The sequence below is a fragment of the Liolophura sinensis genome, chromosome 9, assembly GCF_032854445.1.
Source record: "Liolophura sinensis isolate JHLJ2023 chromosome 9, CUHK_Ljap_v2, whole genome shotgun sequence".
NCBI lineage: Eukaryota > Metazoa > Mollusca > Polyplacophora > Chitonida > Chitonidae > Liolophura > Liolophura sinensis.
This window is the reverse complement of record NC_088303.1, coordinates 11019592-11091680: the sequence shown is the minus strand read 5'-3', so window position 1 is coordinate 11091680 and position 72089 is coordinate 11019592. Positions and strand designations below refer to the sequence as shown.

The following is a 72089-nucleotide window of genomic DNA, read 5'->3' as shown; positions in this document are numbered from 1 at the left end:
CAACATTCGGAGGATGCTCATGGGTCTTTGTCCCACCAGAATGCTGACCGCCGTCGTATTAGTAAATTATTCTTCAATACGGTGTAGACACCAGCTAAATAAACATATTAATATTCGTAATGAGTGAGTGTGTGTGAGTGCTTGGGTTTTAACGTCGTACTTATATTCTCAATGATGTATCATATAATGACGATTTTCGATAGAAATTCATTTTAGCCCGTTACACGAACATCGTTATACTGCTTTAATGTGTAATTCAAAGAACGCGAAACGCGACTAATGTAACTAACGTACGTCTTAACATGACGTACTTGCACGTGCGTTGAAGCCGCGCAGTTGGCTGCAAATATATCAATAGTTCTCTTTCATGTACTGCTGAGGAAAACGAGTCTCTATGGAGGTGTCCTTGGGTTTTTATTTTAAACGACTTGTGTCTCCTGTCAGTGATGACGACTAAACGTTTGATGTGTTTATATTTAGAATATTATATGTAATATGTCACACCGAAACTGATAAAATAGCCACAGATACAATCAGCCGCTTTGTAATTAGGAAGGGAGTATTGTGAAAGAATCAAACGATGACGATGTGGGACATGTTTTTCCATATGCCGTCTTATCATATTATGACATCAAGATTAACGTTCTGATATCTTCATACTCAGGAGGTAATATGTAAATTTAATTAAAATATCTCGCATGCATTAGGTAGTAACAAATTACAATGTAGCCGTTACGCCTTGTGCTCACCAGGGTAATAATTTGATAACCTTCAAATCATATGATGACCGCGTCAATGTATATTCTATATTTCCCTTTTCACATTTGCCTAAATATTTCATATATGCCTAAATATATGCCTTTATAATTCTGTGACTTTGTGGCATTGGTGCATACCAATATTGTATTTGTTTATTAATTTGTGTGTTGTTTTACGCCGTACTCAAGAATATTTCACTTAATGATGATGATGCACAATAATATCTGTCCCCATACTTCAAGTTCAAAGTGCCGGTAGAAGAGAAAGGCCAGGGGAGAGAAAAGGAGAGAATGCGTACAGGATAGAGAGATGGATAAGTTGAACTTGAGAGAAGGAAGTATTGAACAGACAGAAGGAAAGATAGCATGCACTTAAGACTGAACCTGTCGAGTAAGCCCCAAAGTAAGCAGTAAGTAGAACAACTAGCTCAGTCGCGACTTCTGGTGACAGCGATCGTGTTCCTCTGAGTTAATCTGAATGCCTGACGTTAATTCCGTCTAATACTTACTTATAATTGAAAAATATTCGTAAACAAACAATAAGGCAAGGCTATCTCATAATCTATCAGTGGGATCTAGAACTCCATCAGACACGCCCTAGGCTCCGCCCAGTCCTGGAAGTTCAGACGATCGGGAAATTCCATTGTCAAGACACATCGACGGTGGGCCATGAAGGATGTAAACGAACGCTTTCTGATTGCGTTACACATTAATATTGTTGAAAAGACCAGTCGAAAACATCCAAATAAACGTTTCAAAACAACGCAGGGTATATAATATTTTTCCCAGTTTATCCGACTACCTGCGTGAAGGATTATTGCTGATTAGCATACGACTATTAGTTTAACGGTTGGCGATTGGCATGCCAATGTCCGGTAATGTATAACGGGTAATGTTTGATACCTTTGAACTTGTTCTCAATTACAGCACAAACTACAAATATCATTTAGCATAGTATAGGTAAATTATACAATCAGTTTGTATGTACATATATATTATAACAAATAAGTTAAATTGTCTGCCACAGGTGCGCAAAAATTGCTCTTACACCAGAGTCTTTGGAAAATTTTCCTGTTTAGCCGAAAAAAAAGCATCAACATGAACCCAGGGACCCTTTGTATGAAGCAGCCTCAAGCTGCGCCTGGCGCAATTTCCACGACAATACAAGGGGGTAAATGCGCCTAGGGAAGGAGTGAAAAAAAGAACACTCGGGCGCCAGGTGTCAGAAGTGTATGAAATATTCGTATACAGATCATCAGCTGGTACATGCTGGGAAAAATATTATTACTTCTTACTGTGACCCTTTGCCAATTATAACACCGTCGTTCTGGCTTTAAGGCTCTGTGTAATGAAATAGAGCAGTATATAAAGTAAGAAATCAGGACAGATTCATTCCCCCCATTTTTGAATGAAACCCCACCAAGTCACTTTATACTAACACTCGTCCAACCGGCTCTGTTTGCATGCTCTGAGACTGACGCTCTTTACCCCACGAAGCGGTCAGACAGATGGATGTGGTCCACTGTTAGATACCTGACCGTAAGAAAGAAATTGTAAATTATTAAATTATCTTAGATACTGACTCATTCCCTAGGCTTTAAAACATTTTGTGCTGTGTGATAATGAAACTTTGGTCTAAGCTTGACATATGCTTTGCGTGGAAATTAATGCCACCCAAGTGGTAAGAATTTGCTGCTAAATGAAAATGGAAGCACAGAAATATAGACCAGAAACCTATGACCATGTTTAGGCTATATAATACCTTTATAACCTGGAATAATCACAGTTTGTTATAATTGCTCCATTGAAGTGAGGTGATAACATTTATCACCATGATATAGCCTCCAGGGCTTTGGGTAGTTAGTGTTAGGTTAGCAAACCTTCTTCAGCTCTTCCAAAAACAGACACATCCTTTCATTAGGTTATTTACTTAAACTTAAACTATGTTATCACGATGTAAATCAGTTCTTAAAACATATTCTGATCTGCAGGAAATCTTGGATACAGCTGTTTGAGTTCTGCACCTTCTCCCAGAGGGAACAGTCGTCTCGTTCGGAATGCACATCGACTTCAGGTAATAAGCTGCCAGGTAAATGACTTGATTGGTCTTTGATGGCCACTCATGTACACTATTCAGCACCAATATGTTAATTTTTATGCATCTCATTCCTCAGTGCTTCTTTCACACCATATCTGTTTCACAATCTGGTTTCCCGTCTGACCGACTTCCCCGGAAACTGCCTCAGCCGGAAGTATACGTCAACCCTCAGGACGCCGTGGCCACATCTGTGGTCAGAACAATTGACCAGTGCTTTCATAAACCCGCACCTGTTGGCTTTGACAACATCATCACAAACATCAATGGCGGGTATAACACAGAATATGGTGTCTTCACTGCTCCTGTGCCAGGAATCTATTCCATCAACTATCACGTTCTCTATCACGCCGTTCTCTACCTTGACCATTTTGACCGGCTCAGTATTATCGGTCGTGAAGGAACCATCATTGGCTGTGAGAATAACGGTTTCTGTAGCTTCAGCGTGTCTCTGGTTAAACCGGGTAGATTCACGGATCTGAAAATCCCCAGAGCTGTACCAATGGGCAAATGGTAAATGATCTTTGTCGTATAACTTATTGATTACTCCCTCAGTTTCAAAGAGATAATGTCTATGCATGGGAAGTGTTGTTTGTAATTTATATCTCAAGTCAAGTGCAAGCAAATTGTGAAGTAGTTACACACAAAAGTTAATCAAACATCTACCACGCCCAACGCTATGATTCATAGGTACACTTATTCCCCATCAACTTTCAACAAATTTTCTTCTGTTAAAATGTTCTCTAGAACCGTCCGATGACAGTTTTTCGATGTCATGTTGATTACATTGACCTGGAAAATAAACCTTTTTCAACATTAAATTCGTTCTCCGTGTTTTGTTTAGATGAAGTGAGGCGGCGTTCCTGATGTAAACCACCGACATTTGCCAAGCCACGGACGAACATCCCCACTTGTGACGTACAGATATGATAGATAATGTGACAGCTAATGAAAAAATTGTCCGTGCGGAGGTTGAAAACTTTCCAAAAATTTGGTCTAAACGGGAGAAGGTAGAACCCTCTGACACTTACAACTGGTTTACATTTGTAAAGAATACAGTTGTGTATGCATTCCTTATACCAAAACAATGCTCATGGCAGTCAAACAAGTTCTGGGGGAGCTTACTGAGCAAAAGGTATTTGATGACCAACAAATCAGATGTCTTTCACAGAAGATTTTCTCATGCAGTTTGTGTTAAAGGCGTCGTACATTGATAAAAAACACGGTTTTTGGGCTTGTGTTTGTAAAAGAAGTTATATAACATCTTCTAGTACACTCAAAAAATTAATCTGTTAACTTGAACGGAAAATCAGTTGTAACCTGTTATTATAACAGAATGATGTGTCATTTTCAACATAATATCCTGTTAATTTAATAGAGCCTTTATGTTGAAATAAGATAATATGTGTGTTATATTTATTAGAATAATATGTTGAAATACCAGAAGACATTCTAGCATTACTCAGACAGCAGACTTTCTGTTAAAATTAACAGATTGTATCTACGCCAAACAGTAATACATTTAAAAGGCCATTATTCTGCAAGGGCCTTCGCGACCGAAGTGCCAGCGCTGCGCAATGACCCAGAAGCCAATGCTGTGAGTTAAAGTCCAGTTCATGCTGGCTTCCTCTCCATATATACGTGGGAAGGTCTGCTAGTAACCTGCGGATGATCGTGATTTTCTCACGGGTTCTGCCCGGTTTCCTCCAGCTATAATGCTGGCCGCTGTCGTGTAAGTGAAATACTCTTGAGTATACCATGTAAAACACCAATCAAATAAATAACTTAAATACATCATTACACCACTGATAACCCTTGATCTCCAAAAACTGTTGTTATGTGAACTGCCGTCAGCTTCTAAATTTAGCTTGCCACTGTTTACATATGCTGAGTTCAGGGCCAGCTGTCTGCCTCTACCTCTAGAGGCAGACAGCCTCTAGAATGTTCCAGAATACGCTCAGTTCGGGGCCTGTTTGTTTACAACAAGTGTTCAAGAATTTTCTTATTCTAGAAAGTTCCACCAGTCTATATAAAAAACATATGAAAGCAGGTCAAAGGGAGAGAAGGGACAATTATTGAGAGTTTTGGATGCTTTCGCTGTGTGTTACTTTAGTAGGCCTTTTGTGCTGAATTTTGGTGTCTTTATAGCCTCTGGCTTTGTTATATCATATCTCCACCGAGTACTTGTCCAGTCTGAACTTGTATATTTAATTTGTGCTCTTGTGTACACAGTGCTTATTAGTACACGGACCTTGTCTGTGGAATTTTGTGTATATTTCGTCATACACTCAGTTATACTGTGGATTTTCCCTGTTATTTGTGCATTTATGCCTGTATGGTTTTCCGCATTGTGGAATATATGCGTCCGTTTGGACTTGACACCGTTGTACATGTAAGTACTTTAGTATTTGTATAGATACTGCTATCCTTTCTTGTTAAACTTAAGCACTTAAGTATTTGTAAAAGTCTTGTTATCTGTTCTTGTTAATCCTAATAAATTGTTGTAAAATAAAATCTGCTGGTTTTGGTTACTTTTTGGTGCGGCTAAACTGTCGTGTATTTCGACCAAGCCATCTCTTTATAATACAGACAGTTTGGGTCGTAACACTGTTGAAAATTACACTTCGCTGACACTTACGAAAGATCCAAAACATTTTAGACAGGTCCTACCAATTCCATAAAACTGTTACTTTGTTTAGTCATATGGGACAGTAATCAAAACAGAAGGAATCGCTTGTCGGCCTACATCAATGTTAGGAGTAGCATCTAAATATGACCAAAGATTCGAGTCACGCTCAAGCAAACCACTGCACGCGACCCGCTCTGGTTTAAATGACCTGTATTATATTAATGAGTTTTTTACATGGTGACTATCCCCAGTCTTAAATACTTGTACAAAATTTGTAGTTTCCAGTAGTGAAGGAAAAGCGCCAGAAGACATAAAAGCGTGGAAAAGGATAAAGGATACCTGATATGGTGTTAACTTTAAAGTACGTTCATCTGATTTAATTTAAATTTTGTTTCGTTACGTTTTACGCTGAGAAAATGCAGTTCTGAATTATGAAAAGTATCCAAACGGGAGCTAGATTATACTGCTCTTAACTTTGACTGATAGAATGTAATACGACTGTTCAACTGATGAGCTGCGAAAGTCAGATATTATACATCATTATACTATACAGATGCTGGCGTAGATATCAACATTGCTCGATATTAATATCAAGCCAACAGTATGGTAGGGGGACCATTTAATTATATGGTCTACAAGCAATTATAATATTTTTGAGTTCGGCGTAAAACAAAATTCACATAAATAAATCAAATAAACAAGCAAATACACTAAGTATGAGCAGTATCTATATAAGAACATATAATATAAGCAAGATTAACTGACGATCAGTTAAGCTCGATTTGTGAAAGCCGGAATACATTCTAATTAGGTATTTCTAATTAGCGTGTGTGAAAAGGTATTTGAAGTGTAGTGCTTGTCAACGAAATTATAACTGTAACGTATGCTGCATTAATAAATTACTTACATGGGTTTTATATTCGATGGAACTTATTTTCGCGGAAATGTGTTTGCCGCGAAATCCGCGAATGTGAGTACCACGCGAATAAAAAGGCACTGTCACTATATAAGAACAGGCCATCTCATAAAGATTTGTTAACATGCGTCTAAAACATACTTCACATTATTCAGTGTTTATCCCTGATTCTGATCAGAATGAAACGTCAGTAGAAAATCATTGTACGACCATGACCAAAATGCTGGCGTACAACAGGGTTAAAACATTAAAATTGTGCAATAAAAGTTATCCTTGAATTAAAAACTGCATTTCATTTAAACAATAATCTTGTTTCTTTTTACGTCTCCATGTTAGTAACTAATGTGATACAAAAAGCTACAGAACAAATACAACTTTTGCCCAAGGTAAGCGGTCTGGGATGTAATAAATAACAGCACATTTTAATCATAATGTAAACACTCATAATGCCAATGATAGAAATGAGACATCATGCAAATATTACAATTCAAAACATAACTAAATAAATTTATTATTGTTCCAACGTCTGGTATTCTGTTCTTTATTTGAATAAACCATAAATATACGGCAGATAACAGAAGTTTATGAAAATGTGAATGAGAATGAGAAGCTCTCATTGACAGACCTGACGGAAGTCACTGAGCAAACTACACCGAGTTATCTGACATGAAAGTACCAAAGCTGGTCAAAGAAATCCCCTCGGACTTCTAGGCTCATCTTATTAACGGTGAGCAGCAACTGAGTGAGAAAGGCAAAGATTCAATACAAAGATAAAGACACGAGTGATGTGAGTCCACGTCCTAGCAAACTTATTAGCGTCCAACTTGCATCTTGGGTACAAAAGTAATAACTTATTAGTGTATCTGACAAGACATACAAAAAATTTCGTGTACGAGCCGAATCTCACTGAAAGATATGCATGAACCTGAATGAATTTTAAGGTAATCCTGAAATAAAAGTTAAACCAATTAACTTTGGCACACAGTCAACCCCGAAGCCATTGAGCTTGATAATAATGAGACGGTAAGGATTCGCTGCTGAGGGGAAATGTAAACGTAGAAACACCGAAAGTTACCTATCACCATGTTTAAGCTCTCTGATAAGCCTAAAAACTCCAATCAATTTTTTAACTCCGCATACACTTTGCTGTCATTTATGAAAACTGTTGTCAACTTTAACTCAACCATGTCTCACCACCACGCGGAAATTACCTTGTTATCTCCAACATATCCCAAGTACAACCTGGAATGGCCACGGTTTGTTTAGCTACATCTGCTCCATGTAAGCGAGGCTATAACAATTCGTCACAATGGTGTAGACAACAGAGGGTTACGTAGTACATACTCAGTATGATATTCGTTAGTTCTTCCAAAAATTCACAACACTCTGACCTATTTCAACAAGGAGTTCTTATTCCACACGCTCATGTACATAATATACGTAACAATGTGTAAATTCTTATGTGTCTTTCCCCAGTGTTTCTTACACGCTACGTCTGCTTCCCAGTCAGATTACCTTGGGCCGTATTATGGACGGTAGAGGAGGGCTCCAGGATCTTGCAGGAACTGATCAGGATGGTGCACGTGACGTTGCTGGACGACCCCAGAGGACTCGAAATGCTTGGGAGACGCGGAGGTACCGCAATACACTGAGGTGCTGGTGGAGTCGGAGAGCTTGGAGCACTCGGCGGTACTGGACCCGGGGGTGCCGTACAAGGTGGACCTTCTGGCGGACAACATTTCCGGGAACTGCCTCAGCCGGAAGTATACGGCAATACTCAGGACGCCGTGGCCACATCTGTGGTCAGAACCACTGACCGGTACTTCTACACACCCACACCTGTTATTTATTTATTTGATTTTTGTTTTACGCCGCACTCAAGAATATTTCACTTATACGACGACGGCCAGAATTATGGTAAAACCGGCCTAGCCCGGGGGAAACCCACGACCACCCAGACCTGTTGGCCTTGACCACATCATTACAAACAATCAATGGCGGATACAACACAGAATATGTGCGTCTTCACTGCTCCTGTACCAGGGATCTATTCCATCATTACCACGGACGTACCAAGAAAGGCAGCAACAAAGAAGCCCAGGTGGATCTGGACCCAGGACGGAGAAGTCGTCCAACTCGGCCAAGGCAGAGGGGTGATTGTGTCACGGCCTCCAACTCCGCCGTCCTCTACCTTGGCCAGTTTGAATAAATAAACGAGCCAGTAAACGATCTTGTAGGATCTTCCATGATCTTAACAATTTATTGAGTTCTCTCCTAAGTCTACTCTCGGGCTTTGCATGAAGCACAGTTCAGTATATTATGTATATTCTCTGTAAAACACATTTTGACTGTAGATACACATAATAACGTTTACAGAGTGATTTTAACACGCTGAGTCCCAATAATTTAAATATGTACACTTATTTCTCAGCAAAATCAACGAAATTCCATGTCACAATTTTCTTTATAACTTCCCCACTACAGTTTTCAGTGTCATTCTGATCACATTTCAGTGAAATTAAAATGTCTATGTCATGAACCAATTCTCTTGCATTTTGTTTATTATTTTTGCTTATATTGTTTTCATATTAATTTCTTGTTGCTTGTTAACATTCTGCAGGATAGACTATATTTATTGTTCCTTAACATTGCATTGATACAGACTGTCGTATCAACAGTTAGAATGAAACCCTGACAAAGGTAAGCTCCTCTGGAGTCTGGCTTTTCAACGGTTACATGTGACTTTCTGCAACTATAACATTGTTGCTCAACTATTGCTCTAGACTTACACCCTAAAACTATAGTCTATTATAATGTTCATAAAGTAATGTTCGAAACTCAGAAACTAATGCTAGGAAATAAGAAACGTCTGCTGTGGTCTTTCTGTTAGCATAAAAACAAATAAACCCACAATCGTCGTGTAGAGCAACTTCAGAAGAGCCATTCATCCAGAGCTGCACAAAGCTCCCAGGTGTCAGTCACCCAGACACCCAGACAACGAAATCCGGCATTGGTAATCGCTAATGCTAAAATTATAGCAGTCGTCGACAACCTACAACCATGGCGTCTCTGACTCTTGTCACGGTGGCCGTCTGTATGTTCGTCATTCCCTGCATTCGGTGGTTGGTCTCCACCTTACTACAACCATGGTCCAGGTAAGGTTTACCTGTCAGGCATATCATGCCGTGGAGAATGTTATACAATGATTATTATTTCATTACAAAGACAATAACTAAATAGTTGTTTAAAAGGGGGAATGTTTATTTATGCTTTGGGTTTTACGTCGTATTTAGCAATACCTTTATTGCTATTATCATTTGACGATGAACAGCCATTACGTGTGTATATATATACTGCGTCTTCTTGTGGTAGCGTGAGTCCATGGTGTCAATGGGCTGCCCCCACTGAAGCACCATGCTGAAGACAGCATAACATCAAACCCCACCAAGTCACATTATATTAATCACCGGGCGAACCAGTCCTGCTTGCATGCCCTGAGACCGATGCTCTTTAATCAACGAAGCGGTCAGACGGATGGATGTGGTTCACCTTTAGATAACGGACCGTAAGATAGAACGTATATGTAAATTATCTAAGATACAGATTCATTCCCTTTAAAACATTTTGTGCTTTAAAACATTTTGTGCTTTGTAATAATTAGACTCAGGTCTCAGCTATTTACTGTTTGACATATACTTTACGTGAGAATTAATTTGCTGCTATGTTAAAATGAAAGCACAGAAATATACAACAGAAATTTATGACCATGTTTAGTCTATATAATACCTTTATGACCTAAAATAGCCGCCGTTTGTTATAACTGCTTCACTGAAGTGAAGTGATAACATTTGTCACCATGGTATAGCCCCAGGGCTTTGAATAGTTAGTGTTAGTCTAGCGAACCTTCTTCAGGTCTTCAAAATACGGACACATCGTTTTATTTAGTTATTTTAACTTAAGTTATTTCATAACCAATCAAATCAGTTCTGAAACATATTCAGATCTGAAGGAAATCTTCGATACAGGTGTTTGAGTTCTGCTTGTGTTATCTTCTTCCTGGGGGAACAGTCGTTCCGTTTAGAATATGCAGCGACTGAGTATACACTGTAGGTAACAAGCGGCCAGGTCACTGACTTGATTGGTCTCTGATGGCCTAATTCAGCACTACTATGTTCATTTTTATGCGTCTCATTTCTCAGTGTTTGTTTCTCACTATATCTGCTTACCAATCAGGTTACCCGTTTGAAAGTCCCTTTGGTAGAGGAGGGCGCCAGGGTCCTGCAAGAGCTAATCAAGATGGTGCACGTGATAGTGGTGCAGGACTCGGAGCTGCTGGTGGACTCGGAGGGCTTGGAAGACTCGGAGGAGCTGGAGGCGTTGGAGGTGCTGGGGGGCCCGGAGGAATTGGAAGTGCTGGAGGGCGCGGAGGCGCTGGAGTTGCCGGAGGTGATAGAGTGGGTGTTGGTGCTGGCGGTGTCGGAGGTGCCCAACCAGGTAGACCTTTTGACCGACTTCCCCGGGAACTGCCTCAGCCGGAAGTATACGTCAACCCTCAGGACGCCGTGGCCACATCTGTGGTCAGAACCACTGACCAGTACTTCTATAAACCCGCACCTGTTGCCTTTGACAACATCATCACAAATATCAATGGCGGGTATAACACAGAAAATGGTGTCTTCACTGCTCCTGTGCCAGGAATCTATTCCATCAACTATCACGTACAAAGCAAGAAAGGCAGCACCAACGAGGCCCATGTGGATCTGACCCAGAACGGAGAAGTCGTCAACTCGGCCAAGGCAGAAGGTGATTGTGTCACGGCCTCCAACTCCGCCGTCCTCTACCTTGACCAGTTTGACCAGCTCAGTGTTGTCGGTCGTGAAGGAACCATCATTGGCTGTGAGAACAACGGTTTCTGTAGCTTTAGCGTGTCTCTGGTTAAACCGGGTAGATTCACGGATCTGAAAATCCCCAGAGCTGTACCAATGGACAAATGGTAAATGATCTTTGTCGTATAACTTATTGCTTACTCCCGTACTTTCAAAGAATAGTAGACAATGTCTACGCATTTGAAGTGTTGTTTGTAATTTGTATTTTCCGTAAAGTGCATGCAAATTGTGAAGGTAGTTACACACAACGCGCTACCACGCCCAACGCTATGAATCATAGCTACACTTATTCCTTATCAACTTTCAATCAACTCTCTGCTGTTAAAATGTTCTCTAGAATCGTCATATAACAGTTTTCGATGTCATGTTGACTTTATTATAGTGAAATTACAATATCCTTTTCAAGATTAAATTCGTTCTCCGTGTTTTGTTTACTGCATGCAGGTGATGATTTATTGATTATTTGTTAGGTGCGTTACGTTTGTCATTTCACGGTAAAAGCAACATGTATGATTGATTTAAACAATGCTTTTTAAACAGACCTATATGAGGTATAACATGTCTGAAACTTGAAACCACATCTCTCAAGGAAACAATACTTTTATTTATTTTTCCTGATTTTGTTATTGTTTAATAAAGACTAGCCTATCTATCCTACGACCACGCTCAATTTTATGCATGAAGTGAAACGAAGTTCCCGGTGTAAACCACCGCCCTTTGGCAAGTTACGGACGAACATTCCCACATGTGACGTTCAGATATGGAGAACGCATTGGTGGTAAACAAGTGGTTTTCAACGAACGTTTGACGGCGCATAACAGCAATACAAGAAACGACCACCGTGTACTGTCAAAAAAAAGTCAGAAAGAGTAAGCGATAATTTAAACAGGTTTCCTGTGGTATTTCTTTAGGATTGGAAACTAATAACGCGGCATTTTTGATGTGAATAATTAGAGTGAATCATGAAGATCTCCTAAAACCTTGTGAAGTTGAATCCGACATTCGTATTTCAGTCTGCGCCCTTTAATTGTAAAATTTACCAGTCCTCATCCGCTGATTATAAAATATACCAGTCCTCACCCGTTATTGGTAAAATATACCAGTCCTCATCCGCTAATGGTAAAATATACCTGTCCTCATCCGCTAGTGGTAAAATATATCAGTCCTCATCCGCTAATGGTAAAAAATACCAGTTTACAAACGTTAATGGTGAAATATACCAGTCCTCACCTTCTAATGGTGAAATATACCAGACCTCATCCGGTAATGATAAAATATACCAATCCTCACTCCCTAATAGTAAAATATACCAGTCCAAAAAAGCTAATGGTGAAATATACCAGTCTTCACCTGCTCATGGCAAAATATACTAGTTCTCACCCGTTAATGGTAAAATATACCACCCCTCACCCTCTAATGGTAAAATGTACCAGTCCTCAGTGGGTAATGGTTAAAACTAAGTCAGTTGTCAAGAACTATAAAGGACATTTGTATATATTTACAAGTTGTCAGCAGTATATTTCTTTGCAGAATGTGAATCGTTGGCAACCTATCATCTAGTCAATGACACGATATTAACATAACACAGCTGTTCAAGTGCCATGGTGGGAGGAAGTTAAGGAAGACGTAACTGTGTACTATCTTGTAGGTTTGTCTAAAACAACCATATAACATACACGCTCTACGCACATTATTCTATGCAATTCCTCTTAAAATATTGAGTAAAGTGATCACACAAGTAACGTACAGTTCTACACTTTCTGTTTCAACATACGAGAGTCTCCAACATGCGTAATTCCTACTGATTCCTACTGAACACATCACATCCAAGATATATAATTGCCCGTCTAATTATACATGTGGGCACTACAGTTGTGACTGCTCATTGTCAAACTTTAGCTTCAATCCCTGGAAACTTCTCATGACTAACAACCTTAATATTGTAAATAATGATGATTAATATTATATTTCTGGGAAGAATTATTACTATCATGTTCTTGTAGAGGAGCCTAATATAACTACAACAATCGCCCCAACATCAGCGTATTCTATAACAACCCATACTCTGGAGAAAACACCAGCCCTTTCACAACCAGAAGGTATATCCGTACATATGCCACAACTCTACAAAGATTCAAAACAGCATAAATCCCCAGACAAAGCTCGATCTATGGCGAGGTCTGGAAGCTGTACCATCAAACTTGTAGTTATTCTCTTAACTAAGTATATTCAGGGAAAGTGCTTTTGTATAACTGCGAAAACTTTCTTAAAACTTGCACACCTCTCACTGAAGAACTAGACACTCAAATACATATACCGTATCAGCCTATGTCTACTTGGGATTTTTCGAACTCTCTATAATACTATTTCTTACACAGATTTTACTGGTAGAGATTTATTACTAATTGTATCGGCGTTTAATAAAACCGGTCACCGGTACATCACTTCGAAGGCAGCAAAGCCCTCTTCAGTTCCACTACATACAAGGGTCACCATTTATGGGATGTTTCCTTGTTCGTCGAGTTGCATGAATTTCTCTTTAATAACATCTGTGTGAAATTAGGTGAAATCATATATCACCAGTGTACATTTATTCCGATGAGTACCAGTTGTGCTCTCCTTTTGGGTGATCTCATACATTTAATATGGTTCTATATTTGTACAAAGACCAAAATTTCCTTTGTTAAGAGAATACCCTAGATCAATCACCAGCTGTTAAGTGGACATTCATGGACCAATCTCCAGTAAAGTGAACATTTATAGATCAGACACAGTTGTTAAGTAGACACTCAAATACCAATTACTCTCATACACCGATCACTCGCTGTGAAGTGGGAACTCGTACATTAATCACCAGCTGCGAAGTGGGTATTCGTACATCTATCACAAGCTGTTGAAAGGACACTCGTACATCATCCATCAGCTGTAAAATAGACATTTATAAATCAGTCACCATCTGAAAAAATCACAGTAAATTTCCTCGGTCATTTTATTTGTTTTGGCTCACCACCCACAATTATGACACAGATTACATCATAAAACGTTTCATAGTCGATGACTTGGCCCTAACATCAGTAACAAAAGACTGTTTAGGTTTAGATGTAGTCAGCCTTTTTAAAAACTGAACACCAAATCATCTGATTTCGTGCTAAAAGACGCTGAGAGCTGTATGCATGTTAATTACATTGACAGGAACACTCATCAAATAAGAAATTATCATTAAATCTGATATAAAACTATGAAGGTTGAACAAAAAAACCATCTCATATGTTTCGAAATTCTTCTCTATGAAGAGCATCAAAGAGCAAACACTCGTTATAAGAATAAAACCAGAAGACGTGTAATCTCCTGTTTTCAGGTATAATCAATATAGTAGCATTTGACTAGGGCTAAAATGAAAAATAAGATCGATCCTATAACGTAACCATTGAATTGAAACTGCATATTATATAACACTAAACCGTGTTTCTTTCCTCATTTCTTTTCACTAATAACGAAGCCCATATTGCAAATAAAATATTCCTCAAGGTAAATTATGTAGTCCCCACCCTACTCAGCGTGAATATAAGTGACCAGGTGTACCGGAGACAACACAAAGCTTCTGGAACAGTTTTACACAACTCTTTTTGAAAAAGAATTACTTGTGAGTCCTCAGATCAACCTACAAACATGACGTCCCTGACTCTTGTCATGTTGGCCATCGTATGTTTACCTGTCAGGCATATCATGCCGTGGAGAATGTTATACAATGATAATTATTTTATTACAAAAATAATAACTGAATAGCTGGTTAAAAGGGGAGCATGTATATGTATCCTTGGGGTTTTAAGTCGTACTTAGCAATACTTTTTTGTTTATGTCATTTGACGATGATTATGTGTGTATACATATACTCCGTCTTCTTGTGGTAGCGTGAACCTATGGCGTCAATGAGCTGCCCCCACTGAAGCACCATGGCGAAGACAACGCAACATGAAACCCCACCAAGTCACTTTATACTAACACTCGTCCAAGCGGCCCTGTTTGCATGCTCTGAGACTGACGCTCTTTACCCCACGAAGCGGTCAGACAGATGGATGTGGTCACTGTTAGATAACTGACCGTAAGAAAGAATGTATATGTAAATTATCTTAGATACTGACTCATTCACTAAGCTTTAAAACATTTTGTGCTGTGTGATAATGAAACTTAGGTCTAAGCTTGACATATGCTTTGCGTGGAAATTAATGCCACCCAAGTGGTAAAAATTTGCTGCTAAATGAAAATGGAAGCACAGAAATATAGATCAGAAACCTATGACCATGTTTAGGCTATATAATACCTTTATAACCTGGAATAATCACAGTTTGTTATAATTGCTCCATTGAAGTGAGGTGATAACATTTATCACCATGATATAGCCTCCAGGGCTTTGGGTAGTTAGTGTTAGGCTAGCAAACCTTCTTCAGCTCTTCCAAAAACAGACACATCCTTTCATTAGGTTATTTACTTAAACTTAAACTATGTTATCACGATGTAAATCAGTTCTTAAAACATATTCTGATCTGGAGAAAATCTTGGATACAGCTGTTTGAGTTCTGCACCTTCTCCCAGAGGGAACAGTCGTCTCGTTCGGAATGCACATCGACTTCAGGTAATAAGCTGCCAGGTAAATGACTTGATTGGTCTTTGATGGCCACTCATGTACACTATTCAGCACCAATATGTTAATTTTTATGCATCTCATTCCTCAGTGCTTCTTTCACACCATATCTGTTTCACAATCTGGTTTCCCGTCTGACCGACTTCCCCGGAAACTGCCTCAGCCGGAAGTATACGTCAACCCTCAGGACGCCGTGGCCACATCTGTGGCCAGAACAATTGACCAGTACTTCTATAAAACCGCACCTGTTGGCTTTGACAACATCATCACAAACATCAATGGCGGGTACAACACAGAATATGGTGTCTTCACTGCTCCTGTCCCAGGAATCTATTCCATCAACTATCACGTACAAAGCAAGAAAGGCAGCACCAAAGAGGCCCATGTGGATCTGACCCAGAACGGAGAAGTCGTCAACTCGGCCAAGGCAGAAGGTGATTGTGTCACGGCCTCCAACTCCGCCGTCCTCTACCTTGACCAGTTTGACCAGCTCAGTGTTGTCGGTCGTGAAGGAACCATCATTGGCTGTGAGAATAACGGTTTCTGTAGCTTCAGCGTGTCTCTGGTTAAACCGGGTAGATTCACGGATCTGAAAATCCCCAGAGCTGTACCAATGGACAAATGGTAAATGATCTTTGTCGTATAACTTTTTGGTTACTCCCTCAGTTTCAAAGAGATAATGTCTATGCATGGGAAGTGTTGTTTGTAATTTGTATCTCAAGTCAAGTGCAAGCAAATTGTGAAGTAGTTACACACAAAAGTTAAACAAACATCTACCACGCCCAACGTCATCATTCATAGCTACACTTATTCCTAATCAACTTTCAACAAACTTTCCTCTGTTAAAATGTTCTCTACAGCCATCATGTAACAGTTTTCGATGTCATGTTGACTATATTAAGTTGGAATTAAAATATCCTTTTCAAGACTTAATTCGTTCTCCGTGTTTTGTTTACTGCATGCAGGTGATGATTTACTGATTATTCTGTTAGGTACGTTACGTTTGTCATTTTCAAGGTAAAAGCTACAGGTATGATTTATTCAATATTTTCGAAAAAGACCTATATGATGTATAACATGTCTAAAACTTGAAACCACATCGTTAAAGGAAATAATACTTTGATTTAAATATTTTTACTGGTTTTGTTATTGTTTACTAAAGACTCGTCTACCTATCCTACGACCGCGCTCAGGTTTATGCATGAAGTGAAACGGAATTCCTGGTGTAAACCCTTTGGCAAGTTACGGACGAACATTCCCACATGTGACGTACAGATATGCACAGCGTATTGGTGGTAAACAACTGGTCTTCAACGAACGTTTGACAGCGCAAAACGGCAAGACAAAGAACGTCCACCGCCCAAAGAATCAGAAAGAGTAAACAATAATTTAAAATGGTTTGCTGGTGGTGTTTCTTTAAGAATGAAAACATTTCAAGCGGGATGTTTTGGTGTGAATAATTAGAGTGGATCATGAAGATCTCCTAAAACGTTCTAAAGATGCATCCGAAATTCGTATTTAAGTCTACACTCGGTAATGGTAAAATATACCAATCCTCACCCACTGATGGTAAAATATACCAGTCCTCACAAACTGATGGTAAAATATACCAATCCTCACCCACTGATTGTAAAATATACCAGTCCTCACAAACTGATGGTAAAATATACCAATCCTCATCCGCTAATGGTAAAATATACCAGTCTACAAAGGCCAACGGTAAAATATACCAGTTCTCACCCGCTGATGGCAATATAAAGCAATTCGAACCCGTTACTATTAAAATATACCACCCCGCACCCTCTAATGGTAAAATGTACCAGTCCTCAGTCGGTAACGGTTAAAACTAAACCAGTTGTCAAGAATTATAAAGGACATTTGTATATATACAAGTTGTCAGCAGTATATTTCTCTGTAGAATGTGACCCGTTGGCAACCTAACATCTAGTCAATAACACGACATTAACACAACACAGCCGTTCGAGTGCCATGGTGTGAGGAAGTTAAGGAAGTCGGTTCAGAGCAATATGACTGTGAACTATCCTGTAGGTTTGTCTGAAACAACCATATTGCATACACGCTCTACGCACATTATTCTATGCACTTTCTCTTAAAATATTGAGCAACGTCCAGTTCTACACTTTCTGTTTCAACATACGAGAGTCCAAATATGCATAATTCCCACTAATACACCGAACACATCGCATCCAAGAGATATAATTCCGCGTCTAAGTATACATCTGGGCGATACATTTGTGACTGTGCATCGTCAGACTTTAGTTTCAATCCCTGGAAACATCTCATGACTAGTAACCTTAATGTTGTAAGTAATGGTGATTGGTCCGAAGTATTCACAGCCGGGAAACATAAATATAAGAGCTAACTGGAAAATTGTCCTTCCAGAGCTTGAATTCTTAAGAAAAAATTAGTCTAAAGGGGAGAAGGTAGAACCTTCAGGCATTGACATTTGGTCCAAGGTTGTAAAGAAAAAATTCGTGTATCCAATCCTTTATACGAATACCGATGCTCACAAGACAGTCAAACAAGTTCTGAAGGGCTTTACAGCGCGAAAGGTGCTTGATAACCTTCATATTGATGGCTTTCAAATTATTCTTCTTGTGCACAAATCTCCTAATAATGTTATATTTACTGGAAGAACTATTCCCATCAGGTTCTTGTAGAGGAGCTGAATATCAGTACATCAATCGCCACAACATCAACGTATTGTATAACAAACCATACTCTGGAGAAAACATCAGCCTTGTCTCAACCAGAGGGATACATCCGTACATATGCCACAATTGTACAAAAATAAATCCCAAGACCAAGCTCGATTTACGGCGGAATCTGGAAGCTGTACCACCAAACTTATACATGTAGTTGCTCTCTTAACGAAGGTATTGCAAAAGTTGGTCCGAAGTCTTCAGAGCCGAAAAACATAAATATAAGAGCTAATTAGAAAATTGTCCTCTCGGAGCTCGAAACCTTTACAAAAAAATCTCTTTTAACTCTTACTCTCTTAACGAAGGTATTGCAAAAGTACAGTCAGAGAAAACTACTTCTGTACAACAGCAAATACTTTCTTAAAAACTGCAAACGTCTCATTGAAGAACTAGACAGTCAAATACGTATACCGTGTCGTCATATGTCTACTCGGGATTTCTCCACTCTTCATACTACAATTCCTTACACAGATTTAATTGACAGAATTTTATCACTAATGGTATCGACGTTTAATAAAATCGGTCACTGCTGCATCACGTCGAAGGCAACACAGCCCTCTTCAGTTTAACTACATACATGGGTCACCAGCCACGTGGGATATTTCGTTCTTCAGCGGTATAACGTAAAGCAATCATCGGGCACCAAATGGACATCTGTGAACAAAATGTCAACTATTTATACATATTCCTATATGTCTGTAATTAGTCCTTAAAAATACATTCACTTTCAAGTCATCACTGATCTTTTGGGGAGACATACGTATATAAATCTCCAACCGTTAAAATGGGCATCTTATGTCATAAAAAAAACTGTAAGGATAAATTCAAATTAACATACGAGTGTAAACTGAATGGAAAATGGCGATGGTACCGCCGATGTCAGGACTATGAGCATCAACGCTCATTGTTCCATCTTTAGGTTGTGAACATCACCAGGTAGCTTAAACAACACTTTAGGTAGTGAACGTTACCATGTAGCTTCAACAACACTTTAGGTAGTGAACGTTACCATGTAGCTTAAACAACGCTGCTAACTGGGAGATTGTGATCGTACACCTACAAATGTTGTACCCGTATTTAAGATTGTCATCATATAGTAAACTAATATATGTAATAAAGCTGGTTTAAACTAGAGATGGTAGTGATCAGTGGTTTGTTTGAGCGTGTAAACTCTCCAAGCAATCCTGAGCACCTGGCTTTGGCTCAAAACAGTATATCACAGACTCGAGCCTTTGGTCACATTTAGATGTTACTTCTAACATGTTTGATGTAGGTCGACAAACGATTCCTTCTGTTTTGATTTCCGTCCCGTATGACTGACAAAGGAATTGTAGTACAAAGAGTGGAGAAATCCCAAGTAGACATATGACGATACGTTATATGTATTTGACTGTCTAGTTCTTCAGTGAGACGTTAGCAGTTTTCAAGAGAGTTTTTGTGTTGTTTTTGCTGAAGTACTTTTTCTGATTGTACTTTTTGCAATACCTTCGTTAAGAGAGCAACTACAAGTTTGGTGGTACAGCTTCCAGATTCCGCCGTAAATCGAGCTTGAACTTGGGACTGATGCCTTTTTGGAATCTTTGTAGAGTTGTGGCATACGTAGCTGAACGACTTCAGTTGAGTTTGGGATAGTTTATTTATCGTCTATTAGCCAACAAACCAATGTCCATTTAGCGAGTGGATAACGATTCACATCGATATAAGGTGTTGAAATGCATAATTCTTTTTCATTTATTTATTCATTTACTTATTTATTTATTTGTATATTAGGTAAATTGGTTGATTTTATGATCAATACATCGGTATTTCAGTACATGTCTGCAGCTTTACTTGTGCACAAATCTCCTATTATTGTTACATTTACTGGAAGAACTGTTCCCATTAGGTTCTTGTAGAGGAACTTAATATCACTACAACACTACAACAATCGCCACAACATCAAAGTATTCTATAACAACCCATACTCTGGAGAAAACATCAGCCCTTCTCAACCAGAGGGATTATATCTGTACTTCTGTACTTTGTGCTTTCTACTTTACATTCCAATGTACAGGAATTTATGCCAAATGTTATTTTTGGTCAAGGGTATGACATTATACGGGTAGCACTTACTACACATAATGGATTCATTATTACATTATAGGTAATCTTTATGGATGGAATTTTGCCCTATATGTAATAACTGTTACACTATGGATAGGCCTGACTCATGCATACATGCCTGAATTGAGTTGGATTTTATTGTCAAATCTGTTTGTATTGTTGTTTTTTTTTTGCTTTCCCTCTGATCCGATAAGGGATAAAGTGTTTAGAAGAAACTTTTCTTTTTATTAAAAACATCTGGCTTTTTCTGTAAAGCTTTGTTTTCATCACCTGGGGCTTATAATATAAATGAAAAAGTTCTCAAATATAAATGCTTAACAAAAATAAAGCAGTTCGGGACTATGCCATTTATGTTTGAGCAATTTCCAATTTCAAGACCTTATGTACATGTAGTAAATAAACTAGGGATAGGCTACCTCGGCGATGCTTAGCCCTTCAGAAGAATCCTGGCTTATGCAGGAATACAACATAATTATTGACGTACAACACACAGAGTAAAAGCAAAGCAGCGACAACAGGGTGGTGTTTCGCAATTGGTCAAGCGTAACCGGCTTCTTGAAATACTAAAAGTAACCAATACCATCTTCCTTCTGGAGAGTCTGTGATTTCCTTAGGTAGAAAGGTAGGTTAATATCTTCCAGAGCCTTTGTTACATATTTGCGTAAAGCTAGCAGGTCGTCAATATACCATTTATGTGAACGAGAAAGACGGGGCCTGGTGAAAATTACTCCTTAATAGTTTTTATACATAGTCACCTTCAGAATATAGTGACTCTACTCACTCGGGGTATCGTAACTAAAATGACGACATCATGACGTCATTACTTGTGACGTTTTATATATGTATAGCCACTATGTGACTGAAATGCTGAAAAATCTTATCTTCATTTGCATTTATTCACATTTATCACTTGGTAGTTGTGCTTCAGAGTGTAGCGCTTTTTGGTTAAACTCTTCAATCTTTCTATACCTGGGACATTCTGGTAATATTAATACCACTAAAACGCCGTAAGAAGCACCGGCAACTGAAAGCACTATCTGCCACATGCCTAAAACGAGGTCCCATCCCTTACCTTAATTTCTTATGCAAGTAGGTAAAAAGGCTGGTATACGAACGTTCCTTTGCTAATGGTTCTTATGTTTGTATATTAGTTTGGTTTAGTTGGTTGGCGTATACTTTCCACTGTGGCAGATTCCGAGAAAGTTGTTTTCCAGAAGGTCTGCCTCCTGGTCCTCGAGCACCAGCATCGTCCTCCATTACCTTGGTGTCCTTAATAGGGCGCGGGAAAATTTGGCGATGAAGCAGACGTAGTGTGTAAGAAACATCGACTAACGACACGTAAAATTATACACTTACAGATGCAGAATTTTTTTTAAGTAAGAGAGTCATCAACTGGCCTTGTAACCGGCCAAATGTTACCTGCATATTCAAAAAAGCGTTTTATTTATAAACATGGAAAGTGTTTTCAAAGTCGGGACAAGCTTAAAGACACCTTTAGTGTTTTAAAGATCATTGTTTTGAAGTAAAGCACTCTCTGTTTATAACTGAAACACTTTGCATTTGACCGTAAAACACTAAGCGTTTATAAGCCTGACATATTTAAGTGTTATTATAATGCGAACAGAAATGTATTTGTACATATCAAACCAATTTTATTTAAGAAAGAAAACGTAGTTTGCCATGCTCAAATCACCAAGTTAATGAACAGCCTGCTGCCCCTCGTTCTCAAACATTGGACAACTCCGATCTGCTGTGCATTGTCTTGGTGATTTGAGCATGGCAATCTATGTTTTATTTCTCTTCAAACATACCATTATGAAATAACTGAGACATTAGGAGAAAAATAACACTTAAAGAAAACAGTCTCTCCTCTTTGTTAATTTGTAACTGTCTAGGTAGTTTTGTTATGATGTTGGGCAAGTTCATGTCAATGGAATGGGTGAGAATAAATCATCCGATCAGAACGGGGCACGTGACAGTTATTGACCAATAAATGCATATTTCCCCGCCAACACCTCTTAATGTTCGAGCTCTAAATTTGAACGTAACAGCTTTGGAATGATGATTTTAGGTCAAACTAATAAAAAAGTCAGAACTGAACAATTTCTTTCGTGGAGAAACTTGTAGATTCAACTGAAGCTTAAATGGAAGGTGTCTCCTGAGTTGGTAGCGTTTGCTGAGAATTTGATGACCATGTGGACAAAGACCCCCACTACAACTTCCGTTTTTCGGGAGGGTATGTATTTATGTATGTTTTAGGGTGTAAAGTCTTTTTTGATGCCAGCCTGCCGTTTGTGGTGCACAGGTGCATGCTTGGTATCAAAATGATGGAAATTGTCTAAGCTTTGGGCAGGTATGACTTTTACTGATGAAAGTTTGAAATTCTGGGCGAGAGGTCACAAGGAGATAGGTGGTGATGAGGCTGCGAGCGACGTCCCCTTGGCGTTGCTGGGCATCCCTCCCAGCTGCCGGCATAGAAAGGTCCAGATTTTAACGGTCAACCTGTGTCAAGATTTTAATGGCTTCTTTCTCACAGGCTGTGGCAGGTATGCACCAAAGCTTATTGACAACGGAATGTTTCGGGCTGAGCTACAACGCTTAACGTTAACATTGTCGCTGATGGAAACTTAATGGGGGTCTGTAGCCATGTGGAGCCGATTGCGGAAGACTCAGGCCTACAGCTCCTGTGTGGGGGTCACGGTAGGTATGGAGCCAGGCGCGCTGACACAAGTCACAAAGGCATCCGACGACTGGGAGGAAACAACGGTTGAGTGTAAAACACTGCTCAAAGTGCGGCGTTGTTCTACAGAGGAGCTGTCGCTGTATGTAACTCCTCAGGCTGGACTCGTTCCGGTGGCCAGTTACGGGCGTTATACCCTATATTCCAACACCAGGGTGGCTCAGAATAGTGGCTGCGGTGGAGCGGAGAGAGTGGTTTGTGTACCGCCGACTGAGCTCTGCATCACGGGAGATTTCTGCCATCATCGAGCATAAGCTGTCCACTCCAGTCGCTTGCTTGTAATACCAGTAAATCCACAACTTTTGCAGGGGTTACTATAAGAGGACGTTGAAAAAACTCATCGTCGCCCATGCTGCGCTTATCCAGATATAATACCTATTTGTTGTTTGATGCCACCTCTTTATATCTCATACACGGGATAAGTGCCTATTGGTCGCATGATGTCGGTGATGGTAAATAATTCACCTTTAAACTTTACTACCTGACCAATTATATCTAAATTCATTTTGCTTTTGTTCTCGGAAAATGTGAGCTGTAAAATTTTGAAAAAAACAGACGTTGACAGCACAACCCAACCTTCCTATTTTATTAGCGAAATGGAACCGTCCCAGCGTCCGTGACAAGGACGGCAACTGTGTACAGATTGGTAATTTTAGCACACTTCGCTCACCACTGCTTTTAGTGTTACAGTTTTGGGAGGTATGTTAGAATTACAGTTTATGTAGAGAAAACTACAGATGTGTAGAGTTTCAAGTCACACTTTACTATAATTTCTTACATATTTATGGAACTGGGGTGTTTTACCTATAGCACATACTCAAGACGACTGTCGGTTCTCGTGGTCGTGTTGCGGTTTACATCAGGAGGTTTATCAGTAAAAAGTAAAGTAATTCCCACAAATATTGATTTTACACATATGTTGAGTTTTCACACAAAACCCAAGGCTTTTGCTGGTTGGTTGATTACAGGTGTTAAATAGTAATAGCAATTGTAAAACAACATAAGTATGCCGCTGTTTTAATTCATTACTTTATTCACATCGGTATCGTCTGCGTGGTCAGAATAGGCTATCATAACACGAATATCAGTAGGGGCCGGTCAAAATGCCAGGCGACCCTTTTCAAAATGCATAACCTAATAATTTATGTCCAATTTATTAACAATAAACTGGATGGGACCATGCTCGCTTAGATGGTTAAAACGCCGGCTCAGATGGTTATAATGCTCGCTCAGATGGTTAAAACGCCGGCTCAGATGGTTATAATGCTCGCTCAGATGGTTAAAACGCCGGCTCAGATGGTTATAATGCTCGCTCAGATGGTTAAAACGCCGGCTCAGATGGTTATAACGCCGGCTCGCTGCGGCTCTCTGGCTATTAACAAATGATATCGCATAGTCGAATTTAGCCCTCCCTGTTTCGGCTGTGGCTTTAACTCAGGAAGTTTGTCCGGTACCGGTCGGTAGTTTCTATAGACACTCTGGTTTCTGGTTTCCTCAGCCTCTGGTTTCCTCAGCCCATACACCTGAATACTGTCACATAAGTGAACAATAAATAAATTTATTTATTTATTTGGTTTTTTTTGTTTGTTTGTTTGTTTTTTTGTTTGTTTTTTGTCTTTTTAATCGGTGTATTATGCCTCCTCGAGAATATTTCAGTTAATTATACGACGGCAGTCAGCATTATGATGGTAGGAAGCCAGAGAGATCTCGGTGGAAACCCACAACCATGCGCAGGCTGTTGAATTACCTTCCCTCATATGCAACCCATCTTGAAGCCAGCAAGAGCTGGACCGCATTGCTGAGAGGCTCATGGCTCATTGTGCTCCACTAGCACACTAAAAACTCCGCCACAAAAGCCCCCACGAGATAAATCGTACTACCGATCGTAAGGTTGCATGACAGGTGGCACCACCAGTTGTCCGATAACATGACTAAATGCACGACCAATCATGCACCGGCTATCATCCACGGCTGGTGGCGGTGCCATGCGCTGGTGATACCATCATTTGGAATCGCTGGTCAGAAGATTTGAGCATGACAATCGACCTTGTTAGCACTGATTTTATTGTGCCGATCATCCATGAAGTCTAAAACTCTTCAAAATGATTTGTTCACAGTTCCGACATCTTTCGGTCTCAGCTACATGTAGGCTGTATCAGTCCAAACCCTAAAAATTGCTGCTTTACAGCTTGAGAGGTTGTAACAGCAAAATGGCATTGGCGACTAAGATGGATGAAGGAAATATGAATGTATTATGGTGAGGCATAAATTTTCAGTGATTATTTCTACACAAACAACCGACTGCACCTCAGCTCGTTACAACTTATACAATTGATCTGCCCTGTAGTTATCACACCAGAATAGGTGTGTAGCAGTCACAGAGAGCCTAAGTCTCAACTTAACCCCGTTGTTCATTAAAGCTGGTAATCGTTTTATATATAGGCGCCTAATAGCATTGTAAATGAATATTTCTCGACATCTATACTCAAGACCGCCCACCATTAGTCTTTTTTCGTTTCTACTAATATTCTTCACAAAGACGTAAAACACCAATCAAATAAATAAATGAACAAATCGTTTCCGCTCCTAATATATGACAATCTACCGGTCACATGTCTACACGGTCGGGTGTATAAAGACGATGTCAGGCTCGCATATTTACCAGATGTAGTGGTCTGTTGCCAGTCAAACAAACATGTTCGTTGGCAAAAATATATAAAAGTGTGTCTTTATGATTCCATCAGAGAGATCTTTGCTCCTCACCAGTAACCAAAGATTCTGAACGGCTGTCAAAAAGGTCAACAACAACATACTTAGGATGACACTGAACTCAAGAATACTTATAGAAAGAAATCTGGACAGATCCCGGGGAAACCGACGATCATCCGCAGGTTGCTGAGAGATCCTCCCACATAAGACCTGGACTTGAACTCACACCGACAGCATTGGTGAGAAGTTCCTGGGTCATAGGGCCGCACTAGCACGCTAAATACCTCTGCCAATATTCAGCTGACAATAAGCCAGTTAGAATTCATCTACCACATACTTTTAAACCAATCAGTGTTTTGGGTGTATTTAAATCTTTAACGGCTCTCTTAACACGCTACCTGTTGGTCACGGGCTAACTCGCGACATGCAGACGAGATTCTACAAGACTGGCATCCAGTGACTCAATGAACTAAAGTACAATCTCAGGAGGAGCTTGAATGACCACGTGATTTATTCACCATCAAAAATATAGGTATTGAAAGGAGGTATGTACAAAACAATCATAACAACATTATAATCAACAACAACAAGAATGTTAGCACTAAGTTTAAAACAATCAGATCTAATTTCGGGGAAGAGATTTAGAATCGCAATCCTCGCCTATGGCTGGTGCGTGCTACACCGGAAGTTTTCTCTCCACCCCAAGATTTGGACTTGACTCGGAACTTTCTCAGATCCTCTTTATAATCACCATGATGCATGGGCATGTAAGTTTGGGGATGACAGCATTTCTGGAAGCATAAACAATTCTCTAATTAACGTATGAATAAATGTCAATTAAATATTGGACACAATTTTAAACTTTCGATTTAGTCAATTTAGGCATCATCCTATAAAGACTTTGAAAAAAATTTTATTGATGCCAAATTAATTTCTTAGCTCGTTTGAGGGCGAGAATAAACATGTGACATCGTGAAATATACCTTCTGGGTTTGGAAGAAGTTCTTGTATCCGCCGTCTAACAGGTATACTTCTGGGTAAAACAGTTCTGGATAACGATCTTTGTTCAAATCCCTGTCCATGGCCCGCAAAAACCTTGACCTAAAGAAAAAAGCGAAGGAGAACAAAATAAATGACCATCGGACAGACAGAATGTGTTTACTGTTTCAACAAATAAATCCTTCTACAGGAAGAGGAGAGGGTTTTCTGTGGGAGCAGTTTGGATTTTACACTGATAAATACATGTTCAAAGCCACACAGGTACAAGATTTGAGTATTTTGCTTTGCTTTTGTCAAAGTTAATTGGTATTTTTATCGACATAGTGTAACTATATTTAACTAGATATTATGTAGTTAGTTTGAACACTTACATTTTTGGGCCTCGTTCAGATGAAAATTCGCAGTGGAATATCAGGACTGTTCTCTTGATGACGTCACTTCCGGCTATTGGTTTATTCACTAAATTTTCCATTATACTCTCTCTGGTGTAATAGTTTTTGGCGCCCTATGAAATGACAACAATTGAAACACATTTTAGCATTTATATTTTGACTGAAAGAAAAATATAGCATATCAATGCATGGGTAATACAGGCTGTTTAACCCTAAAATACTGGATTATTAAGACATTAGTTTTGGTCTTGTTAACACCATCATAATCTTAATAAATAGAAGTGTACTCAAAATGTCTGTATAGCTGTATGTTATACCTTATAAACCACTGGCTCACTGTGTTCTTTTTCAATAAACTTACGTTTAACACAAATGTATTACCCGAGAAACGGACGTCAATTTATTAACTTGTATACTGATTAGCCAAGTCAACAGCTCGACTCCATTTTTCTTACCTTAATGTGACCCCCGTCGAATTCATATGGGTAACGGCAATCCACGATGACGTAATTCTCGATCACGTGATCATATTCGTTATTCATGACTTTGGCGAGAGTCTCGGGTGTAATGGATTTCAAATCCTGGTGTTTACCGGGGATTGTGGGAAGGCAGCAGGTCTTACTTCCGTCACTGATCAAATCGGCATCTTCCGACACTAAAAAGAATTTGAGATTCAAAAGTTAAGATTTTGCCTTGATAAAGAAATCGATATACTTTTATAAACCTTAAAGTTTATAAAAATCAAAGCATACAATTTAAAAGGTAAACAAGATTGTTGAAATCACTTTGAAATATGCTAGTATTAACGGTAAATAAAAGTTCAAATTAACCTTCAGTGTTTTGCTAATTACCTCTGTCTAGAGCTCTCATGATGGCAGCCTCGTTTTCAGACTGACTCTTTCCCAGGCTAAACTGTGGAGAGGAGTCTAACTCCATGCTTTGACATCTTCTTCTCAGAATGTTAGCCCGGGGCCGTTTGCTTGTGGGCGTGTTTTCACAGCCATTCACATCTGTCGAAGGAGAGGCCCTCTTCTTGTTTGTTCTAATACGAATTTGTAACGAGTCCAGTTGGGTAGCTAGGCGACGGCTCTTAGGCGTGTCAACTTCATTGTCTAAGGCAACCGACCCATTGAACAGTGAGGAAAAACTACCTGGTACTTTGAGCTCGACACAGTCATAGCGTATAGGAGAAACAACTCGTTTGGATACTGGACTGTCCATGTCGAAATTCTGTTACGAAAAAATCCAAAAATATACGCACGGTAAAATACAGATAAAACGAATAGCATAATATTTGACCAGTGGAGTACGATAAATTGACTATCATTGCTTGCTTAACGATGCTGTGCTTAACGCTGTAATGTGGAGAGTTAGTCCACATTGTTGTTAAAGCGATATTTGGCAAAACTGATAGATCGTCGCTGTCAATCAAAATAATCTGATCACTTAGCAAACTTGACAATTGTTGACGGTCCATTTTATCTGTCAAAGCTTTTTCAAGCCAAAAAGTTCGAAAGCGAACACATTTCTGGAAATACTTCATAAACTTTCAAGAAATTTCCATAAAATGATATTCATAAGATCAATACATGACACGCTCAAGTAAAATGTACGGTTTGTCAACTTACCAGGTTCCTGAGAGGCTTGAAGCTAAGTGGTGAGTCAGGGGACTGATATGCCTCTGCTGGGGAGAAGTCCAGGTCTGTGAACAGCATCCGTCTGTGGCAGACAGGGGATGCCAGCTCGGTCAGAATGTCCCCTTCCATGTCCACACCGCTGTCACGGGAACTCTCGTCGTTTATAAGGATGTCTGAGTGAGATTTGCAGTCCATGATGTTTCTGTAAGAACCCATAAGCATACGGTAAAGTTGATGTCCAGAAGTTGCTTGGTTTGAAGCCGTTGATTTTCTTGAGAAATATCCTCAAGACAGTCTCGTTTGGTACACTTAAGTGCCAACTAGTTGTATGTGTTGCTTATAAATGAGATAACTCAATGTCAGGTGTGGTGAGGAAATCAGCTATATACATGCCCTTTCCAAAGGACGACAGGTGATAGCCTTGTCACGTGTTTAGGAGAAGCCAATCAGAAACAAGACCTTATCCCCCGGGATTTGTGGATGAGCATATGCTTGTATATACGGCGACCAGGTCTCACCCACCCCAATCCCCACCCCTACCTGCAACTCTGTTACACTACAAAAAATCATTGTTTAAGCAATTTGCAGGAATTATGTTTTCATAATCCTATCCAGCAGTGTTGACAACAATTGATCTTTGTGAACACACTGAATGGGATTACTACATGATCAGGCAGACAGCTGATACGTCGACCTGGAGTTAAATGTTTTACAATATCTACACGCAACTGCTTGCATGCATACATATCGGTCAAATTATTAATATTTTTAACACATCCGACCAAACCTCAAAGAAAAGGACAAACTTTATAGAAAGTAAACCGCAGTAGCAATTCTAATCACTGATAAACTGGAATGAACACGCAGAATTCAAGTCTTTGCAAATAATGAAGGCGTTCATATTAGATATGAAGTATACCTCAGAAATTAGCTTTACGGCATTTTGTCATTCGCGTTCAAAAATTATGTTAACCCAACTGCAACGTAGCAAACGCTATGTGTTACCTTGATCTGTTGACGTCATTTAAAATTCCTGAAAGCGAGAACTTGCTGAATATTTCCATATGATTTACTGAAAAAGTACCACTAATCAGCAACTCCATCAACGCGTTTTGGGGGGATGTTATCTATGGCAAAGAAAACAGGCCCACGTCCATAACTCCTGAGGCACGTCATATTGAACCAGTCGTTCGGTTTACTCTGTTTTATTTAAGAATAATATTATATGAGGAGATTGGGTCGCGAAAGAGGTGATTTGCTAATTTATTAAAATAAATTTGAATGGATGTTTAATTTTGAATTGTGAAATTGTAACTGTAAGAAATGTATATGGTGTTAAGTTGCCACCTGAGTGTTATTGGGTTCAGTATTCAGTTGGTACTTGTTGATTCTACCTCTCTGTAGTGTTATTTAGGATGAGTAGTCAGATTACAGCTTTTCCTGTTTGTGAAGAAAATTGTTAACAGAAATACACTGCTTAGCCGTGTAGTGACTTGACTGTGTATTACGTAAGATTCCCTTGCACAAAATACACAGGATACGTGTAGAATTGATCAAAAGACAGTTTAGACCTGCACAATAGTGGGTTGATCAGGTGAGACTTAGCCGTATCTACACCTGCCCGTGGACTCGGTATGATTATATGTTTCTACCACAGGCTGCTGGATTTGTTAGATAGTTAGTACAAGCGTGTAATGGTCACCTGTCCACAGGTAAACTCACAAATATCTGTGCTGACTGAGACAAAGGAAGTATTTGCGTTAATCAGTGATTGACTTAGCTCAGTAAACATTCACTCCACCTGCTGGGACTCGTACTGATCTGTTTACCCACGTGAATTCCCGCCACGTGACCACCCATGACCTATGAACCCATGGGGATTCCCCATTGTCTTAATCCTGGTATTCAATACTCAAACACTGATGACCAATCATGATAATGAATTGTAAAAACATTCAAGCAATAGATTGTTCTGCCGTGTCCAGCATCTGCATACAATCTTGATCAAACTGGCCGCATATGGTAGTTTTAATCATGTCTATTTCTATATTAATTTATCTTGAGACTTGGCACATGCGTAAAGATATTATATTATATCTATATTAAGTGACTTTTTCTTGAACATGAATACGTATTTTCCTTCATTCACATCACACTTGATGTGTAAACAAAATATTGTGCATTTGCAACTAATTATTTGGCCAAGCGTTTGTTGCTAAAAACACTTCAAGGTCATCATTCCAACTCAGCCATGTGGAAGGTTATTTTATATACTTTCTTAGTGTCGGTGGTTTGTGCTATACGTGGCCTTGCGATTATTGACCTCGAATGTCCATATTGGTAGACAGCAGGTATACGGATGTCTGTTTCGATGGTAAATACTAATGGTAACTCTAGGGTCGTACAAACGTGTTAGTTTAAGGTCAGATTATGTCCCATCCCCAAATGATATTTTAGGTGTGTAGCTTTAAGTTGTTTTATGCTACAGGTAGTGCCCTATACAAGTTAGGATAGCTTAGCTAAGAAGCAAGAGCTGGTGACGTAATGCTAAGTGTGTGCGTGATGATAGAAATGCTAACACCACACAGGGCGAAAAACAAACTGCTGTTCTAAAACATAAAGCATATGGTAAGAGTACATAAGTCATTGTTGATAATACCCGAGCAAATGCGTTTTAAATGGCTCTTGACAGTTCACTGCAAACATCGTCTGTCGCACTGCGTGTGTTGAACTATTGTTGGCTCCACAACTTTAGTCAAGTTGTTTGTCGCGCACTTGAGGAATGGCGCAGACAGTTATGCAAGGGTGGGAGAAGATGGGCCTATTAGAGATGGAAGCGTTATGACAAAACCCCACAGCACGCGTGACTTTAGACCCGCAGACCATGGAAGAATAGGTGTTAGGTAAGACATGACGTAAGATTCTCCGACAACTTCACGGTCAATCAACGGCACGTGACCGTTGCCGCCTAACAATACGTGTCGGCGATCTTTTTGATGTTTAAAACGTACCTATTTACACTCTTAACCCGTGAAGTGGCACTCCTAAAACACCTGCTCCAAGAAATCAATTGAAATATGCTTTTTAGCGAATGTTTAACAGAATCAGCTGCCCTCGTTCACATCCGAATCGACATCAAAAGACAAATTTTCCGCCACATGGCCTCAAACCACTTTTTTAAAAGATATCCTGCTGTCTTTCATCATTTGTAGACAGTTTTTCCATTTTCTTTTCACAGCTCAATAATTCGAGTTAAACATTTTAAAGAAATCTTCTAGACATGTAACATGTGGCAGACGACCCATTGTAATGATCTGCCAGATGTATCAGTCAAATCATTTCAAGCCATCTTAAAAACTATTAGGAGTATCAAACACTTCTGACAATATACCTATATAAAATAATTACTTCGAAATAAATCTTCTTTTTTCTATTTTTTAGCAATCCATAAAGATGAAAAGAAAAATACCCTGAATTCTTTGTAAGCATGGAAAAACTGCATTGATTAATTATTGTCCTGTAAATTACAGTTTTTCGTAACTCAAAAGATCTTAGGAAAAACCATTGTCCGACATATCCAGCCGAAATTCTTTAACACTGTTCATCCCAGTAAAATACATCAAATGTAATACGTGAGAATCCTCAGTCATCATGAAACGTTTATTACACACGGCAGTATTAGACATTCCAGACATTTCGTTGTTACCCCCGTACATATTTCCTAATGTTGGCTAGCCTGCATTCCTACGGACCCTAGATGGAATGTAATTTCACAAAAGTGTTCTCACAATCATGTAAAACTGCAAAATCGCCCCCGCCTGGTGTGAGTCGTGTTTTCTGCCTTGTTCTATGTGAGACTTACAAGTTGTGACTCTGGGGGTGGGACGTGATAATTGCTAAAACATCCAGCTGTCCAAACGGTCGTTGCACTTTGTTTCCATACGAAGATTATATCTGAGTGCCTGATAATCTTTCGAGTTGGGAAAAACGTGTTTAAAATGTTCGCAGTTAACCAGACTACATGTATGCCAATCGAAGACTAACGGATCCCATGATTATTACTTGTTTAGGCCTATGTGGTCATTGTTCAACACTTAATTCGCTGGGCAATATATGGCTTTATTGGTTACTCAATCATAGCCAATGTATTAATATTATTTATCTAAAACTACCATGTACCATGTGCGTTAAGTCATACTTTAAAGATTTTCACATGTAGGCGTAGGCCATTGGTTAAGTGTTATGGCCATGGTGGTAGAGCTAAATGCAGGAGGTACTTGTATGAGAATGGCGCGGCCATGCTCGTATCTAGCAATACAATCTGCAAATCTTACACCAAAAATAATAATGGATGTTGCTGGATTTGAACATGTGACCTCAACTGCGAGTCGTGTAGACCTACTGTCGGCACGAGAGGACATCTTGGCACGACAGTCCCAAAATCTAAATCTGGTCCACACTAATGGTACTCATACCATATTTGCCAGACAGAGAGCAGTGTGTAGGCCTACAATGCATTGGTGCAAAGGGAAGCAACTCAACAAACATGGAATGATGACATGTCAAGGTACATGTAGTTTGACACTAAAAATTAGATACTTTGTGAGTGATTAGTTGGTATGTTGGCTTGAAGACAAAATAAATAAAGTATTGGTATATCAATCGCTTCTAACAAGAAGAAACTTTCCCCTTTTCAATCAAACCATTCATTTCTCAAAATTGTTTCCTCACAAATCCAAACTTTTGAAATATCGATTATTATATTTTCAAAAAGACATTCATTCCTATTCATCAGTTGTGATTGGCGTAGTGAACTAACAGTGAAAATTATTACAGCCTTATACTAGTAAACCTTGTAACTTAACATGTAACATGTAACTTGACATGTACATGTAACATAACATTTAAATTGACACCAGCCCCCTGTTATAACCACTATGACTGTCCAGATTTGAATCAGTGGTATGAGACAATACAAAATGTGACTCCCTGGAGTCGAACTCTGTTCCGACACAGGTTTTGTAAACACCGGGTTGTAATATCAATAGCAGCGATATGATAGCAAAATAAAAATGTCTTACGGTTTTCTACACGATGAAGTTCTGTTTTCGTTGTTTCTATGGATCCGGCAAGCCTCTTAAACTGAATTCTAATTCTCTGTTAACAGCTGTTTCAAAGAGTTCCACTGAAGTTACGCTTGGAAGCTAGTTGTCGCTGATAATGCTGGGCCTCGGTGGCAAACGCACTAATATACTGCCCCAGAGTCATCATTAGCAGTAGGTGGGATGGCACGATCGCGAGGGCTTGACACCCTAGGCAGCTAAGGTGCTGGTGTTTGTCGCCGTCATTTGTCGCTCCGGGGGTGCTTGTGGGAACAATGACCTTGCTCCGCCCAGAGATGCAACTCACTCTATGTTCCTCAAAAGATGAGCTCGATTAAAGGGAGATTATCTGCGTAGAAGCTATGATGAGCGTTGAACAATGCTCAGCTATTTACCTTGATATTGTTTTACCTGGAGAGCAGTATTTGAGCTGAGTTTTCTAGTGTCATGGTCTAGCAGATCATACTCAAGAGTAAACATCATAAGCTTGTCCACAGTGGATACAAAAACAAACAACCAAGAAGACAGAATAGGAGAAAAGTGGACTGCTTTGTGTCAAAAAGTTTATTCACCTGCCTATGTCTTAATCGAAAATTTCTCCGTTTATTGCTCGTATTTGTAAAAGAATTCAGCAGTATGACCAATCCAAACAAGTACAATTCTGACTCCTGGAAATGGATTATTTTTGGAAGAAGTCGCTATAATAAATAGGCATGGTAACACTGATATATAAATTTATGAAATAAGAATAAATGAGAAAAAACATAATGTTTAGGCAAAAAAAATTTTCACGCACGACAACCTTTGGGTTGACAGTGAAATATCATTCGCAGTTATCTTGTATGAATTCTCTTGCTCTATCATGTTTGACGAAGTTAACTGTAACCCACTGAGAGGACGAACCCTTATAAGTAACTTTTACTGAGAAATTTTGTCACCTCGTGTTTTAAATAGTCCATCTTTTGTGTTTCTTTTGCATCGAAATGTATGAAATGCAAATACTTAAACAAGTATGGCGTTTAACATTATAAGAAAATTTCAATAAATACCTACAAGTATATAATCTTTCATCATCTGTCTAAAATAATCTTACTACGCCATGTAGTGTGTTTCGTTTGAATAGTTATACTTTGCCGTATTTAAAAGAGTTAGGCACTTTTTTAACCCGTCCAACGGGATTCTATTAAAGATCTACCCACTTATACAACTGAACAGAAACACAGTTAGTCTTTGGACGTAGTTCTTGTTATGCACTTTAACACCCTTTTTTTTACAAATAAATGACAAAACAGAGTATTGATTCAGATGTCAGCCAAGATGTTACCATAGAAGTGAGATGAGTTTGTGAGTGATGTTCCTGAAGTGTGATAAGAGGACTTCGGCATTGCCAGACGGCAACAGCTCGTGCCGCAGACCAGAGATAATCCCAACTGAGGCAAGCTGTCCTGTAATGACACATGAACGGATTATACTGACAGATAAAGACTTTAATCGCTTAATCGGTTGCTTCATTTGTGAGGGGAAACGGAATGGATATATGGAGTTGTCAGTTGCTCTTGCCATGCTGTTGTGAAAGTTGCCAAGCCATGTCTGAATACCTTTTCCACAAAAATAAATTGTCCTCATTTTATTAGCATTGATGTGTCTGTTTGATCCTAAATTTTACTCTTAAATTAGCCTCTGTCAGGATATCACAAAAATTTCAATATTTTCAAAATCATGGACCCTTGGGTGGGGGGGGGGGGGTGGAAGTTACACAGAATTACTTTTTGCTGAACAAATCATGAATGGAGAAATAAATATGTCTTTCCTGATTAACGGGCAATTATGTGATATAGTTTAGAAAAAAAGTTTAGAACGGCTCTATTCTAAAATGCTTAAATACAGTGAATTATTTTTTTTTTCGGTAAACTGAAATACAAAAATTGTTCGAATTGAGAATTTCTGACATATATGCATGTGTGTACGTATATAAGCGACTGTGTATCCTTGGCCTAGTGGTTGGGGTACTCGGGCAGCACAATACGGTACCTATGAGTTGAAGGCCAGATCATGCTAGCTTCCTCTCTGGTCATATGTGAGAATGTGTGCCCGGAAACCTATAGATGGCCTTGCGTTTCACCTGACTCGGCCCGGTTTCCTCACGCCATAATGCTGACCGCCGTTGTATAAGTGAAATATTCTGGAATAGGGCGTAAAACACCAATGAAATGAGTAAATAAATACATGTATTGACGCGACTCGCTATATGGCGATTGGTAAGTCTTATTGGATCTCTTCAACGAGATCATTTTTTAAAGACTTCATGATTAATAATTGTCTGACATTATTTCTGAGCTGTCAACGAAGATGTTACCATTAGAAGTCAGGTGACAATGTGAAGAACATTACAAGAAACGGACGACTTAACCAGGGCGTTATAGTGGTTGTAATCGTATCTCTTTTAATGCCGTTAAACGAGAGTTCCAAACAGAAAACTTAATAGAACGCACTCTACAGGTGTATCTAAAGCAGAAATAATAGAACACTTATTTTCTTTTTACACGCGATAGAATTATTAAGTGCTGGTGGAAATCATGACTTCATTCCGTGTTGACTTTTAAGCCTTAAAACTTGCCCGAGTGCAAAGCGGCCAGCGTTATATTTCCCTTATAAGACGACGACCAGCAGTATGATGCAAGGAAACCACGACCGTGAGGAAAATCGCGACCATACGCAGGTTGCTGGAAGACTCTCACGCGTACGACCGGAGAGGAAGCCAGCTGGAGCTAGACTGAGCTCACAGCGACCGCATTTGTGAGATGCCTTTGGCATGTGCTGCGGTGGCACGTTTATTTTCCAATATCCTTGAACCATAAAATTATGGTTTTAGATGAAATATTTTTGTAGTAGCGTTTAGTAAGTTATAGAATTTTGATCTGGACCGCCTTAAATAAGAACGACAGAAATGAGTTAAAACTAACGAAACTTCACTGGGATATGTTATGAGAAATATGAGTAAACAGTTCACTGGAACACCCTCATTTGTACGATGATAAAACAAGAATAAAAACAAGAGGAAAGACTCATTTCTTTCTTGGATGAGCATCGTTAATGGTTTAAGGAGGCATATTGACCAAAGTGTTTGTTGTGGAAAACGCCGAATTATAAGAGATTTTAAATAATTTTAGTTTGTTGAACTTAAGTTTCAGATAACCATCAAATATTTAACTAGCCGTTTAAGAAACAAGTATTGTAGAGACATTGTGGGCTAAGTGATAAATGGCACGTTTTGAACTGTCAAAATATTTCTTCTCAGCTGAGAATTACAATGTGATCTCGTGAGGAACAAGCCGCTACTAATTAATTATCTGAGATTATCATCCAAGTGTCAGCAAAGATGTTACCTCGAGAGGCGAGATGAGCTTGGGATTAAAGGTGACGAGGATGAGTCACGTGATCACAACTGCGACAGCTGTTGGCTTCAGGGGAGATAATTGCATCGAAGACGCCAGCTAATGTTTTTCAGAGTATAAGCCGCTGAACCCATTAGACTTAAACTGCACCATGATTTGTTAAGATTACTTTATTGTTTATATCCATAAATCGGAGAGAAATCATGCCTTTTTCATTCTTTGACACGGATTAGAATGCACATTTCGCAGTCGTCTCATACTATTATTGTATTGTAGGAAAGACCTTCATCATTTGGTGGTTTGATATTTATATTTTAAAGATATTTATAAATATTATCATAATTCGGATTAAATACATGTGTTTGGATATAAACAACATATTTACATTCAAATAAATTTATTAGATATGCATCACATCGTTATTTTGAACATTATTATGCGATGACGATATATGCCAAAAGGTGGTTCCAAATACCCACCACACAAAATATTTTCAAATAGACTTTTCTCCTGAAAGAAAAAATCGAAAAAGAAAATTTGAAATAAATTTTTACCCCTTTCATCTGGTTTTGGTATCATTTTTATGTTTTTCTTCTCCTTTAGGACTAAACCACACTTAAGTGTAGGACAGCTTCATGATCCTGGGTAAAGGATGTTGAAAGTTAATGGGCCATTCAATAACAAACGGGATTAACCTCACGACGGAAATTCTTTTGTAACCGAATGACAGTGCAAAGAGTTTTAACTGGTTGTTAAAATGTTCGTTTTATAAAGTCTGTCCCCGTGTCTTGCGCAAAGCTTCATTCTCCTCTGCCCAGACCCCTATTTATTTATTCACTCGTGTCAAAGATTTTGGGATGAAAGCCTACATTATCTTGTCCAGCTTCAATATAAGAATGGGTAATCTAGACGTTACAAAAAAAAAAAGCAATGATTTAATGACCATTAATCATAACCATTATTATGGAATAGAATAATGTTCAGTTTTACTTCATTAAACATGCTGGCTTCCTCCCCGGCCGTACGTAGGAAGGCCTGCTAGCAACCTGCGGATGGTCGTGTTTTTCCACCAAGGCTCTGCCCGGTTTCCTCCCACCACAATGCTGGCCGCCGTCGTATAAGTGAAATATTCTTGAATACGGCGTAAAACACCAATCAAATAAATAAATAAATACTTCATTGAAGGACAAGCACATACCCTTTAAAACTATTTCAATTGAGGCATTCTTTATATAAATTAAAAAAACATAACACTTTACAAGATTTAGTTTTGCTTTCCAACTGTTGAAATTAAAATAAAGTCGATTAACAGTATTCCGTGTGTCACCAAATCCATATCCTCTCTAATCTCACCGATGTATTTCCCCTGTCCTAAAAACATCGTTCTCTCACAAATATGCGTTTACCTAACTGTCTTGTCGTGCAACTCTCACTGCCTATTCGGCCAGCTCGCAGTGTGCATGGTTATACTGTCTTGCCGTCCAATATGGAGTTTTCTTCACGTTTTGTATGCCGTTTTTATTGTAAATTGAATTTCCATTGTAAAACGCAACACATTACAAGATTTAGTGAAGTGTTTGTGCTACGGGTATGAAAATACATGTATAGCATTCAAAGAGGTTTTGCTTCCTAATTGATGAAATTAAAATCGTTTTCGTTAGGTTTGACTTTTTGATTTTATGATGGTTTCCAGACTGCATTTAACAATGTTGGTTAAAACTGATAATTCTTTTATTAGCGTTTCACGGCATATATACTTATTTATAATTTTCTTTTGACGGTGATCAGGTGTAAGGACTGAAGACAAGGGTACGTGCGAAGAACAAAGGTAAATATCTGCATTCTAATTATGAGGGTTTTTTTTATTACTGCCGAAATGTTGTGGCACTTTGCTACTTACAAATTCCTCTACTCCGATAATACCGATCTTAACCTTTGTTGTGCTTACAGTATATGAAGGACCGCTTTTATACCCAGTGGACACCGAAACGTAGTTGGTGTTGGGACGGGTCATTCAGTGTAAGACAACATTGTAATGTTTTGAGACCGTTTGTAACTTAGAAGTGACAAATTTCTGTGTAACAGTTAGAAAAATAAGTTCATTTATACCCCTCTCAACGTGCCTGCTGTGTAGAAAATACGTCACTTCCGGAAAACTCTGACTTGCACTTTCTTGACACTCAATAAAATAACTTCCCCACCTACATAGTTACTTATCCTCTCTTGTTTAGCACGCACTTTGTTAGTTACATTATTGTCATTGGCAAGCTTTTCCCCTCTAAAGAATCTGTGTTCATTGCCTTGGCCCAGAGATCAGATTGTTTCACCCATGTAATCCGAGTGTGACGCATACTTCGTTTCGATGCAGCACAGACAGACTTAATGACAATCACTCGGCGCGAGAGATTGTCAGCATTAATATTCTATCAGTGGCATTTAGAAAAATGTGTAATGTTCATAAACGCTGAGGTTGACGTTGTAAAATAGGCTTAGTCAACACTGAAAAGTAACAATTAACGGACGTCTTCATCGATATATCAATTAAATTAGCTCTAAGCATTTTGTTTGTGAATATTTCTCACTCAGTATGTTCAGTATGTAAATAGTTTTACACCCCCCCCCCCTCTACCAACCATGATAACTAACATCATTCAGCATCAGACAATGATGACCACTATTATCCAGCATCAAACAACATATCGCTGACGACATTCTCCTGTATTTCGGTTACTTCCAGCTCATGCTCTCCGGCCGTACGTGAGAAGGTCGGGTAGAAACTTACAGATTGTCGAGGGTTCCTCCGGACTCAACCCGCTTTCCTCCTACCATAATGCTGGCCACAGTCGCATCAGTGCAATATTCTTGAGTATGGCATAAAACACCAATGAAATACATAATAAATACTGTGATTATCCACGCATCAGGCAGCTGCTATGAGTTAATTCAATCCTCTCTACGATATCTGGTGCGATACAGCCTTAAACTTCGGAGTCGTATAAGTGACATGGTGAAAATAATTTTTGGAAGAGAAAAAAATTTTTGAAAGAGAAAGAAAAAATTTTAGAAGAAAAAAAAATAACATGGTGGAAAAAAAATTCTTTGGCAGAGAATATCTTTTTCTTAACTCCTGAATTTTAAAGTCGGAACCCCGAGCAAAAAAAGTGAAAATTAAACTGAATAATATACTTATATATATGTATAAACTTATCTCAGAAAAGATTTCACGTTATCTCAGCCGTCTCCATACATGTATGTGGCACAAGGTTAGGGCCTTGGCCCTAACTCATATATAGCTCGTCTTAGTTCTACCTTGGTTCTACGTTATTGTCAGTGGCGATCAAGTACATGTATTCGAATAATGTCTCACATTTAGCTGTTGGAGTCGACAAGTCAACCATAGAAGGCAGGATCTGCATGCTTTATTTTAATTTTATTTTTATTTAGTCCATATGTCTATTAAAAAACTATCGCGTAAATAATGGGAAATGCATTTCGCGCCTAAAACAAGTTGGTCTATAGAGATTCTTTTGTGCTTTGAGTACATCACTGTTTCTGTATAGACTTACTTATGCTCGTTAAGCAAGACGTACATGTAGGTCTGCATTTAGTTCTCAAGCACTGCAGCGCAGCAGTTGAGAATTATGTGGTTTCAAACAGACTGGAGATGAGCTGTGTAGATGACCAGATATTGTGAAGGACTTCAATTAAGACATTTCAGGTGTCACCAATTCCATATCGCCCTAAAAGCCCCCTTTCTGCACAAATATACAATGCCGTTACCGAGCTGGTCCCACTGTCCATTCGGTCAGCTCGCAGCGTGCGTGAAAATAATGTATAACCGTCCACTGTTAGACCGATTTTATGGTGCAATTGAATTCGCCCTTCCTTTGACACCTTGACAACAATTTTGCTTCGCACTGTGCCTAAGGTATGGCAGTGGCGAAATAATGGATTAGGGTTTATCAATCGTTTAATAACTGTAACGCAGCCACAAGGTATAAGGCAGCTTGGATAAGAAATCGTGTGTATACACTATCACATCTCATGGTATAACGTATAATTATAAAGTGAAGCATATAAATCAAAACCAGTTGAAATACATTATTTTTACTGTGCTACATGCGTTTGTTTTTGACCGTCATTCGTGAAATGACAACAATAAAGACGTGTATAAGATGGATAAAGACACAGAAATAAAACTGCAATCTGCTGCATGGAAGCAATTTCTGTATATAATAATACAATCTGATGGAGGTAGTCTAAAATGCTGTCATATATAAAATAAATTGTGCCAGCCATTGAAGTTGCGATCAAATAAATATAATGAAGTGAAGGCAATTTAAGACTGCGCACATCCAAACAGTTCACTCGCATGAAGCGGTAAGCAGACGACAAAGCCAAAAATATCAAGTGAAGGAATAGAGAAATGAATAATCCTGAATGATATTCTAAGAAGTACGGGTGATATTAAGCAGAGAACATAGTATGTAAGACAAAAGAACAATGTGCACAGCACATGTAAATCGTGAACGTCAACACAACCTGGTCTTGGACTTATGAGGCCATGAAGCAGAATTTTGTTTAAGCTCCATTTTATTTGGACAATGATTTCCCCGCCGTGTGTAAGCGAGTAAAGCGTGTTGGTGAGAGCAGGACGTCACTTGCAGTTTGTGTGGTGTGCAAAAGCTTCAACCACGATTTCTTGACAGTCGCTATATATACCCCTCCCCCTACTTACTTACTGGCTTACTTACTCACATGTACTTACCTACTCCTGTTTTACACACATTTTGTCGCTTACATAATTGTCAGGGGCAAGCTTTTCACCTCTAAAGAACATCCTATGTGCTTTGTATTGTCCCACAGACCAGCTTGTGTCGCCAGTGTAATCCGAGGATTGTGTCGCCAGTGTAACCCGAGGATAAAACTCAAGACAATTCAGACTTGTCTTACATACATTTTGTTATTACTAACACTACTCTCATGGTTTATATTAAACTATTAACCTTCCTTTAATAGCCTTGAGTGGAAACATCCTGACTACATTATCTTGTCCCACAGAAGGAGAACCTGGAGTGAAAACATCCTGGCTACATTATCTTGTCCCACAGAAGGAGAACCTGGAGTGAAAACATCCTGGCTACATTATGTTGTCACACAGAAGGAGAACCCGGAGTGAAAACATCCTGGCTACATTACGTTGTCACACAGAAGGAAAACCTAGAGTGGAAACACCCTGACTGCATTATCTTGCCCCACAGAAGGCGAACTTGGATTGGAAACATCCTGGCTGCAATATGTTGTCCCACAGAAGGAGAACATGTAGTGGAAACATCCTGACTACATTATCTTGCCCAACAGAAGAAGAACCTGTAGTGAAAACATCCTGACTACATTATCTTGCCCGTCAGAAGGAGAACCTGGAGTGAAAACATCCTGACAACATTATGTTGTCCCACAAAAGGAGAACCTGGGGTGGAAACTGCCTGACTGCATTATCTTGCCCCACGGAAGGAGGATCTGGAGTGAAAACATCCCAACTACATTATCTTAACCCACAGAAGGAGAACCTGGGGTGGAAACTGCCCGACTGCACTATCTTGCCCCACGGAAGGAGGATCTGGAGTGAAAACATCCCAACTACATTATCTTAACCCACAGAAGGAGAACCTGGGGTGGAAACTGCCCGACTGCACTATCTTGCCCCACAGAAGGAGAACTTGGATTGGAAACATCCTGACTGCCTTATGTTGTCTCACAGAAGGAGAACCTGGAGTGGAAACATCCTGACTGCATTGTCTTGTCCCACAGAAGGAGAACCAGGAGTGGAAACATTCTGTCTGCATTATGTTGTTCACAGAAGGAGAACCTGGAGTGGAAACGTTCTGTCTGCATTATCTTGCCCCACAGAAGAAGAACCTATAGTGGAAACATCCTGGCTGCATTATCTTGTTTCACAGAAGAAGAACCTGGAGTGGAAACATCCTGGTTGCATTATTTTGTTCCACAGAAGAAGAACCTGGAGTGGAAACATCCTGACTGCATTATCTTGCCCACAGAAGAAGAACCTGGAGTGGAAACATCCTGACTGCATTATGCTGTTCACAGAAGGAGAACCGGGATTGGAAACTGCCTGACTGCATTATGTTGTCCCACAGGAGAAAAACCTAGACTGGAAACATCCTGACTGCATTGTGTTGTTCACAGAAGGAGAATCGGGAGTGGACACATCCTGTTTGCATTATCTTGTCCCACAGAAGAAGAACCGGAGTGGACACATCCTGACTGCATTATGTTGCCTCACAGAAGTATTTGCCCTCGCATGATATAACTCAAGATAATTACACGGCTGTCCCAACAGAGATATGGTTATCGTATACACAGAATATCCCCTCAGAGTGCTTGTTAATGGTGTAACAGTACACATCAAACTGTCCTGAACAAACTGTGTGAATGTGTTTTGAACTGGATACAAACTGTCATCATCATATTGTTTAATGCGCATGACACTAGATGGAATGTTCAATGATACATATATCGTAATAAGTATATAATCATGCCGAATGTCCTTGGATTTAGCCTTCTGATAATCTATTTTATTTTGGTTATTGTGATGATGGCTTTTGCAAAACTATTGCAAACATTGTATAATTCTCAGCTGTGTAAATTCTTGGAAATAATTTTTTCTTGGTAACACAACATGGGAATCGCACTGCTGTGTCGAAGATGACGTGCAAACTGCGATTGGTTCTAAAATGAGGAATACTCTTATTAAGAAAATTCCACATGTAAATGAGAGAGCTCTTTGAGTTATTCGATCGGAATAAATGCGATAATCAGTCGCAATTGGAGATTAGTCCTCATTTATACAAGCAAATTGCATGGTTCTACACAGTTCTGATAGACCATCAGTTTAAACATGGACAAAAACTAACTACAGTGTTACACAGATGAAGTTTATCGTGACCAAGACATACAGCACAAAGCGAAAATGCTACATTTTTGACGAGAGTTCAAAATAGAACATATCTAACTTAAACATTTATATGTTCTTCCTAATTATTGGATTGGGTGACGAAGAAGGACATTGCATCATTAATTTACTCTTTTCTTCATACTTATATAGACTACATACCTAAGTCGTGGCTAAAATTCCATGCAAAGTTTCACGGACAAAAGCACATAGGCCTATTAACCAGCCTGCATTAAACAAAGAACTCTTTTGATATTTATTCCTCGAGTTTGGGTACGTCAGGTAGTCTGATACCCTAACCCTAACCCAAGAAATAATTAAGGGTTTATTCATTCAAAGAACTAACGAGTCTCGTTTAATCAGAAAATTTATATTTTTGTAAAATATTATTTACCACATATCATTTTCACCTTCGGCGCGCGATGTTGTCTGACGATGTCACCCTCTCTCCCCCCGTGTTCCCCCGTCATCCAGGCGCCCACGCCTGAAGGTTAGGGATTAGCATTCATTACGCACAAGCCACAGAACACAACGCTGCGAGCGAAATGAAATGTCTAGAAACTTTACCTTTTTTCTCTGTATTATTTTGACACAGCGAAAAACATGTACAGAAAATGAAGCAAAGAATTATCTGGCAACAGATTATTTATCTATTTGTAACACAAGTTAAACTATGTTTAACTGCCTGGAATATCCACATAACGGCTAATACTTGTAGATTTTGTTACATTGCGTACCTGGTTTTAAGAAGGGAGTAATGTCTTGAAATACCTGCCAAAATCCTTAGCCATGGATTATAATTTATTATTGTCCACTTTTTACCCTTGTGTTGAAGTTTGAATGAGTTAATAAATGATTCGACTTTTCTTTTATATGATTTATTTGATTGGTGTTTTACGCCGTACTCAAGAATATTTCATTTATACGACGGCGGCCAGCATTATGGTGGGGAAACCGGGTAGAGCCCGGGGAAAACTCACGACCATCCGCAGGTTTCCGGCAGACCTTCCCACGTACGGCTGGGGAGGAAGCCAGCATCAGCTCGACTTGAATTCACAGAGAGACTTTTCTTTCACGTTGAATTACCCAGATGTCATTTGTCAAAGGAATGCTTGGAGCACACAGGCCAAAGTATGGAGAAAAACAAGTATTTTGGATTATCTCCGTGCACACAATGTGCTATCGAGCCAATCTTACTCTTCGTTAGGCTCGGTATCACGGCAGCTACTGCTTATATGGGTGACCGTCAAGTGTCATGGAGTATCGCTCTTAACACAAAGATGTTGAGGCTTATATATGCCACTTTAGACGTCAAGCCTTGTATATCAGATTCGTGGATGCCATTCCGCTTATGTGCCTATGGTTCGAAAACTATCCATTATATATTACTGCATTACCTATTTCAGTAAGAGGTCAGTTCTTGATTAAAGAGTAGACCTTCATGTAACTGTGTCTTTCCTGGGAATCGCGAGAACATACAGTGATGTAAAGTCCAGTAATATATTTTCTGACTTCTAAATAGTTTTGCACATGAATATAAATTGCCATAAGTACCATATTTATCATATATAAAAAAAACACCTAAAAACTTTTGAGAAATGTTATATGAAGCGATTATTATTAAAATCCAAGTCATTACCATGACGTAAGACTTCTAATTCAAAATCTCACTTTAAGAAAAAACATTTTAGCGAAATTTTTTATGATGATAATGCATTAAGGTCTATGAAGTCAAAGGGTCTGGTAAAAATTCAAGTAATGTCTTGCACCATTTCTCAGTTGTGTAAAATCTCCCATTGCTCTAAACAACATTACAGGAACAATATTTTACTGTCAAAGAACGTTCTATATGTAATGTAAATTATCAGTGTTTATTAAATGACTAATACTACTTACTAAATAGCCCCGGGAAAGGAAAATGTTTCCCGAAATAATCCGATAGGATTAAAATAGATTACCCACCAGAATTAGGGATTATTTCTCATTATGCAGGCAAGTTGGACGGTGATTCACGCTTCTGGTAAAGAGCACAAATTAGACATGTGTACACCTTTTAGTAAATGTCCTAACACAATAAATGGACACATCACTGGATTAGGTAGAAATTAAACCCACAATCACCTATAAGATTTCCGACGTCTGTCTACCAAATCTATACACGTTGGAATTGCAACACAACAATGGTAAAACAGAGGAACCAAATTATTGTTACGTCATAATTTTTTAGCTCCGGTAGTTTGATGATATCCTCTTGCCCCCCTTCACATTTGTCCCCAGGCTACGCGGGCACCCACGCTTACTGCCAAAACCTTGTGTCGAGTCTTAGTAGGATTATTGAGTATATTTCCTGTGAAATTAGGGACTAGTATTCATTACCCACAAGCCACAGACTACAACGGCACGAGCCAAATGATATGTCAAATAGCCTTAATTTGTCTTGCTGGAAAATTTTGAAAGTGCGGGTCAAATCTAAAGGAGCCTGGCCTTATCTGACAACAGGAATTAAAATTTATTTCTAATAGAAGTCAAACTGTGTTAAGGTTTTTGCAATCTCCACACTTCAGTTACTACAAGTATTTCTTTAATAAAATCTGCATCTGGAATTCCCCGAATGAAGTGATATATAAGCTGGTACCGTGCACCCATTGTAGCTGCATGTGAGATGTGCGGCTTTTGTGTCGTCAAGAAATATACAGTACACATGCGTCGGGATCCTCATTTAAATACCTTTGTTTTGTAACCTAAGGGGATAAAACCATGCTCTTTTCATGTGACCTTTTGCCTTCTGTTGTTAATGACATTTTGAAGGTCTTCATTAAGAATCAATTAATATTATTCTACGTGTCACCAATTCCATATCATCTTCTAATTCCACCTATTTATTTCACCTGTCTTAAAAGTATATTACTTTCAGGAATATATTAGGAATCAGTTTATCCATGCAGCTGTCAGATCGTGTGATTCTCACTTTCTTCATTAGGACAGTTCACAGCGTGACTATTGTCTGGTCGTCCAGTGTGGCATTTTCTTTCAGTTTAGTCAGATTTGATAGAGAAGCTGAAATTCCCCAATTCTTGTTATAGTTTACCTCAACCATTTTCCTAGAGTGCTCACGTTAAGTCTCTCAGCAACATTTACATTTAGTGACTTTTGTAAATTCTGTTGTTTAATCACATTTCATTACTTTGGATACAGTAAAATCATTTTTGCTGCGAAATGATTAATACTCCAGTTAAAGTAAACTGCACCTGTTATCCCTTCCTATGGGATTAAATCGGTTAATACACCGGGATTAAGGATTATTTCGCATTACAGAAAAAAAGTTCCACGTTGCAACACACTTATGAAAATAACTATGTAGATATCCATCGCACGAATTCTTCTTAATTTCTAAATTTTTAACCATACTTTATTAGTCCCTTCGTGGTTTGTCTTAAACATTGTTTTGAAAATTGGTCTTGCGATTATTAACCAGGAACGTCAGTTTTGGTTAACGGCTGGTATACGAATGTTTTTGTGGTAGCCTACATTACCACTTAAAGACAAGAACACTCTAAAATGGATAAAGTTGAACGTGAACACACCAATAATTTAGCGAGAAAAAGGCGTTTCAAATCCAACCATTTCTGAAAACTGTCAAGAGGTTGCACATGATATTCTCCCTTTATGTTCTTTCTCCAATTATATTGAACTTTTCCCTTTAGTACCGAATTCTTTCTCAATGTGCTATACATGACTTCAGCATGCATAAGTAATCATACATTCATTACATTAGGGAATAATACTTAAACTAAGAAATAATAAACTCATTTCACACAAAGAATTAGTTGAGGTTAGCATTCATTACCCACAAGCCACACAACACAACGATACGAGTCAAATTAAGTGTCCAGGAATTTTAAATTTTTTGCCTGTATAGTTTGACAGAGCGAGTCACATGTACATGTATTTATTTATTTGATTGGTGTTTTACGCCGTACTCAAGAATATTTCATTTATACGACGGCGACCAGCATTATGTTGGGTGGAAACCGGGGGAAACCCACGACCATCCGCAGCCCCCCCCCCCCCCCCCCTATACATGTATTAGAGCCATAGAGTAATAGAGACATGTAATATTATCTGACAAGAAGAATTAAAGTATATTTCTCGTTTTGTATGAGAAGTTAAACTTTGTTTAACTGCTTAGAACATCCCCATAACAGACACTATTCTGGAAGAAGATTTTAATGTATTCTCTGTGTGGTTCCCAAAAGGAATTAATATATCCTAGAATACCTTGTTACTAATCATTACTGATTATTTATTTACCTATATAATGGTATATTGTACCCAAGACAATCAAACTTGTTCACAGTGGTGTGGTTTGGGTTGAGAAGAATGCATACAATTCAAATTATCGAAAATTTATCACGCTAATAAGATTAATGCACGAACTTTTTGTTACCATGCCCTAGTTCTCCTGTTAGCGTCTTCTTAGGGGTTTGGCTTGTATTGAAGAGACATGCGTGCTGTATCTATACTTTAAATGTACTAAAGCTCGCACCAAAGTGCACATTTCCAAATACTTCTGCTGGACCCCATAATTCAGTGCAAATTAGCAGGATTGCGTGGTATCCCCACTGATTTTTATTGTGACCTGGAAGTGACTTGAGCTGTGAATGACTGTGAGAAAAGTGGCCTCGATAAATCCCATCTCAGCGTGCCTGCCGTGTCGTCTGGGAAATAGTACGGCTCTTCCGGTTTGTGTCGCCTGCAAAAACTTCAACAAAGATTTCCTGATAGAGTCACTAAGTAAACTTACCTACCTACATGTGCTTACTTACCCCCTCTTGTCTCACACAAATTTTGTTATTGTCAGGGCCTGTACTCAAGTTATTTACCTGTTAAAACCTGGGCTTCTTGAATCATTAACATTATCTTGTGCAATTATCTTCTCTGATCGCAACGCTTATGGTTTTCATATAATTACATTGCAAACTTCAGAAACATAGCGGAACCATATTCAAAAGTCATACGTGTACGGGATAGATGGACTTCCGTCGATCAAACAGGATAAGTCGAAAGAGCCAGAATTTTATGAAGAAAAGCTACTAGCATTAGATTAAGGGTAGCCAAATTATTGACATTTCATGATTATTTAGCTTAGGCACGTTTGGAGATACTAGTATGAATACGCGATACTCCTCCCACCCTCAAGCCCCACCTCATACCCCCGGAAGCCACGCCTATTATTGAGGATTAAGGATTGCAGGGTATATTTCCTGTGAAATCTAGGGATTAGCGTTCATTACTCACAAACTGCAGAGCACAACAGTAAAACCTCAAAGAGACATAATTTGTTTTGGTGGTAAATTTTGAAAAGGCAAGTAAAACCTAAAGGGGCATGAACTTATATCTTACAACAACTATTAAAATATTTCATTAGGATAAGTTAAACTCTGTTTAGCTGTTTGTAATATTCACACAGCAGCTACTACAAGTACATTTCAACACAGCCTGAATCTGGTTCCCAGAAGGCAGTGATACATACATATACCCTGGTACCCGCTGTAGCTCCATGTGGAACGCCCCACATTAGTGGCCAAAAGATGTACAGTCCACGTGCTCTTGGATCTTCTTTTAAATGACTTTTCTTTTCCAACCAAAACTCATAAAATCATGTTCTTTCCACGTGACCGTCAGTCCTCTATTGCTTATGACATTTTGAAGGACTTCATTAAGATCCCGCGTGTCCCACCTATTTATTTCGCCTGTCCTAAAAACCTACTACGTTCAGGAATATACAATCAATTAACCCAGCTGTCTGACGATGCTATTCACACTGTTCATTAGGCCGACTCACAACGTGGCTACAATCTAGCCATCCAATATGGTGTTTTCACACTTCTTGGTGAACTTCCACCCTCCTCTGATACAAACCCGAACAGTTCAATCCCTTTTCTTAAGAGTATCTTCATTTATTAGTAATTTTTTGGGGGGTAATTTCGGGTTCCCCAACATTCAGATACATTTTGTCCTACGATGCCATCATGTTACATGATGTCGAGAAATGGGCATACTCGATTAGCTTGTATACCTCATGTCAAAATTGAAATATGTTTTTTTCAGTTTTACAGGCTGGACTATTACACTATGTCGTGGACATAGCATTGTTAGACTCACTAAAAATTTCCCATGAAAAGAAATTATCACAGGAGCAGTTTTCTTTAAAAAGAAAACTGCACCTGTGAGTGTCTGACGTCTAATTCGATCGAATTAAAGACGATAATCCGTCGAGATTAGGGATTATTTCTCAATACACAAACAAGTCCCACGAAGCGACACACTTATAAAAATTCTATACACCTAGAACATGGCTCATTGCACGAATCCTTCTTAATTTTTTAATTTATTTACTTTATCAGTTCCTGTGTGATTTGTGTTAAACGTTGTTTTGAAAATTGGCATGACCAGGAACTTTGATTTTGGTTAACGGCTGGCAGAGTAAAAAATTTGTACCGACACCTAGATTTCCACTTAAAAACAAGAACGTTCTAATATGAATACAGCCAAAAAATGCATGAATGGAAAAGACGATTCTGCACACAATTACCAAAGCGTTTATTGGACAGCAGAGTCAAGCCGTGTCTGAAGTTTTACAGTGGGTGGTGTGCCTACCAAATGCCATATACCTCTTGCGCATCTCACATATCTAGTGTGTCTCCAATATTATCTCTATTGATTTTACTTACATTCTTTTCGCCATATTGCATGAGATGTAATGACAAATTTGCCATTCAGCTTTAAGTTATATCTATGATTTCATCAAAAGATTGTTGAAAATATGTTGTTGTTTTTTTTGATAACATTAATAATGTTATAAATCCAGATGAAGATGAACACAGATAAGAGTTCGCAAGTAATACACCTGACAGAGAGACTCTTTTACAAACGCACATTTGTTCACCAAAAAGAGATATGCTGAAATAATGAAATAATTTTGATTAAGGCACAAAAGTAAGGAGCCAATTTTTTATGTTTTTAATATTATTCACCAGGTTTCATTTTCACCTTCGGCACGCGATGATATTTCGCAATGTCACCCCATCTTCCCCCATTAACCAGGCATCCACGCTTACTGACAAAGACTTACGTTGAGTCTTAGTGGGATTATTGAGTATATTTCCTGTCAAGGTTAGGGATTAGCATTAATAACCCACAAGCCACAGAACACAACAACACGAGTCAAATAATATGTCGAGGAATGTTAAATGTTTTCCCTGTCTAGTTTGACACAACGAGTCACATGTACATGTAATACAGCATGAAATTATCTGACAAGAAGAATTAAAGTATATTTCTCTTTGTATCGGAAGTTAAACTTTGTTTAGCTGCTTAGAACATCCACATAACAGACACTGCAAGCAGATTTTGATATTATGTTGGTATAAGGGTAATTATGGCTTCCATACTTAATCACACTGCTAAGGTTTTGGGTTGAGAAGAACGAATATAATTCAAATCATGGAAAACTTATCACAGAAACGTATGAAAGTATCAAGCGTTCTATCCACTTGACTGCTACCCTCCGTAGTTAATGACATCCTGAAGGACTTCATTAAGATCCCGCGTGTCACCAAATCCATATCGTCTTCTAATCCCACCTATTTATCTCACCTGTCGTAAAAGTATACTTTCTTCACCAAAATAAAATTAGTTTACCCTGCTGTCAGATCGTGCGATTCCCACTGTTCATTTTGCGAGCTTACAGGGTGGCTACTGTCTGGCCCTCCAATATGAAGTTTTCTCAAAGTTTTCCGTCAGATTTGGTAGAGAGATGGAACTTCCGCTCTCCAGCGTTCATTCTCTGACACGTGAATTCTTTCTCTTCTCCAGCTTAACCCACATTGTTCATAGCGGGACAGATGCTATTCCTTAGAAGTTTATTTCTGAACTCAGGACTTTCTAAAACTTAGTCGTTTTTGTTTTTTCCGTTTCTTAGAGAATCATCTAGTTGCGATAACATAAAATAAGTACGGTATCACGTTTTCTGAATTCTGAACTTGCTGCTTAATGAGGTTAATGCTTCGTTCGAATTTTTGAAAACATGTCCTATTTCTCCTCTGAACGTTTTATTAGGGATTTGAAGCGAAATGCGTGCTGTATCTATACTTTAAATGTACTAAAGCTCACATTAAGTGGACAATGGCAAATGCTTCTGTTGAATCCCATAAATCAGTACAAATCAGCTGGCTTGCGTAGTATCCCCACGGATTTTTTATTGTGACCTGGAAGTGACATGAGCTGTGAGTTACTGTGAGAAAAGCGGTCTCGATGAATCCCATCTCCGCGTGCCTGCTGTGTCGTCTGGGAAATGGTACGGCTCCCCCGGTTTGTGTCGTGTGCAAAAACTTCAACCATGATTTCCTGATAGTGTCTAAGCAAACTTCCCCACCTACATGTACTTACTTACCCACTCTTGTCTCGCACAAGTTTTGTTACCATCGTGGTCTGTAATCAATATGTTTACCTCTTAAAATCTTGTCTCAGCTCACGGCTTATAGCTTTCATATAATGCGAGCATACAAAATGTGTCGCTTGTTGAAATAATCACAACAAGGGGAAATTGAAATCTTTGAATATTGAACAAACTGTGTAAATAAACTTTGAAACGCATAGAAATTTCCATATATTTTCATGAGTTTATTACATTAGCAAAACTCGCCGCAAACGTATGAGATATCTGGATGAAGCCATTATTACCAAAATCATGTCCTTGCAAAGGCTTAAGACTTCTGGAACAATATGTCTTAACTTTTACCTTATTTTATTATGATAATAGTTACACTTTGTAGTCTATGCCGTCAAAGGATCTGGTAACAATTCGAGTAGTGTCTTTCACCATTTCTCAGGTGTGTAATTATTTGAGCAATTATACAAGGACAATACAAATACATTAGTGTCAAAGAAAGTTCTATATGTAATGTAAATTACCTTGAGGTACTCCGATCGGATAACTTGTCGGAATTAAATAATATTTTTCATTATGCAAACACGTTGCCTGGTGCAACACGCTTCTTAAAAAATGTAGCCTTTCTCGCCTATGACCAGAGAAGAAGCCAACATGAAGTGGACTTGAACTCACAGCTATCACATTGGTGAGAGGACAGTGAGGTAGTGTCCTGCGCTAACGCTATAGCCTCTCGGCCACAGAGGCTCAAGCTCTTCGATTTGGAACAAAGAACAACTCTGTGTGACAATTGTCCTATGCATCAATAGATCTACTTTCATTTTAATGGGAAAAAAGCTCAAAAAGTCAACTGGTGACCCGCTTGGCACAACTGTAAGTCTTTTCTTCGGTTTGGATGTTCTGACACATTCTCTGGGAGCCACAGTTTATTCGCATAAACACAAGCCTCGGGCGTTTACCAGTTGATCCTCATTAGGTAGTTCATGTGGCTTTTGTCCATGGCTAGAAATTCAACCATGATTTGGTGAAAATCCCATTTGAAAAAATCTGATTATTTTGGCGAATTGTTTATCTTGAGAGCATCTAAAACAACACAAATATTCCTATTATGTTTACATTCTAAACTTCAGAAACAGAGCGAAACCATAATCAAAAGTGGTACGTGTACGGGAAACATGGACTTCTATCGATCAAACAGGAAATGTCGCAAGAGCTAGAATTTTATGAGGAAACGCTACTAGCATAGGATTAGAGGGAGCCAAATTATTGAAATTTCATGGCTGTTCACCTTGGACACGTTTGGAGATACTAATCTGAATACTCGATCACGTCTAGTTAGTAAGACTATATACATATACACTGGTACCTACTGTAGCTCCATGTGGAACGCTCCACATTAGTGGTCAAGAGATATACAGTCCACGTGTTCTTGGATCTTCTTTTAAAAAACTTTTCTTTTCCAACCAAAACGCATAAAATCATGTTCTTTCCACGTGACCGTTAGGCCTCTGTTGCTAATGACATTTTGAAGGACTTCATTAAGATTCCCCGTGTCACCAAATCCATATCGTCTTCTAATCCCACCTATTTATTTCACCTGTCCTAAAAGCATACTACGTTCAGGAATATACAATCAATTAACCCAGCCGTCAAATCGTGGAATTTTCGCTGTTCATTAGGAGAGCTCACAACGTGGCTCATGTCTACCCGTCCAATATGGAGTTTTTTTTAACGTTCTAGTCAGACTTCCACACTCATCTGATAATTACACTCGATCATTTTCCCAGAGTACCTCATGTAGAGTGCTCGCAGCGTCCTAGATACATACCCGGAGACTTTTCGTACTACAGGCTGGTCTATAACACTGTGGACATAACATTATTTGCCTCACTGAAAATTCCCCAAGAAATGCAACTTACCATGTCTTATAAAATGAGGAACACGCCACTTAAAGGAAACTGCACCTGTGAGTGTCTGACGTCTAATCCGATCGAATTAAAAGGGATAATCCGCCGAGAGTAGGGATTATTTCTCATTACACAAACAAGTTTCACAAAGCGAAACACTTATGAGAGTTCTATATCCTAAAACATGGCCCATTGTATGAATCCTTCATAATTTCTTAATTTATATACCTTATCAGTTCCTGTGTGGTTTGAGTTAAAGGTTGTTTTGAAAATTCGTTTTGCCATTATTGACCAGGAACTTCAATTTTGTTTAACGGCTGGCAGAGTAAAAACTTGTATCGACGCTTAGATATCTACTTGAAAACAAGAACGTTTAAATATGAAAACAGACCAATGAGGCATGAATCGAAAAGCCGAATCTGCACACAATTAGAAAAGCGTTTATTTGACGGCCAAGTTCAGCCGTGTCTGAAGTCTTACTATAGGTTACACACGGAGTTCTTCCAAGATAATTCTGTCAACTTTTCCGTTAATACCGAATTCTTTCTCAGCATACTGCACATGACTTCAGCCTACATCGATTATCATAGATTCATTGCATTAGGGAAGAATACTCAAACTAAGAAATAAGTGACTCATTTCACACAAAGGATTAGTTGGGAGTATATCTCAGATTGTCTGAGGGGATCACAGCTTGTCTGCAAACACACAAGCCACGGCGGTGTGCCTACCAAATGCCACATACCTTAGCGTATCTTACATATCTAGTGTGTCTCCAATATTACTTCTATCCTTAGCAGATTGTACTTACATTCTTTTTGTCACATTGTATGAGTTGAGGGCAGATTTGCCAATCAGCCTTAAGCTATAGCTATGGTTTGATCGAAAGATTGTTGAAAATATGTATTTTTGGACAACATTAATACTGTTATAAATCTAAATAAAGATGAACACAGATAAGAGTTCGCAGAAGTACACCTAACAATGAGACACTTTTACAAACGCACATTTGTTCACCAAACAGAGATATGTTGAAATAACTAAATAATTTTTAGTAACTAAACAATTTTTTATTTTTGTAATATTATTTACCAGATTTCATTTTCACCTTCGGCACGCGATGATTTCTCGCGATGGCTTACGCCGAGTCTTATTGGGAACATTGAATATATTTCCTGTCAAGGATAGGGATTAGCATTAATAACCCACAAGCCACAGAACACAACAACACGAGTCGAATGCTATGTCAAGGAATTTTAAATGTTTTCCCTGTATAGTTTGACACAACGAGTCACATGTACATGTAATAGAGCATGAAATTATTTGACAAGAAAAATTAAAGTATATTTCTCATTGTGTATGAGAAGTTAAACTCTGTTTAACTGCTTAGAACATCCACATAACAGACACTGCAAGCAGATTTTGATATATTCTGGGTCTGGTTCCCAAAAGGAATTGATATATCCTAAAATACCTTCTTGCCAGTCAGTAGTTAGTGATCATTTATTTATATATATATGTATGTTGGTATTAGTGTACCTGAAGCTATCAAACTTAATCACACTGGTCAAGGTTTGGGTTAAGATGAACGAACACAATTCAAGGCATCACTAAACGTATCACAGAAACGTATTAAAGTGTCATCTTTTCTTTAAACTTGACTTTTTATCTCTGGTAGTTAATGACATTTTGAAGGACTTCATCATGGCTCCGCGTGTCACCAAATCCATATCGTCTTCTAATCCCACCTATTTATTTCACCTGTCCTAAAAGCATCCTGCGTTCAGGGATACACAATCAATTCATCCAGCTGTCAAATCGTGTGATTTTCTCTGTTCATTAGGCCTGCTCACAGCGTGGCTACTGTCTGGCCCTCCAGACAGCTGTTTTCTTAATGTTTTTCGTCAGGCTTGATGGTGAGTTTGAACTTCCATGCTCCAGTGTGTTACACATTTCAAGTGCTCTCATCAAATGTCAAGAAATGTTATCCTTTTCTTGGTTTATTTTGAAGCATGGACTTTTCTGACAATAAAGAATTAAAATATATTTATTTGTATACAAGATAAACTATGTTTAACTGCTTGAAATATCCACACCACGGCTAATACTCGTAAATTTTCATACATTCCGTATCTGGTTCCAAAAAGGGATTAATATGTCCAAAAATACCTTCCAAAAGCAATAGTCATTGACTATTATTTACTCATTTATTGGTATTAGCGTACCCAAGAGTATCTAACGTTAACAACAATGGTTACGTCTTGGACTGAGAACACAGCTTACATTTCAAACCATCACAAATTTATATCTGAACACTGAACTTTATTAACCAAGAGTTACCATGTACGCATGGCTAACTGGTGTAAATCTACATATACTAATATGCAAAAAAGAGATTGCTTTCCCTTTCAAATACGTGTCAATCTACAAAAACCTTAGAATAAAAGATCTGCTTTCTTCCCACTTGCTTTTTTACCTTCCATAGGTAACGATATTTTAAAGGCCTACGATAAGATCCCACGTGTCACCAAATCCATAACGTCTTCAAATGCCCCCTATTTATTTCACCTGTCCTAAAAGTATACTACCTTCAGAAATTACCATCTATTTACCCAGCTGTCAGATTGTGCGATTTTCACTTTGTCTATGAGGGCAGCTCACAGCGTGGCTTCTGTTTGGGTGTTCAGTATGGAGTTTTCTAAAAGTCTTCCGTCAGATTTGGCGTGAAGTTGGAACTTTCGTCCTTCAGTGTTCCGTAAAGTGAGACGCACATATCTCTGATAAATGAACTCTGTTGCTATGGTGTCGCTTGCAAAAACGTCAAACACAATTTCCTGATAAAGTCTCTAAGTAAACTTCCCTACCTACATGTGCTTACTTACCCCCTCTTGTCTCGCACAAGTTTTGTTATTGTCAGGGTCTGTACTCAAGTTATTTACCTGTTAAAACCTGGACTTCTTGAATCGTTAACAACGTCTTGTGCGCATATCTTGCCTCATCTCGAGACTTATAGTTTTCATATAATTACAGCTATTAAAATATTTCATTAAGATAAGCTAAACTCCATGTGGAAAGCTCCACATTAGTGTCCAAGAGACATATAGCGCACGTGTGTTTGGACCTTCTTTTAAATAACTTTTCTTTTCCAACCAAAACGCATAAAACCATGTTCTTTCCACGTGACCGTCAGGCTTCTATTGCTAATGACATTTTGAAGGACTTCATTAAGATTCCCCGTGTCACCAAATCCATATCGTCTTCTAATCCCACCTATTTATTTCACCTGTCCTAAAAGCATCCTACGTTCAGGAATATACAATAAGTTCACCCAGCTGTCAAACGATGCGATTCACAATGTTCATTAGGCCGATGTACAGCGTGGCTACTATCTAACCGTCCAATATGTTGTTTTCTTAACGTTTTAGTCGGGCTTTTTGGTGAACTTCCACCCTCCTCTGATAATTAGACTCGATCATTTTCCCAGAGTACCTCATGTAGATAAATATCCGGGGAATTCAATCCCTTTTCTAAAGAGCATCTTCATTTATTAGTCATTTATTTTAGTAATTTCGAGTTTCTCAACATTCAGATACATTTTGTCCTACGTTGCCATCATGTTACATGATGTCGAGAAATGGGCATACTCGATTAGCTTGTATACCTCATGTCAAAATTGAAATATGTTTTTGTGGTTTTACAGGCTGGTCTGTTACATTGTTAGCCTCACCGAAAATTTCCCACGAAAAGAAAATTTTCATGTCTTATAAAATGAGGAACACACGACTTAAAGGAAACTGCACCTGTGAGTGACTGACGTCTAATTCGATCGAATTAAAGAGGATAATCCGTCGAGATTAGGGATTATTTTTCATTACACAAACAAGTCCCACGAAGCGACACACTTATGAAAATTCTATACACCTAGAACATGGCTCATTGCATGAATCCTTCTTAATTTCTTAATTTATTTACTGTATCAAATCCTGTGTGATTTGTGTTAAACGCTGTGTTGAAAATTGGTATGACTAGGAACGTCAATTTTGGTTAACGGCTGCCAGAGTAAAAAATTTGTACCGGTGCCTAGATTTCCATTTAAAAACAAGAACGTTCTAATATGAATACAGACCAAAAATAAATGAATCGAAAAACCCAATCTGCACACAAAGAGCCAGAATTTTATGAGGAAACGCTATTGGCATAAGATTATAGGGAGCCAAATTATTGAGAATTCGTGGCTGTTTAGCTTCAACACGTTTGGAGATGCTAATATGAATACTCGATACCCCCCTCCCCCTCCCCAAATAAAGCGTTTATTTGACACCCAAGTCCAGCCGTGTCTGAAGTTTTACAATGGGTTACACACGGAGTTCTCCCAGTATAATCCTGTCAACTTTTCCGTCAATACTGAATTCTTTCTCAGTGTACTATACAAATGACTTCAGCCTGCGTCAATAATCATACATTCATTGCATTAGGGAAGAATACTCAAACTAAGAAATAAGTGACTCATTTCACACAAAGGATTAGTTGAAAGTACATCTGAGATTATCTGAGGGAATCACAGCTTTGCTACAAACACACCAGCCACTGTGGTGTGCCTACCAAATGCCATATACCTGTAGCGCATCTCACATATCTAGTGTGTCTAGAATATTATTTCTATTGATTGTACTTACATTCTTTTCGTCATATTGCATGAGGTAAGGACAAATTTGCCATTCAGCTTTAAGTTGTATCCACGGTTTGATCAAAAGACTGTTGAAACTATGTTGTTGTTGTTTTTGATAACATTAATAATGTTATAAATCCAGATGAAGATGAAGACAGATAAGAGTTCGCAAGTAATACACCTTACAGAGAGACGCTTTCATGAACGTACATTTGTTTACCAAAAATAAAAGAGTTGAGATAATTAAATAATTTTGATTAAGGCACAAAGTTAAGGCGTCAATTTTTTTTTATCTTTGTAATATTATTTACCAGATTTCATTTCCACCTTCGGCACGCGATGTTTTCTGGCGATGTCACCCCGTCTTCCCCCAATAACCAGGCATCCACGCTTACAACAACACTAGCCGAATGAAAATGTCAAGGAATGTTAAATTTTTTGCCCGAATAGTTTGACACAGCGAGTCACATGTACATGAAATACAGCATGAAATTATCTGAAAACAAGAATTCAAGTATATTTCTCTTTTTTTATGAGAAGTTAAACTTTGATTGTCTGCTTACAACATCCACACAACAGACACTACAAGCGTGGCTACTGTCTGGCGCTCCAATATGAAGTTTTCTCAAAGTTTTCCGTCAGATTTGGTAGAGAGATGGAACTTCCGCTCTCCAGTGTTCATTCTCTGACACGTGAATTCCTTCTCTTCTCCAGCTTAACCCACATTGTTCACAGCGGGACAGATGCTGTTCCTTACAGGTCTATTTCTGAACTCAGGGCTTCTTAAAATTTAGTCATTTTTGTCTTTTCCGTTTCTTGGAGAATCATCTGGTTGCGATAACGTATAATAAGTACGGTATCACGTTTTCTGAATTCTGAACTTGCTGCTTAATGAGGTTAATGCTTCGTTCGAATTTTTGAAAACATGTCCTATTTCTCCTCTGAACGTTTTATTAGGGATTTGAAGAGAAATGCGTGCTGTATCTATATTTTAAATATACTAAAGCTCACATTAAGTGTACAATTGGCAAATGCTTCTGTTGAATCCCATAAATCAGTACAAATCAGCAAGCTTGCGTGGTATCCCCACTGATTTTTTATTGTGACCTGGAAGTGACATGAGCTGTAAGTTACTGTGAGAAAAGCTGTCTCGATGAATCCCATCTCCGCGTGCCTGCTGTGTCGTCTGGGAAGTGGTACGGCTCCCCCGGTTTGTGTCGTATGCAAAAACTTCAACCATGATTTCCTGATAGTCTCTAAGTAAACTTCCCCACCTACATGTATTCATTTACCCTCTCTTGTCTCGCACAAGTTTTGTCATTATTGGGGTGTGTAATCAAGATATTTACTTCTTAAAATATGGACTTGTTGAATCATGAACAACATCCTGTTTGATTATGAGATATCTGGATGAAGCGATTATTACTAAAACCCATGTCCTTGCAAATGCTTGAGGCTTCTGGCACAAAATCTTTTAACTTTTACCTGATTTTATTATGATAAGAATTACACTTTGAAGTCTATGCCGTCAAAGAGTCTGGTAACAATTCGAGTAGTGTCTTTCACCAATTCTCAGGTGTGTAACCAAAACTCATAAAACCATGTTCTTTTCACGTGACCGTCAGTCCTCTGTTGCTTATGACATTTTGAAGGACTTCATTAAGATTCCGCGTGTCACCAAATCCACATCGTCTTCTAATCCCACCTATTTATCTCACATGTCCTAAAAACATACCACGTTCAGGAATATACAATCAGTTCACCCAGCTGTCCGACGATGTGATTCACAATGTTCACATCTACATTCTTTCCACGTGATCGTCAGGCTTCTATTGCTAATGACATTCTGAAGGACTTCATTAAGATTCCCCGTGTCACCAAATCCATATCGTCTTCTACGTCCGACGATGTGATTCACAATGTTCATTAGGCCGACTCACAGCGTGGCTACAATCTAGCCGTCCAATATGGTGTTTTCAGACTTCTTGGTGAACTTCCACCCTCCTCTGATAATTAGACTCGATCATTTTCCCAGAGTACCTCATGTAGAGTGCTCGCACCGTCCTAGATACATACCCGGAGAATTCCATCCATTCTCTTAAGAACACCTACATTTATTAGTCATTTTTTTGTAATTTCGGGTTAAATACATTTTGTCCTACATGGCCGTCATGTTACATCATGTCCTATCAAAACTGAATTAACTTTTTCGTACTACAGGCTGGTCTATAACACTGTGGACATAACATTATTAGCCTCACTGAAAATTCCCCAAGAAATGCAAATTATCATGTCTTATAAAATGAGGAACCCACCACTTAAAGGAAACTGCACCTGTGAGTGTCTGACGTCTAATCCAATCGAATTAAAGGGGATAATCCGCCGAGAGTAGGGATTATTTCTCATTACACAAACAAGTTTCAGAAGGCGACACACTTATGAGAGTTCTATATACCTAAAACACGGCCCATTGTATGAATCCTTCATAATTTCTTAATTTATATACCTTATCAGTTCCTGTGTGGTTTGAGTTAAACGTTGTGTTGAAAATTGGTATGACCAGAAACGTCAATTTTGGTTTACCGCTGGCAGAGTGAAAACTTGTATCGACACCTAGATTTTTACTTAAAAACAAGAACGTTCTAATATGAATACAGACCAATAATGCATGGATGGAAAAGGCGAATCTGCACACAATTACTGAAGCGTTTATATGACAGCCAAGTCCAGCCATGTCTGAAGTCTTACTATAGGTTACACACGGAATTCTCTCAGTATAATCTGGTGAAATTTCCGTTAATACCGAATTCCTTCTCACTGTAAAATTTGTATCGACGCCTATATTTCTACTTAAAATCAAGAACGTTCTAATATTAAAACAAACCAATAACGTATGAATGGAAAAGCCGAATCTGCACACAATTAGAAAAGCGTTTATTGGACAGCAGAGTCAAGCCGTGTCTGAAGTTTTACTGTAGGTTACACACGGAGTTCTCCCAGTATAATCCTGTCAACTGTTCGGTTAAGGCCGAATTCTTTCTCAGTGTGCTATACATGACTTCAGCCTGCATCAATAATCATACATTCATTGCATTAGGGAAGAATACTCAAACTAAGAAATAAGTGACTCATTTCACACAAACGATTAGTTGGGAGTATATCTCAGATGGTCTGAGGGAACCACATCTTGTCTGCAAACACACAAGCCTCGGCGGTGTGCCTACCAAATGCCATATACCTGTAGCGTATCTCACGTATCTAGTGTATCCCCAATATTACTTCTATTCTTAGCAGATTGTACTTACATTCTTTTTGTCACATTGTATGAGTTGATGGCAAATTTGCCATTCAGCCTTAAGCTATAGCTATGGTTTGATCGAAAGATTGTTGAAAATATGTATTTTTGGACATTAATAATGTTATAAATACAGATGAAGATGAACACAGATAAGAGTTTGCAGAAGTAATACACCTGACAGAGAGACTCTTTTACAAACGCACATTTGTTCACCAAAAAGAGATATGTTGAAATAATTAAATAATTTTGATTAAGGCACAATAGTAAACAGCCAATTTTTTTTATTTTGGTAATATTATTCACCAGATTTCATTTTCACCTTCGGGACGCGATGATATTTCGCAATGTCACCCCATCTCACCCCATTAACCAGGCATCCACGCTTACTGACAAAGACTTACGCCGAGTCATATTGGGTTTATTGAGTATATTTCCTGTTAAGGTTAGGGATTAGCATTCATGACCCACAAGCCACAGAACACAACAACACGAGTCAAATGATGTCAAGGAATGTTAAATTTTTTGCCTGTAGATTTTGACACAGCAAGTCACTTGTACATGTAATAGAGCATGAAATTATCCGACAAAAAGGATTAAAGTATATTTCTCATTTTGTATGAGAAGTTAAACTTTGATTAGATGCTTAGAACATCCACATAACAGACACTGCAAGCAGATTTTGATATATTCTGGGTCTGGTTCCCAAAAGGAATTGATATATCCTAAAATACCTTGTTGCCAGTCAGTAGTTAGTGATCATTTATTTATATATATGTATGTTGGTATTAGTGTACCTGAAGCTATCAAACTTAATCACACTATTCAGGTTTTGGGCTAAGAAGAACGAACACAATTCAAAGTATCACTAAACGTATTACAGACACGTATTAAAGTGTCAATTTTTCTTTAAACTTGACTTTTTATCTCTGGTAGTTAATGACATTTTGAAGGACTTCATCATGGCTCCGCGTGTCACCAAATCCATATCGTCTTCTAATCCCACCTATTTATTTCACCTGTCCTAAAAGCATCCTGCGTTCAGGGATACACAATCAATCCACCCAGCTGTCAAATCGTGTGATTTTCATTAGGCCTACTGACAGCGTGGCTACTGTCTGGCCCTCCAGACTGCTGTTTTCTTAATGTTTTTCGTCAGACTTGATGGTGAGTTTGAACTTCCATGCTCCAGTGTTTTACACATGTCATGTGCTCTCAACAAATGTCAAGAAATGTTATCCTTTTCTTGGTTTATTTTGAAGCATGGACTTTTCTGACAATAGAGAATTAAAATATATTTATTTGTATACAAGATAAACTATGTTTAACTGCTTGAAATATCCACACCACGGCTAATACTCGTAAATTTTCATACATTCCGTATCTGGTTCCAAAAAGGGATTAATATGTCCAAAAATACCTTCCAAAAGCAATAGTCATTGACTATTATTTACTCATTTATTGGTATTAGCGTACCCAAGAGTATCTAACGTTAACAACAATGGTTACATATTGGACTGAAAACACAGCTTACATTTCAAACCATCACAAATTTATATCTGAACACTGAACTTTATTAACCAAGAGTTACCATGTACGCATGGCTAACTGGTGTAAATCTACATATACTAATATGCAAAAAAAGAGATTGCTTTCCCTTTCAAATACGTGTCAATCTGCAAAAACCTTAGAATAAAACGACTGCTTTCTTTCCACTTGCTTTTTTACCTTCCATAGGTAACGATATTTTAAAGGACTACGTTAAGATCCCGCGTGTCACCAAATCCATAACGTCTTCAAATGCCCCCTATTCATTTCACCTGTCCTAAAAGTATACTACATTCAGAAATTACCATCTGTTAACCCAGCTGTCAGATTGTGCGATTTTCACTTTGTCTATGAGGGCAGCTCACAGCGTGGCTTCTGTTTGGGCGTTCAGTATGGAGTTTTCTAAAAGTCTTCCGTCAGATTTGGCGTGAAGTTGGAACTTCCGTCCGTCAGTGTTCATTAAAGTGAGACCCACATATCTCTTATAAATGAACTCTGTTCTGTTGCTAGGGTGTCGCTTGCAAAAACTTCAACCACAATTTCGTGATAAAGTCTCTAAGTAAACTTCCCTACCTACATGTGCTGACTTACCCCCTCTTGTCTCGCACAAATTTTGTTATTGTCAGGGTCTGTACTCAAGTTATTTACCTGTTAAAACCTGGACTTCTTGAATCATTAGCAACGTCTTGTGCGCTTATCTTGCCTCATCTCGAGACTTATAGTTTTCATATAATTACAGCTATTAAGATAAGCTAAACTCCATGTGGAACGCTCGACATTAGTGTCCATGAGACATATAGTGCACGTGTGTTTGGACCTTCTTTTAAATAACTTTTCTTTTCCAACCAAAACGCATAAAACCATGGTCTTTCCACGTGACCGTCAGGCTTCTATTGCTAATGACATTCTAAAGGACTTCATTAAGATTCCCCGTGTCACCAAATCCATATCGTCTTCTAATCCCACCTATTTATTTCACCTGTCCTAAAAGCATCCTACGTTCAGGAATATACAATAAGTTCACCCAGCTGTCCGACAATATGTTGTTTTCTTAACGTTTTAGTCGGGCTTTTTGGTGAACTTCCACCCTCCTCTGATAATTAGACTCGATCATTTTCCCAGGGTACCTCATGTAGATAAATATCCGGGGAATTCAATCCCTTTTCTAAAGAGCATCTTCATTTATTAGTCATTTATTTTAGTAATTTCGAGTTTCTCAACATTCCGATACATTTTGTCCTACGTTGCCATCATGTTACATGATGTCGAGAAATGGGCATACTCGATTAGCTTGTATACCTCATGTCAAAATTGAAATATGTTTTTTTGGTTTTACAGGCTGGTCTATTACATTGTGTCGTGGACATAACATTGTTAGCCTCACCGAAAATTTCCCACGAAAAGAAAATTTTCATGTCTTATAAAATGAGGAACACACGACTTAAAGGAAACTGCACCTGTGAGTGACTGACGTCTAATCCGATCGAATTAAAGAGGATAATCCGTCGGGATTAGGGATTATTTTTCATTACACAAACAAGTCCCACGAAGCGACACACTTATGAAAATTCTATACACCTAGAACATGGCTCATTGCATGAATCCTTCTTAATTTCTTAATTTATTTACTGTATCAAATCCTGTGTGGTTTGTGTTAAACGTTGTGTTGAAAATTGGTATGACTAGGAACGTCAATTTTGGTTAACGGCTGGTAGAGTAAAAAAATTTGTACCGGTGCCTAGCTTTCCATTTAAAAACAAGAACGTTCTAATATGAATACAGACCAAAAAAAAAAAATGAATCGAAAAAACCCAATCTGCAGACAAAGAGCCAGAATTTTATGAGGAAACGCTACTGGTATAAGATTATAGGGAGCCAAATTATTGAGATTTCGTGGCTGTTTAGCTTCAACACGTTTGGAGATGCTAATATGAATACTCGATACCCCCCTCCCCCTCCCCAAATAAAGCGTTTATTTGACACCCAAGTCCAGCCGTGTCTGAAGTTTTACACACGGAGTTCTCCCAGTATGTTCCTGTCAACTTTTCCGTCAATACTGAATTCTTTCTCAGTGTACTATACAAATGACTTCAGCCTGCGTCAATAATCATACATTCATTGCATTAGGGAAGAATACTCAAACTAAGAAATAAGTGACTCATTTCACACAAAGGATTAGTTGAGAGTACATCTGAGATTATCTGAGGGAATCACAGCTTTGCTACAAACACACCAGCCACTGTGGTGTGCCTACCAAATGCCATATACCTGTAGCGCATCTCACATATCTAGTGTGTCTCCAATATTATTTCTATTGATTGTACATACATTCTTTTCGTCATATTGCATGAGGTAAGGACAAATTTGCCATTCAGCTTTAAGTTGTATCCACGGTTTGATCAAAAGACTGTTGAAACTATGTTGTTGTTGTTTTTGATAACATTAATAATGTTATAAATCCAGATGAAGATGAAGACAGATAAGAGTTCGCAAGTAATACACCTTACAGAGAGACGCTTTCATGAACGTACACTTGTTTACCAAAAATAAAAGAGTTGAGATAATTAAATAATTTTGATTAAGGCACAAAGTTAAGGCGTCAATTTTTTTTTATCTTTGTAATATTATTTACCAGATTTCATTTCCACCTTCGGCACGCGATGTTTTCTGGCGATGTCACCCCGTCTTCCCCCAATAACCAGGCATCCACGCTTACAACAACACTAGCCGAATGAAAATGTCAAGGAATGTTAAATTTTTTGCCCGAATAGTTTGACACAGCGAGTCACATGTACATGAAATACAGCATGAAATTATCTGAAAACAAGAATTCAAGTATATTTCTCTTTTTTTATGAGAAGTTAAACTTTGATTGTCTGCTTACAACATCCACACAACAGACACTACAAGCGTGGCTACTGTCTGGCGCTCCAATATGAAGTTTTCTCAAAGTTTTCCGTCAGATTTGGTAGAGAGATGGAACTTCCGCTCTCCAGTGTTCATTCTCTGACACGTGAATTCTTTCTCTTCTCCAGCTTAACCCACATTGTTCACAGCGGGACAGATGCTGTTCCTTACAGGTCTATTTCTGAACTCAGGGCTTCTTAAAATTTAGTCATTTTTGTCTTTTCCGTTTCTTGGAGAATCATCTGGTTGCGATAACGTATAATAAGTACGGTATCACGTTTTCTGAATTCTAAACTTGCTGCTTAATGAGGTTAATGCTTCGTTCGAATTTTTGAAAACATGTCCTATTTCTCCTCTGAACGTTTTATTAGGGATTTGAAGAGAAATGCGTGCTGTATCTATATTTTAAATATACTAAAGCTCACATTAAGTGTACAGTTGGCAAATGCTTCTGTTGAATCCCATAAATCAGTACAAATCAGCAAGCTTGCGTGGTATCCCCACTGATTTTTTATTGTGACCTGGAAGTGACATGAGCTGTAAGTTACTGTGAGAAAAGCGGTCTCGATGAATCCCATCTCCGCGTGCCTGCTGTGTCGTCTGGGAAGTGGTACGGCTCCCCCGGTTTGTGTCGTATGCAAAAACTTCAACCATGATTTCCTGATAGTCTCTAAGTAAACTTCCCCACCTACATGTATTCATTTACCCTCTCTTGTCTCGCACAAGTTTTGTCATTATTGGGGTGTGTAATCAAGATATTTACTTCTTAAAATATGGACTTGTTGAATCATGAACAATATCCGGTTTGATTATGAGATATCTGGATGAAGCGATTATTACTAAAACCCATGTCCTTGCAAATGCTTGAGGCTTCTGGCACAAAAATCTTTTAACTTTTACCTGATTTTATTATGAAAAGAATTACACTTTGAAGTCTATGCCGTCAAAGAGTCTGGTAACAATTCGAGTAGTGTCTTTCACCAATTCTCAGGTGTGTAACCAAAACTCATAAAACCATGTTCTTTTCACGTGACCGTCAGTCCTCTGTTGCTTATGACATTTTGAAGGACTTCATTAAGATTCCGCGTGTCACCAAATCCACATCGTCTTCTAATCCCACCTATTTATCTCACATGTCCTAAAAACATACCACGTTCAGGAATATACAATCAGTTCACCCAGCTGTCCGACGATGCGATTCACACTGTTCATTAGGCCGACTCACAGCGTGGCTACAATCTAGCCGTCCAATATGGTATTTTCAGACTTCTTGGTGAACTTCCACCCTCATCTGATAATTAGACTCCATCATTTTCCCAGAGTACCTCATGTAGAGTGCTCGCACCGTCCTAGATACATACCCGGAGAATTCCATCCATTCTCTTAAGAGCACCTACATTTATTAGTCATTTTTTTGTAATTTCGGGTTAAATACATTTTGTCCTACATGGCCGTCATGTTACATCATGTCCTAACAAAACTGAATTAACTTTTTCGTACTACAGGCTGGTCTATAACACTGTGGACATAACATTATTAGCCTCACTGAAAATTCCCCAAGAAATGCAAATTATCATGTCTTATAAAATGAGGAACCCACCACTTAAAGGAAACTGCACCTGTGAGTGTCTGACGTCTAATCCAATCGAATTAAAGGGGATAATCCGCCGAGAGTAGGGATTATTTCTCATTACACAAACAAGTTTCAGAAGGCGACACACTTATGAGAGTTCTATATACCTAAAACATGGCCCATTGTATGAATCCTTCTTAATTTCTTAATTTATATACCTTATCAGTTCCTGTGTGGTTTGAGTTAAACGTTGTGTTGAAAATTGGTATGACCAGGAACGTCAATTTTGGTTTACCGCTGGCAGAGTGAAAACTTGTATCGACACCTAGATTTTTACTTAAAAACAAGAACGTTCTAATATGAATACAGACCAATAATGCATGGATGGAAAAGGCGAATCTGCACACAATTACTGAAGCGTTTATATGACAGCCAAGTCCAGCCATGTCTGAAGTCTTACTATAGGTTACACACGGAATTCTCTCAGTATAATCTGGTGAAATTTCCGTTAATACCGAATTCCTTCTCACTGTAAAATTTGTATCGACGCCTATATTTCTACTTAAAATCAATAACGTTCTAATATTAAAACAAACCAATAACGTATGAATGGAAAAGCCGAATCTGCACACAATTAGAAAAGCGTTTATTGGACAGCAGAGTCAAGCCGTGTCTGAAGTTTTACTGTAGGTTACACACGGAGTTCTCCCAGTATAATCCTGTCAACTGTTCGGTTAAGACCGAATTCTTTCTCAGTGTACTATACATGACTTCAGCCTGCATCAATAATCATACATTCATTGCATTAGGGAAGAATACTCAAACTAAGAAATAAGTGACTCATTTCATACAAACGATTAGTTGGGAGTATATCTCAGATGGTCTGAGGGAACCACATCTTGTCTACAAACACACAAGCCTCGGCAATGTGCCTACCAAATGCCATTTACCTGTAGCGTATCTCACGTATCTAGTGTGTCCCCAATATTACTTCTATTCTTAGCAGATTGTACTTACATTCTTTTTGTCACATTGTATGAGTTGAGGGCAAATTTGCCATTCAGCCTTAAGCTATAGCTATGGTTTGATCGAAAGATTGTTGAAAATATGTATTTTTGGACAACATTAATAATGTTATAAATACAGATGAAGATGAACACAGATAAGAGTTTGCAGAAGTAATACACCTGACAGAGAGACTCTTTTACAAACGCACATTTGTTCACCAAAAAGAGATATGTTGAAATAATTAAATAATTTTGATTAAGGCACAATAGTAAGCAGCCAATTTTTTTTATTTTGGTAGTATTATTCACCAGATTTCATTTTCACCTTCGGGACGCGATGATATTTCGCAATGTCACCTCATCTCACCCCATTAACCAGGCATCCACGCTTACTGACAAAGACTTACGCCGAGTCATATTGGGTTTATTGAGTATATTTCCTGTTAAGGTTAGGGATTAGCATTCATGACCCACAAGCCACAGAACACAACAACACGAGTCAAATGATATGTCAAGGAATGTTAAATTTTTTGCCTGTAGAGTTTGACACAGCGAGGCACATGTACGTGTAATAGAGCATGAAATTATTTGACAAGAATAATTAAAGTATATTTCTCATTTTGTATGAGAAGTTACACTCTGTTTACATGCTTAGAACATCCACATAACAGACACTGCAAGCAGATTTTGATATATTCTGGGTCTGGTTCCCAAAAGGAATTGATATATCCTAAAATACCTTGTTGCCAGTCAGTAGTTAGTGATCATTTATTTATATGTATGTTTATTTATATGTATGTAATCACACTACTCAGGTTTTGGGTTAAGAAGAACGAACACAATTCAAAGTATCACTAAACGTATTACAGAAACGTGTTAAAGTGTCAATTTTTCTTTAAACTTGACTTTTTATCTCTGGTAGTTAATGACATTTTGAAGGACTTCATCATGGCTCCGCGTGTCACCAAATCCATATCGTCTTCTAATCCCACCTATTTATTTCACCTGTCCTAAAAGCATCCTGCGTTCAGGGATACACAATCAATTCACCCAGCTGTCAAATCGTGTGATTTTCTCTGTTCATTAGGCCTGCTCACAGCGTGGCTACTGTCTGGCCCTCCAGACTGCTGTTTTCTTAACGTTTTTTCGTTGGGCTTGATGGTGAGTTTGAACTTCCATGCTCCAGTGTGTTACACAGTTCAAGTGCTCTCAACAAATGTCAAGAAATGTTATCCTTTTCTTGGTTTATTTTGAAGCATGGACTTTTCTGACAATAGAGAATTAAAATATATTTATTTGTATACAAGATAAACTATGTTTAACTGCTTGAAATATCCGCACCACGGCTAATACTCGTAAATTTTCATACATTCCGTATCTGGTTCCAAAAAGGGATTAATATGTCCAAAAATACCTTCCAAAAGCAATAGTCATGGGTTATTATTTGCTCATCTATTGGTATTAGTGTACCCAAGAGTATCTAACGTTAACAACAATGGTTACGTTTTGGACTGAGAACACAGCTTACATTTCAAACCATCACAAATTTATATCTGAACACTGAACTTTATTAACCAAGAGTTACCATGTACGCATGGCTAACTGGTGTAAATCTACATATACTAATATGCAAAAAAGAGATTGCTTTCCCTTTCAAATACGTGTCAATCTGCAAAAACCTTAGAATAAAACGACTGCTTTCTTTCCACTTGCTTTTTTACCTTCCATAGGTAACGATATTTTAAAGGACTACGTTAAGATCCCGCGTGTCACCAAATCCATAACGTCTTCAAATGCCCCCTATTCATTTCACCTGTCCTAAAAGTATACTACATTCAGAAATTACCATCTGTTAACCCAGCTGTCAGATTGTGCGATTTTCACTTTGTCTATGAGGGCAGCTCACAGCGTGGCTTCTGTTTGGGCGTTCAGTATGGAGTTTTCTAAAAGTCTTCCGTCAGATTTGGCGTGAAGTTGGAACTTCCGTCCTTCAGTGTTCATTAAAGTGAGACGCACATATCTCTGATAAATG

At 38.6% G+C, this 72089-nt stretch overlaps 2 protein-coding genes across 2 annotated transcripts; one reads left to right on the top strand and one right to left on the bottom strand.

Annotated features, from left to right (window-relative positions):
* Positions 1 to 14953: 14953 nt before the first annotated feature.
* On the top strand, positions 14954 to 16554 carry LOC135475582 (complement C1q-like protein 4). The gene is made up of 2 exons (XM_064755507.1): positions 14954 to 14986; positions 16018 to 16554. The coding sequence occupies exons 1-2, from the start codon at positions 14954 to 14956 to the stop codon at positions 16552 to 16554; spliced, it is 570 nt and encodes a 189-aa protein (XP_064611577.1).
* A 10288-nt stretch (positions 16555 to 26842) lies between these two features.
* Positions 26843 to 29424, bottom strand: LOC135475581 (M-phase inducer phosphatase 1-A-like). Its single transcript, XM_064755506.1, has 6 exons — positions 29221 to 29424; positions 28444 to 28822; positions 28048 to 28247; positions 27572 to 27705; positions 27185 to 27302; positions 26843 to 26992 (listed from the first exon to the last, which is right to left on the bottom strand). The coding sequence occupies exons 1-6, from the start codon at positions 29422 to 29424 to the stop codon at positions 26843 to 26845; spliced, it is 1185 nt and encodes a 394-aa protein (XP_064611576.1).
* Between the last annotated feature and the right edge of the window lie 42665 nt (positions 29425 to 72089).

Coding starts and splice junctions, on each gene's coding strand:
- LOC135475582 (XM_064755507.1), top strand. CDS start 14,954: ATGACGTCCCTGACTCTTGTCATGTTGGCCATC. Junction 14,987..16,017: donor CTCTTGTCATGTTGGCCATC/GTATGTTTACCT, acceptor CTCATTCCTCAG/TGCTTCTTTCACACCATATC.
- LOC135475581 (XM_064755506.1), bottom strand. CDS start 29,424: ATGGACTGCAAATCTCACTCAGACATCCTTATAAACGACGAGAGTTCC. Junction 27,706..28,047: donor TCGACGGGGGTCACATTAAG/GTAAGAAAAATG, acceptor GTCATTTCATAG/GGCGCCAAAAACTATTACAC. Junction 27,303..27,571: donor TCTGAACGAGGCCCAAAAAT/GTAAGTGTTCAA, acceptor TTTTTTCTTTAG/GTCAAGGTTTTTGCGGGCCA.